Here is a 72,089-nt window from a genome sequence, read left to right on the forward strand (position 1 = left end):
CTGGGAGCCAGGCCTAAAAATGGGAAATTAGTAAAGACCTTAAATTGCTGTGTAAATTGCTACATTTTCCTAGATTACATAGTCTGTAACCACAAAAGTGAAGACATGTGTGGTGGCCTCCTGGATCACACCAAATGGCTAAAAGAAACAGGCCTAAGAATAAAAACCTGTGAGCCCATTCTGCATACACCAACAAGAAGAGACTGCAAGAGTATTATGAAACCATCTGACCTTCACCTATCGACCCTTTAGTGGACAATAGCTTAGCTTGATCCTTCAGGGAATTCCTTCAGCCTGAACAAGCTTGAAAAATCCTTTTATTGTGCCACAAGAACTTACAGCTCAATTCTGCCCAGATGCCCAGTAGTCCCCTTTGCAGTGCCTCTGATGATCATGTCCATCCGTGATTGTGTTCTCTAGGCTGTGACAGGGACCATGAACATTTTCAAAAGATCTGCTGATTCTTTCAGAAATGATTTGAGGGAAGAAAATGTGTCACTTTCTGAGTGAGAAGATGGGCTTCCCTTTCTTGTCTTTTCCCCAGATTACTAGGAGAAGCAAAAAGAAGCCAAGGAGGAAAGACTGTTTGCACAGCCCAGAGCATAATGGGGCTGCAATCTTGATCAGGTCATATGGGTGCTCCCAGAGTATAAATATTTACTACTAAAAAAAATAAGGGTGAGACTCATCCCGGGGGGGTTCAATGTAGTGGCTTCTGCAAGACCTTCTGCTACCAGGAGGTGCTGTAATGGGGCCAACAAACCCCATTCTGAACTTAGAGAGAGGAGTGAGGAGAGTCTTCCCTCTTTACAAGCAAGCAGCTTGACCACACCCCCATGCAGCTGCCAGAGCTGCCTAACATGGAGGCAAGAATGCAGAGCTGCAGCCAATAGAGGAAACAAAGCCTTCTATAAGCACAGAGAAGGAAAGGGGGGCAAAAAGGCTTAGGACAGTAAAGGGGAGACAGCAACCGGAGACTGAAGCAGACTGCAAGCCCTAAAATTAAGGGATTGCTAGCAGGGCCGGCTCCAGGGTTTTTGCCACCCCAAGCGGCGCAAAAAAAAAAAAAAAAAAAGCCGCTATCGTGATCTGCGGCGGCAATTCGGCGGGAGGTCCTTGGCTCCGAGCGGGAGTGAGGGACCGTCCGCCGAATTGCCGCCGAATAGTTGGACCTGCCGCCCCTCTCCGGAGTGGCCGCCCCAAGCACCTGCTTGGCAAGCTAGTGCCTGGAGCCGGCCCTGATTGCTAGCCTTAATTAGGCTCATGTATTGACCAAATTGAAGACAAGTTAAGGCGGGCCAGGAGAAGCTGGGGCCTCTTGAAGGACCACACCAATAGGCTCTGACAGGTGCTTCCAGGGTTTGAAGGAGGATTGAAATAGGTGCTGGGTCTGTCATAAACAGACAATGGCTTTTCAGTAACTGGAAACAAAATTCTCTTTTCAGATCCAATTTTTCTGCCAGGGGAAAACAATAAGGAGCCAAATGTGGCTGGAAAGGCAAAAGTTGCCCTGGGGATGATGTGCAGGTGTGTCACCTACTAGCTGATCAGATTTGTGCAAAAATATGATGGAATTGTGGGGTTTATGATAAAAGCATGACATATGCCACAGTCTTAAAGCATAACTTAATCAAGATTTTGTAAGATAAAACCAGGCCATTAACAGAGCCTATCAAGCGAAGGAAATCTCCGAGACCAAGCTGCAGCTTTCCTCCTTCAAAAATGGTGGGGAATGCGATGTTTCAAAATACTGAAGACTGCGAAAGACTTTGTTTCTTAATTCATTTGTAGGCTGCATGTTTCTGTAAGCTGCCTTTTCAGTCTTTTTGAGACACAGCAATAACATGGCATGCATAGATTAATCTGAAATATCATTATTAGCGAAGAGAAATGTAGCTTTCTGGTCATGAACAGAACCTTGCAAACGTATTGTGGTGTTTTTCTATATAATTAATATTTTAGTAAACACTCCCTGGTGATACACTGCAGAGCATGTTAATTCTTAATATTTTTGTATAATCTCAAGCCAAGACAATAGGAATACTAATGTATAAAAATAAAACCCACTGGGATGGTCTAAGATGATAAGCAGTAGGAAAAATGCATACAGAATTTAAAACAGCTGCCACAACCAACTTGCCATGGATTGGCAATAGCCCCAGATCTGAAGATCTTTATTAGGCCATGCCCTAAATCGCTGGCAGATTTCATGCTTTCATCATAAACCCCACAATTCTTTGGCAACAGTGGGAGCTCTAGAGGCATTGAGCCTGAGGCAGATGTGTTGCCTCTTGTCATGCAGGGGGAGTGTGTTGCCTATGTTCTCACCTTGCAGGACCTGCTCTGCTAATTAGTGCATGGGGGTGGATCAAGGCCCCACCACTCCCTGTCCATTTAAGGGCCGCCCACAGATTGCAATGTCCTTGCATTCTGAGAGAGCAAGTACTGGGACTGTACTGTAATGCACATTGGAAAACATAATCCTAACTATACATATACAATGATGGGGTCTAAATTAGTTGTTACCACTCAAGAAAGAGATCTTGGAGTCATCGTGTTTAGTTCTCTGAAATCATCCACTGAATATGCAGTGGCAGTCAAAAAAGCTAACAGAATGTTGGGAATCATTAAGAAAGGAATAGATAATAAGACAGAAAATATCATATTGCCTCTATATAAATCCATGGTACATCTTGAATACTGCGTGCAGATGTGGTCGCCCCATCTCAAAAATGATATATTGGAATTGGAAAAGGTTCAGAAAAGGGCAACAAAAATGATTAGGGGTATAGAACAGCTTCCGTATGAGGAGAGATTAATAAGACTGGGACTTTTCAGCTTTGAAAAGAGGCGACTAAGGGGAGATATGATAGAGGTCTATAAAATCATGACTGGTGTGGAGAAAGTAAATAAGGAAGTGTTATTTACTTTTTCTCATAATACAAGAACAAGGGGCCACCAAATGAAATTAATAGGTAGTAGATTTGAAACAAACACAAGAAAGTATTTTTTCATGCAACACACTGTCAACCTGTGGAACTCCTTGCCAGAGGGTGTTGTGAAGGCCAATACTATAACGGGGGTTCAAAAGGGAGCTAGATAGATTCATGGAAGATAGGTCCATCAATGGTTATTAGCCAGGATGGGCAGGAATGGTGTCCCTAGCCTCTGTTTGCCAGAAACTGGGATTGGGAGACAGGGCATGGATCACTTGATGATAACCTGTCTGTTCATTCCCTCTGGGCACCTGCCATTGGCCACAGTCAGAGGACAGGATACTGGCCATTTTTATATTCTTATGTACCTAAGGGAGCAGGAGGGAAAAGGATTCTTACATAGGGGCAGGCACCACCTGTCTGAAATGTGGAAACATGAAGCTGAGTGAGTAATGCATTACAATGCTTATCTCAGATGGATAGGAATCTGCTATGGATTTGGAAATCTTAGTAGACATGTAGGCAGAGTGTATGGCTTCACAAATACAATTGTTATTCAATCCAAATGGAAAGTGTTCCTTTCTTCTTGCTCTTTCTTTCCCTTATTCCATCTCTCTGTTTCATTTTCCCTTTGATTTTCTACTTTCATGCACTCCTTTTAGCATATTCTTTTCATTCTACTGTGTTAAATAATAATATAATATATGGAGATATACCTATCTCATAGAACTGGAAGGGACCTTGAAAGGTCATTGAATCCAGTCCCTTGCCTTCACTAGCAGGACCAAATAATGATTTTGCCCCAGATCCCTAAGTGTCCCCCTCAAGGATTGAGCTCACAGCCCTGGGTTTAGCAGGCCAATGCTCAAACCACTGAGCTATCCCTCTCCCTTCATGGGTTGAGCTATTTCTGTGTCTCCTCCTTCTTTGGCCTGGTCTACACTGGGTGGGGGGGGGCGGGGGGTAATCGACCTAAGATACGCAACTTCAGCTATGAGAATAGCGTAGCTGAAGTCGATGTATCTTAGTTCGATTTACCTTGTGTCCTCACGGCGCGGGATTGACTGCCACCGCTCCCCCATCGACTCCACTTCAGCCTCTTGCCACGGTAGAGTTCCGGAGTCGATGGCAGAGCGATCGGGGATTGATTTATCACGTCTACACTAGATCGATCACTACCCGCCGATCCGGTGAAGGCGTACCCTTTGTCTGTTCCTTCTTTTGTTATGTTCACAGCATACACACAGAAAATAGATAAAAACATACATACTCTGGCTGGAAGGTTGTAACGTAGCACGACTTTATTTTTTAGAATGTAAAACAATAACACACAAGAACTCAAAATACACACAGAGAGAAAACAGGCTGCTCCTGAAGACAGGGAGGCACCACTGAACCCCATGTTGTTTTAAGCTGATTTTTCCAAGACTGACTCTGATTGCATGCTTTGCTACAGAGCCCCCTAGCCTGCAAGCAGAATCAGGAAACCCCAGCACTCTTAAAGTAATAATGTGCAAATCCAAAACAGCTCTCAATACACCACGCGTTCCCCAAGACTTTCCATCTTTTTATTTCTCCTCCAGTTCTACATTTCTCCTTTTTTCCATCCTCACCCCCAAATTCCCCATCACTTACCTCTCTTCCACTGCTATTCTCCATTCCTCTTTGTCAGACCATTCCCTTCTATCAACACCCCTTTTAAAAAAAGCTTCAGGTGCAATGGGTAGCCCTGCTGACCACTCTCATGGCCACAGAGTGGATCCCCAGGGTTTACTTGTTGGAGACTTCTGATGAAACTGTGCCTCTGCCTGCTTCCTTCTTGATCAGCTTCTCTAATGCCATTATTATTGGTAGTAGTAACACAGTAGGTGCCTAGGGAATCAAGAATCAGGGTCCCATTGTGCAGTGCTCTGCAGAAACAAGCATAAAGAGACAGTCACTGCCCCAGAGAGGTTTTTAGAATCATTTCCCCAAAACGATGCAAGTCACTATGAAAGAACTGGAGGCTCACATGGTGGTAATAATACCTATTGGCTTATACTGCTGCTCTTGCTGTTGTTAGTACTAGTGGATCTAGACTGGTATTAAACCATCGGAGAATTCCTTACATCTCTCAGCTTAAATGCAGCTCAGAGAGTCCCATGGAAAAGAAAAGAACCAGCAGAGAGTTTCTACCATGGAGAAATAATGTGCAGGTAGATCTGGCCTGGGACCTGAGAAAATTCATTCTTGGAGTAGAAAATGCCATTGTTCCCAAAATACCTCAGCCTCCTTCTTCCTGGCTGAATGGGAAACCCAGAGGAGAGCAGCTGAACATTCAGCCAAACATCTGCAGACAGAGAGCCTTTGAAACCTAAGGAGGAATAATCTGCCAGGGCAGACTTGAAAGGATAGTACCTGAATGGCTGTATCATGCTTAGAGAGGTAATGACCTGGGGAAGGTTAACACGATTACACTATGTGGTAGGTTCTAAAGGGGAGATGCCTTAGCCACTCTTCAAGGGTGCTACAGTCCCAAAACCTGTTCAAGTCCTTAAAGAGTTAGCCCTATTTCAAAGAGGTCCTGACTCACTCGGGAAGCAGTACCAAGCATAGCAGAGAGTAAACGAGTATCAGTGAATTGGGTGACTGGACATGAAGCAGGAATGAGCTACACACAGAAAATTTGGACGTGGAATGTGCTTTCCAGTAACTACTTCAGGGCTTGTAGTCTGTCACCTACAGCTAGAGGCCATCAAGAAGAGATGGGTGTGACACCCCAACACCCCGATATTCACCACTGTCATGTAATTAGGATATGTCTTATACAAAGTATGCCTTGTGAGGTGTCATTCTAAAAGTCTTGATCTGCTAGACAGTAATATCTCTTTGGATTGTATGTGCTGTCAGTGTATGTGAAGTTATGAACTTTGGCTATGTATGTGTTGCTGAAACATGTCCTGAGGTTGGAAACACCCATAAGCAGCCTTTCAGGATACGATAGTAAAAAGGCCAAACAATGTTAATGGGGAAATACACACAAGCACAAGGATTACTCCAGGAACTGTGTACAAGAGAAACCACTCAGAGATAGCACCATGCAATGGGAACTGTTTGACCCAGGTCACAGCAAAAGAACTTTCCAGCAAGTGGGGAGAAGATATAAAAGGGAAAAATTATATCATGGGGCACTTCACTTTCCCTACAACAACACACCTGAGGAACAAAGACTGAACTGTGGGAAGTGATGGTCCCAGGCTAGAAGGATTTTTGGCCTGTGTATGAAAACCTGGGAAAGCCAAGGCAACTTACACCTTAAGAATCTGCCAGCCTGTTTATCACTCAGGGTGAGAATTTGCTAATTTATATCCTACCTATCTAGTATGTTAAGCTCAGTTTGCAGTTTTTGTTTATTTACTGAGGCAATCTGCTTTGATCTCTTTGCTATCCCTTATAATCACTTAAAAATCTATCTTTTGTAGTTAATAAATTTGTTTTGTTTTTTCTCTAAAACCAGTGTGGAACTCAGACTTGGGGCAGAAAGTTGTTGCATATCTCTCTCCACATTGAGGGAGAGGGTGAACTTTATGAGTTTACGCTGTATAGTTCTCTGTGCAGCGCAAGACAACACAATTTTGGGTGTACACTCCAGAGGGGATGTGCACTTGCATGCTGGGCAATTCCTTAGCTGAGATCTCCCATGCAGAGCTGATCTCAGCAACTGTGTGAATAAAGCTGCAGCTGGGTGTGTCTCTACCTGTGTGTGTGCTCGAAGTGTGCTTGAGCAGCACAGAGTAAGGGGAACCCAGGCTGGTGGGACAGGCGGGCTCAGTGGTATCCCAGTTACAAGTGGCACCCCGGGGGGAACCCGTCACAATGGGATCATCAACAAGATTGACTGTAGAGGAGTTGGTGGACCAACGGGAATATTAAACAAGACCAGGAAGCAGAGTCAAGCCAGACTTGCAAGATCTAAGTAGCAAAGACTATCACCCACCAAGCAAGAGGCAAACTGAAAGGGGGTCCCTTGATGAAGTGGCCAAAGGGCAGAATTATCTTTGTATCCTCCTACAGAACTGTCCTTTGGGACTTCTGAACTACGCTAAGCATATTTACCTTTCCGTCAGCCTTAATCCAAACGTCTTGACAAGCAGCAGGAGAACACAGGGAAAGTTACTGGGAAATAGGTGCTAGAGAGCTCACAAGACGTAGCCTTTGGTTCATCTACAGTTCTTGCCTTTGAACTCCTGGTACACTGGCCATACTACCACAGCATCCAGACAGGTGCAAGTGGCGGTTACAATACTGAGCCCCCTGCAGAGCTTGAGCTGAGTGTTCAGACCAATAGGGCCTACGCCCTGCAAAGTCCTGGTTTTGCTGCGTTACAGTACACGCAGAATACCATACACACCACGACCACACACAAGGAGAGGATGAAGCGCCAAAAATGAGTGACACGGGCATTGCAATGTTTCAGGGCTATACTGTATCAAAGGAAGCAGAGTATTGATAACACAGAGAGCAGCTGCAAAGCACCAGCTGCCTCTCCCACTCAAAAACTGACTAGGCCTGTGAATGCCACATGTGGCTGGAGCAAAAGGAGATTATATTTTTATATTCCCCACTCTGCCTGCCTGTGCATGTCGCCTGGCACATCTCAGTTTAGCATTTCAGATGAGCACAGTCGTATTGCTGGGGAAATTTGTGATAGGATACCCACCTTCCCCCACTAGGTACTGAGCATGCCTCCAGAATGTGCCACCTTGGGCCTTCATTGTGCCTAATAAGCACCTCCTAGCATTGGCAGTGCTGAGAGACCTCTCTGCCCCATTGGGAGGACCAGCAGACATTGTGCCTCAGGGAAACCCAGCACCTTCCAGAGTTCCCCACAGTACAGAGACAGCATGGCTCTTGCTCTGCCCCTTAAAGGGCCCCTCCATCCTTTTGGAGAGGCTAGCGCCCATGGAAGCACTACCCTGTTTCCCCGAAAATAAGACAGTGTCTTATATTAATTTTTGCTCCCAAAGATGCGCTAGGTCTTATTTTCAGGGGATGTCTTATTTTTCAGAAATGAAAAATGCCTTATTATCGGTGGATGCCTTATTATCGGGGAGGTCTTATTATCGGGGGGATGCCTTATATTACAACGAGAGGCAAAACTGTAAGTAGGCCTTATTTTCGGAGGATGTCTTATTTTCGGGGAAACAGGGTAGCAGGGAGCTTGCTTTCAGATAAGGGCAAGGATTTTAATCATAGTCAGCTCCTGTGTGGCATATGAAGCAGGGAGATTCCTTGTGCTCTTTTCCCTCTGGCAGTTGGCAGGTACAGTCAGACCCCAGAGAGCATGAATCTCAGAGATTCCCACAAGCTCAGGTCTCCTGAATGCTACAGGACTGTAATTTCAGCTAAGCCTATGGGCAGATCCTCTCAGTCTCTGGAGTTTTAGCTGTCAGTCTAATGAGCTTCTTTTGACGCAAACAGAGGTAACTTGGCCTCATCATGACTGACACTGCCTGAGGATAGTACTATGTGAAAGGTTTGCTTAACAAGGTCACTGTTGGCTTCGCTTTTACCTATGTTCTTCTTTATTCCTCCACGTTTCCTTACTAGTAAACCCATGATTGTATTGTGTAAAAAAGTAATACGTAAACTATGGCACCAAGGAAAGGAAGCTACATTCATGTAGGAGCATGGAAATCTTGTTTGCAGTAGTGTGTTCTCATAAACACAAAGCAGCATTTTTATATATTCAAAGCATACGCACTGTCTAGGCCTCATGCTGCTCTCCACTTCTTGTTAGCTCTTAAGCAGCACACCAGGTCCCAGCTGGCAGTTGCTAATTGCAATCAGCAGGTGAGAAATGCAGCATCTCGGAAACGGAATGATCTCTAGCTCTGTAAAACAGTGTGGGAAATGTGGAGAGCCTGGGAAGAGAAAGGGAGATGCTTAAACCTGAACTCCTATGGAAAGCATTAATTGAGAAAGACAACAATGCACATGACGAATCACATGCTCTCTTGCTGGAAATTATAATGAAGCAATTTAGTGTTAAAAGCAAGGGGAGTGTTTTACCCCTGTGCGATTTCTAGATGTAATCTAACGTCTTTAGCAGTCTCTGTAACATGACGTTATTTAGAGGTTCGAAGAGTTCCTTTTGGAGACCGGATGGCTTGAGGGAATGTTAGGGGATAAAGAGGCTTCTGCCTTTGGGGCACCAGTTCAAATCCAGCCCAGATTCTTAGTAGGAGACAGCTGTCTGGTGACCTACTATATCTGAAATAATCTGGTGGTGTCTACTCCTAGTAGACAGGTTTTGATGGCCCAGTTGGCACTGTTTGAGAATCTGATCAGAAAGGACAAGAATTAAAATCAGCATAGAGAATAAACTACCTTCTCACCACTAGAGGTAAACCCTAGAGGTCAAGTTTGAGTCATATAACCTGAGAAGCTTGCAAAGCTGCTCTGGTGATATATTTGAGAGGATTTTAGTTTCCAGGGCTGTCAATATAGCATCTTCACAGAGACACAGCTGCCATGGGGATGGGGTGGTATATGAACATAAAGAGCTATTGAGAATAAACATCAAGCAGTTACTATCAATAAATATACAGAGCCACATCATCAGCTGGTGCCAAATGGCATAGCAAATTTGAAGACCATTGACTTATTCCTGCTGCTAAAGATCTGACCCATTAAATAATTACTTGAAGTAACCAGTTTGAATATGATGGTTTGGGGCTGTTTCTACCCCTCAGTTGCTGACCAGTGCCTGATTTCAGATGCCTCTTGGGTCAAACTAAATACTGGTCCCTTGATTCAGCATTAATCTTTCCTGCAACACAACACTGCAGAAACACACTCCTGATCAGGTGTGCAAAACAGCATTAGGACATCCACACACAGGGACGGCTTTATGAACTGCGGGGCCCGATTCGAATACCTGGCGGCGGTCCGGGGCTTCGGCAGCACTTCAGCGGTGGGGGGTCTGCTCCGGGTCTTCTGCGGCACTGAAGGACCCCCCCCCCCGCCGCCGAAATGCTGCCGAAGACCCAGAGCAGACCACCGCCAGGTGAGTAAAAAAAATTTAAAAGGTACCTAAGGTGCGGGGCCCGATTCCAGGGAATCGGGGGAATCGGCCTAAAGCCAGCCCTGTCCACACAAATCTGGCAATCTGTCCTTTTAGAGTTGCTGCTGGGGAGGATTTGTTAGAGTGACGTGAGGAGGAGGGTGGGTGCAAAAACATCATTTGTCCAATTTATTGCAGCAAAGAGCAGGCAAATACAAACTCGTCCCCCTGAAAAACAAATATGGATTTTCCCTCTGCTGCTTGAGTAGCATTTCACAAGTTCAGCGGCTGAGTGCAGAAGTGCTGTGCCCGTGACTGTCTCAGAAGATTGGCACTCCATCTGGGAGAGGGGAAATAAAGCACCCCACCAGAAGAGCAGGAGGAGGTGTCTGTGAAGCAGTGGTAGTGTAACAAAGAACATTTGCAGTAGCAGAGCAATTGACTCAGCGAAATTTATGGTGCACAGCAAATGCAGGAGCAGGGCCTTGGATTTTGTGATAACCGAAAAAATACAGACTCCACAGGATTTCACTGTAATGAAGAAATATGGGTTCTCTCCAGACTGTTAATTTTTTGTATGTAAAAAGTGTCACTCTCTTGGATAAGGTGGTTTGATTCCCCTGCCCGCCACCACCACTTAATTATGGCCTGGATACAGCTACCTTTGAAGTTGATGACAGAAATTCCCTTGGTTTCACCAGTAAGGAGCTCTGAATTAAAATGGAGCCTCTACTGCCTCATAAGCACTGGCCCATCTTAACTCAACCACCTCTCCTGCCTGTCGAATGGAACGGCTAACTGTTTTGTTTCTGACACACTGGTGAAAAAACCTGAGGCAAGTCACAATGCAGAAAACTCTTCTGACATGGACAAATCACACCAAGGTTCATAACTGGGTTCAAAAAAGTACACCAAGAAGCCACAACGTAGTCAGCAATCTGTGCTATGACTGCTTGATGCAGGCTATGCCTTCGGGTACGCCGCCTACCCTGCAACCAGGAGGCAGGATTGCAGCACAGGTAGGCACACCCAAGCGAGCTTGGATCTAGCTAGCTCACGAAAAATAGCAGTGTAGCCACAGTGGCACAGGCTAGCTGCCTAAGTGCGATCCCGCCCCGGGTATGTATTTGAAGGGCTAGTTCAGGCCACCACGCTATACTGCTCTTTTTTAGCACGGCAGCTCCGCTCCTGACTGCAGTGTAGACATACACTTAGGTAGAACCTGGGTAGTGACAATGTGAAACCCAAGCTTTTTTCTCAGTCCGCAAGCTTGAGAGCCGGGGAGCTTAGACCCTGATCTTGCTAGCTGCTCCATGCTGATAGATACCAGGAGATGCTGTGATGGCCAAAAGTATAACTGGGTTCAGAAAAGAACTGGATACGTTCATGGAGGATAGGTCCATCAATGGCTATTAGCCAGGATGGCCAGGGATGCAACCCCCATCCTCTGGGTGTCCCTAAACCTCTGACTGCCAGACCCTTGGGACTGGATGACGAGGGATGGAACACTCAATAATTTGTCCTGTTCTGTTCATTCCCTCTGAGCCATCTGGCCTCAGCCACTGTTGGAAGACAGGGTACTGGGCTAGACAGACCATTAGTCTGACCCAGTATGGCCATTCTTCTGTTGTTCCCTGAGCCAGCACAGAGTCCCTCTGAAGGCAGCCCATCCCTCCCTGGGTAGTTCATAGGATCAGAGCCTTAGACTGCACATGTTCTTTGGGGTAAGGACTGACTATCATTTTATGTTGGTACAACACCCAGCACAGTGGGGCCCGGATCCTGCCTGGGGCCTCTAGGTTCTACTGTAATAGAAATAATTAATAATAACTTCCATGCCTCTAATGTCCCGAGTGGAGAATCCCTTCTGTGGGAACCACATCTGAGTCCTTTCTCTCGTCTATTGCAAGGGACACACAGGGACGCTTATCCAGCCTTCAACACAAAAACAATATTTGGAGCTTCAGGAAAGTTTGGCTAAGGTCACCCTATCCAAAGAGGTCTCAAGATGGACCTACATCCTCCAACCATATCTTTACTCTTCTTCTTACCTGCAAAGGCAAATCTTCTTGGGGGGAAAGAGGAAGGGGTAGGTCTAGGGGATGACCATACCACCTCGTCTTCAGTTTATCCTCAGAGCATGACTGAGTAGCCAGTTCCCTTCACTCACTTTCAGAATTAACTTCTGGGAGTGGCATTCAAATCCCTCCCACCATGATGGTTAGAACCATTAAGCTATCCTTATGCAAAAGTGCCACACTATTCCTCCACCAGCACCTGGCAACAGCGCCACTACAGTGTGTGGGGTAACTACTGAGTAGAAGGCTGTTGGGTTTTAAATCAGGGTGGGAGGGAAATTGAGAGAGAGGGATCTCACGTGCTTGAGACTTTCCCCTTGCTGCACTGAGCCTTTTACATTCAAAAGTGTAAGATCAACAAGAGCAACCAGGGGTGCTGAAGCATCAGAGCAAGCCATTCAGTCATCCCCTTTAGAGGAATACTGATTAGACTGCAGGGGAAAGAAACTGCCTGGCCAAGCCCAAGAGAACCAGGTCCCTCAGCTGGGGAGTGAGACACCACTCCCCATGACAAAGAAAGTGGAGACTGTAGGGCTTAGCAAGCCAGTGGACCTCATGCCACACCGCAAGCAAAACCCACCCAAAGCAGCAAGAAGTTTGGGCCTGTTTTGGCAGGAGGAGGGTTGTGGGACTTGTTGCGGTGGCCCACAGGTTCAGATAAATTTGACTATGTTTTGTACAACCATAGACACCTGAGGTTTTGCTTATCACTTGTTCTTCCTCATTACTGTACAGCAGAGCTTAGATAAAGAGCAAAACCTGTTTAGCTAAACAGTGGTCACATTTACTGGAAGAAGACACTGGATGAGTGACATTTTATAATACCCAATATAATATTGTCAAAATTGTATAGCTGGCAAGCCCTGTTCAGGAGAGAAGAGCATTATCCTATCAATAGGCAATTCTGATCTTCCCCAAAAACACCCAGGCCCACATATATAAAGAGAGATTAGTGATTAGATAATACTCAGAAACCTGCAGCCTTGTTTTGTATTCAAATGACTCTGATAAGATTAGGGAGCAAAGGCAGGAAAGCCTACTATGTAAAATGTTCTAGAGGTGCAAAGGCTGCACATTTTTGCTACTATGCAAGAGATCCTAGTTTAAAGACAGTGTCATAATCCCCAGCCAAATGGGAAGTGAGCAGTCAGCCAACCTATGCAGGAGGCAGATAGATAAGTGGATGAACTACCATTGTCTACACAGGCAGCTTGCCCTCCCAGTGCAGGAGAAAGCCAAATCTTACTACTATGTGTTATACAAAAGACAAAGCTAAGCTTATGTTTAAGTAAACAGCTTAATCAGCATCCCAAAAGTTGTCTTTATGACGCATTTTCCATACTAGGCAGCATCTCACAATGGCTGGACAATAAAGCATATGATGAAGCAAATGAAATATTGTATTGTTTTAACGGAGCAGACATCACTCTAAAAATTCTCTTACCTTAAAGAACATGATTTTTTTTTAAAATAGCTCAAGCTGCTGTTAAACATGGCAATTAAAATGATCAAAGGATCACAATAGCATGTAGTGCAGCCAAGCTGTTTACATGCTCTGAAGCTTTCAAATCTTGCAGTGCAGGATCTCATCAAGAGACAAAGAGGAATGGAATACTAGAGTTTTGCTAACTGTTCACACTGAGTTCCAAAATCATCCCACGCTCACCTGTTCAGGTTTAATCTCAAACTTGAATCTCAAAGCACATTCATCATAAGGTTTGCTATCGCTCACAGACAAAAAAGAAATCCTGATCCCAGTTTTGAGAGATCCTGGGTCAATTTTTGACTCTGCATCACAATCAGATTGATGGTTTCCCACTGAAATCTATGCATCTCACTAGCTATTTAAGGTACTTATATCACCCCATCACCATTCTATCTGAGCCTCTCATAATGTTTAATGTTTATCCACACACCACCTGTGTGGTAGGGAAAAGCTACTGCCCCCTTTTACAGAGTGGGAACTGAGGCACAGAGAGGCTAAAGCCAAGATCTGCAAAGGTATTTAGACTCCAAACTTCCACTAAAATCAATGGGAGTTAGGCACTGAAATATCTTTCAGCATCTGGACCTAAGTGACTAGCCCAAATCACACACGGAGTCTATGGCAGAGCAGGGACTTGCTCTCAGGTCTCCATGGTCCAGGGTTACTATATTGTAATTATACTGCATTTGTGGTTGTGGCTTTTGACATTTCAGCCAGGTGAAATGGAGTTTCACTTGGAGAACTTGGCTTTGTTCAGACCAAAAACTCATGGGAGGTGGACAGATGAAGACTGTAACCAAAGAAAATGTTCATGTGGCTCCTGATCTAACTGTCTTTGAAGCCAAGGGAATCTTCCCATTGATTTCCATGGACTTTGAGTCAGAACCATGAACCCCAAAGCAAAGCAAAACTGCTGAGTTTCTTATAGGTCTCTTGCATATGCACTAAAAAACATGAACACCGCGTCATCCATATCTCACAGGAAAGAGAGATCAGTACAAATCCAGTTTTCCTTTATTTAGCAAATAGGGCCAAATTCAGACCTAATATAGGTGGGTGCAACCTCAGTAAGTCGAGTTACACTCAATTACACCTGGGTTGAATTTGCTCCATGATAACTAACAGGGTGTGTGATAAGTAGGATGCATTTTTAGATTTTTCCAGTGATTCTGGAGAAAGTAAGATGAAGACTGATGACAAGTTGAGAAGAATGGTCCTATGGCTTCCTCATGAAGGTTGCAAGATTAGACACTCATTGTCATTTTCCTTTTCCGTTTGAAATTGGGCAAACTTAGAACACAAATTGCAGTGATATTACAGCTATAAATAAAGGAGGACTAGGACTGCAATGGGGAAGGTTACAATCAGTTTGTTAACTAAGGATCCAAAGAACCAATGTTAGTTCATTTAGATTCTGTGCACAGCTAATCTGAGAAGACAAAGGTTCCGTTATGGCAAAGAAGAATAGCTCCAGCTCCTACCAGTCAAGCACCAACCACCCATTGCTGATCAGTCCTGGACTACGTAGCGTTGCCTTAATCAACTCCACACTGGGGTTGGTCAGTCTAGAGATGTGATGATCTGGTGGGGCTACATCATTGGCCCCAATACCTGCGGCTGCAGCAGACAGCCTCGAAATATGAAGCATCTCCCAGTAACGCCAGTTGCTTGAGCGTGAATGCTCCTCCAGTGACCTGGCAGAGTGCAATGGTTGTGTGCACAGCGGGGCGTAATAGCACGTGCACAGATGTGGCAGGACGCAGTAGGAGGACACGACAAGACCACCTGGGAAGAATGAATCCCGCTTTTCTTAATTCCCAACCTAGAAAATCCTATTACTGAAACATAGAAAACAGCCTTCTCACTCCTACAGTTATTCCAAGGTCTTCACTTTCCTGTCTCTCAGGAACTGCTCCTTTTGGACATTTAAAAGGAAGTACACCACAAAAGCTTTCCATATTTATGAGATGTATCCCAGTGAAACTGAACCATCTCTCATCTTTGCAGTATACTTGCTAAATCAGAGCTAGGATTCTTTACACTCTCTATCCCTCCTAAAGAACTTGGAAACAGCTAAGACTCCAGGACTCTACAAAGGTTTGGGTTTTGTCGTTGTTTTTTTAATTATTTACACCACAGCTACTACTTTGCTGCACGGTAGATGTTCCAGAATGCAGAGACTTGCCCCTCTGCCTTTGCCAGAGATACAGGAGTAACATCTGCCCAGTGAGGTGTGCTAGCAGAGGTGCAGGAGGAAGAGATGTGCACAGGTTTTACAACCAAACATCTCCATTACCGCAACACTGCCTCTGCCTGTCGCTCTGTTCCAGAAAGGGAGGGTCATTATATTTTTTCCTGTAAATGCAGCTAACAATTCCTGGAACCTCACTTTCCCTCCCACTTCCCCTTTCCTGGCTCCTTTTCTTCTGGGCTTTAACAGATCCAGTGATAAACACTGGGCTGCTCATGGCATTTCCCCTCCCTTCCCCCTGTCCTATTGTAGTTAAATTAAAAGGTGCAATTTTCCAATTGGATTTTGGGAGACATAACACAGTGTAAATTGAAATAGGATGAATCCAAATCTGATGCTGACTGGGGACTCATCTTCCTCTTCCAGCCTGCCTCTTTCACATTCCCAGTTGTCAGCAGCTGGGACTGTTAGGGTCTGTCCACACTGCGGCTAGGACTGACACCCCTCCGACTCCCATTCCAGGTAGACAGACACGCACCAGCTTTGTGTGGATGCTGCAGCACAGCTGGTGGCACAGGTTAGCCACCCATGTGCAAGCCTCCCCAAGGCCCTGGTCTGTACTGGGGGCTAGTCCATGGTGCCGCCTGTGCCACAGTGTCCACACAGCTCTTTTTAGCATGCTAGCTTGAGCAGAGCTAGTGCTTGTCTGTCCACCCACACTGGGAAGCACCCTGCCAGCTGCAGTGTAGACAGACCCTTAGAAGCCCCGTTCCAAGAGTCATTTCTACATCTTTGCCTCTTACCCAAAGCCTTGTGTCAGGGATCAAGAACTCGAGCTATCCCTGGGTGTGTCAGCTGCTGGTCTCACACTTGGGGCAGTCAAAGAGCTGATGAGGCAGCCCAGCTCCAGGGAAACATCTGGCGGCAGCAGCAGGTGGAGGCCAGTGCCGTAGTAAAAGAAATAGCAAAAGCAATACTGGCTGGAGCCATGTCAGAAGAGGTGACCCCAAAGAGGATGCAGGCAGGTAGCTGAGAGTTTGGAACCATCCTGTACAGACTACAGATATTTGGGGCAACCGCAGGATCCTGCATTCTTAGAACAGGACGTGCTGTTTGAATCAGCCATGTTTCTGTCTAGGTTCTTGTACAACCGTCATCACCTTTGAGTGTCTCAATCATTAAATGGATTTTGTCCTCACAATGCCCCTGTGAGGTAGGGAAGAACTACGATCATTAATTAATTATTATAATTAATAATTACGGCTCTAGATAGATTAGGTGAATTGCCTATGGTCCACAGGAAGTTTATGGCTGAGCCAGGAAGTAAACCTGAGTGCCAGTTCAGTACCCTAGCTGTTATCCTTCTTATGTCGTTTCTGCATGTGGCTGAGAACAAAGCAGGGAATGGTTACAAGTGCCCAGTGTTTTAACTCAATCTAGACCAGGGGTTCTCAACCTCTTTCTTTCTGAGACTCCCAGAACATGCTATGAAAACTCCACGGCCCAGCTGTGCCACAGCAACTGTTTTTTGTGCATGTAAAAGCCAGGGCTGGCATTAAAGGGTGGCAAGCAGGACAGTTGCCCGGGGCCACACACCACAGGGGGCCCTGCAAAGCTGAGGCCTTGTCTACACTGGCAAGTTTCTGCGCAGTAAAGCCGCTTACTGCGCTGTAACTCCCGAGCTGTACACGCTGCCAAGCCACTCAGTGTGCAGAAAGTGCACAGTTGCAGCGCTGTAAAAAAACACCCCGACGAGAGGCGTACAGCTTTCTGCACCGGGGCTACAGAGCTGCAGTGCCAGTGTTGACACCCTGGTCGATTACAGCGCTGCGATTGGCCTCTGGGAGGTGTCCCACAATGCCTGTTCTCACCTCTCTGGTCATCGGTTTGAATTCTACTGCCCTGTCCTCAGGTGACCAACTGTCATCCCCACCCTGTAAATTCCTTGGGAATTTTGAAAGTCTCAACACATCTTTCCAGGTGACCATGCCTGGTCCATGCACTAGGTGATCCCCCACTTGGAGCAAAGCCGAGCTGCTGGACCTCATCAGCATTTGGAGAGAGGAGGCTGTCCAGTCTCAGCTGCACTCCAGCCGTAGGAATTATGATACCTACGGACAGATTTCACGATGCATGACAGAAAAGGGCCATGATTGGGACACACTGCAGTGCAGGGTCAAAGTGAAGGAGCTGCAGAACGCCTACCACAAGGCGTGGGAGGCAAACCTCCACTCCGGTGCTGTGCCCACGAGCTGCCGGTTCCACAAAGAGCTGGATGAGATACGCGGTGGCGACCTCACCTCCACTGCAAAGGCCACTGCACTGTGGATATTTCGGTGGCTCATGTGACAGTCAAGAGTGGACTGAGCCAGGAGGAGGAAATCTTGGATGAGGATGTGGAAGGGGAGCAGGACCCAGTGGAAGAGGATGACTCAGAGGCCAGACGTGCATGCAGCCAGGAGCTTTTCTCTACACCGGAGGAGGCTAGCCAGTCACAATGTCGCATCTTGGTGATGCGCAAACAGGAGAGGAGGCCCCTGGTAAGTGGCTTTGATTTTGGGAAGCACTGAAGTGAGTTGTTGGGGGCAAGCGGGTTGCAGAAAGCAGGCCCGTGTCTCTATGATGCGCGTACCATAACATGACTAGTCTGAGCGGTGGAACAGGTGTTGATTGACTCCCTCACTTCACGGGAAGATGCCTCAGAGATCTCCATGAAACTCTCATGGAGATACTGGGCAATCCGCTGCCGCAGGTTCTTTGGCAGAGCTGCTTTGTTTCTTGCCCCATTAATGGTAACTTTCCCGCACCACTCTGCCGTCACTGGGGGGTGGGGAGACCATTGCTGCACCCAGGCGAGCTGCATAAGGCCAGGGCAGAAGCCACAGGTTTGGAGAAGATCCTCCTTTGATTCCCTGCTCACCCTCAGCAGTGAGATATCTTCCATAATGAACACAGCCTGTGGAAAATGCAGGGACAGTAATGATTATAAGCTCCCCCCCCCCCCCAGTGCTGGCTCTCCCCAAGAGCCACATGCCCAGTGTACAGTACGGTCCTGGAACACTGATTTCCCCGGCCCCTGTGGTTACTCACCATTCTAGGGGCCTTGTGGCTCATGTGTGCTTGCCTGGGGTCAGCCAGTTAGTGACAGGTATGTGAATAGTGGCTGTGTTTTAAATCACTGAATCAGTGGTCTATGTGTTGCAAACAATACTGCTTCTGTAAAATGCTGCATTTTGGCTTCACAGATATGCCCTTGGGAGCCCAACCTCCTTCTTTGTTATCGCCAGCTGAACGGCTGCGCAGAATTAGAAAGCGGCCACGAAGAACTGAAGAGGACTTTCTGTGTGATGTCATGATGCACTCTTTTCAGAGTAACAGCCGTGTTAGTCTGTATCCACAAAAAGAAGAACAGGAGTACTTGTGGCACCTTAGAGACTAACAAATTTATTAGAGCATAAGCTTTCGTGGACTACAGCCCACTTCTTCGGATGCACTCTGTGGCCGAAAAACAAGAATTGAAGCAGTGGCAGGACAGCAAGAAGAGGGACCCAAAGGAGAACGCGGCGCGCCAGAACGAAACCACGGAGCGGCTCTTAAACGTTATGGAGTGCCAAGCGGACATGCTCCAGGCACTGCAAACTGAGCAGCTCCACGCCTGCCCTCCCCTGCAGCCACTGTCACACAACTCTTTCCCATGCGCCCTCCAGACACTGTCAACACACTCTTATCAACCTCCTGGCTCCTGTCTGTGCTCGCTGCATTCCACTCCTGCCCCGTCACAGTCCAGCCCTGCAGACTCCCAGTACCCACTGCACTCAACACCCGTCCCTCTGCAGTTTAGCCCTGCTGAAGTACAGTACCTGCTGCACTGTACTCCAAAGGAGAAGGTTGCATATGATACCTGGACATATACAAATCATTAATTGTCCTGGGACCCCACCTCCTCCTGAGATCCTCCCTTCTCCCACCCCCCACAGTGCTGATTTTTTTTTTTTTTGCCTCTCTCCTCCGGTTGTTGTTTTTTAATAAAAGAATTGTGTTGGGTTTAAAGCAATCTTTAGTCTATTAATTGAAAGCAAACAGAGCCCTGCAAAGCAACAGGCAATTTTCTCAAACCTTCATAGTGCATTGTCTGCACCAATCACAATCACCTCCTAGCATTACAAGCACTGCATTCCTGAGCATAGCAACAAATATTAGTGGCTTTCAGCTTCAAATTGCTGCCTCAAAGCATCCCTGATTCTTATGGCCCCAAGTTGCACCCCTCTAATAGCCCTGGTCTCTGGCTGTTCAAATTCAGCCTCTAGGCACTGAGCCTCAGCAGTTCATCCCTGAGTGAAGCTTTCACCCTTCTCTTCACAAATATTATGGAGTGAACAGCACACGGCTCTAAGCACAGGAATATTGTCATCGGCCACGTCCAGCCTCCCATATAGGCAGCGTCAGTGGGCCTCTAAACAGCCAAAAGCACATTCTACAGTCATTCTGCACATGCTCAGCCTGTTGTTGAACCGCTCCTTGCTGTTGTCAAGGTGCCCCGTGTATGGCTTCATAAGCCATGGCATTAAGGGGTAGGCGTGGTCCCCCAGATCACAATGGGCATTTCGACTTCCCCTATGGTGATCTTCTGGTCTGGGAAGAAAGTCCCTGCTTGCAGCTTCCTGAACAGGCCAGTGTTCCAAAAGATGCGTGCGTCATGCACTTTTCTGGACCAGCCTGAGCTAATGTCCATGAAACGCCCACGGTGATCCATAAGTGCCTGGATAATCATAGAGAAATACCCCTTCTGATTAATGTACTCAGTGACTAGGTGCCAGAATTGGAATATGCATGCCATCTGTCGCACCTCTGTAGATAGGGAAGCCCATTTGTGCAAAGCCATCCACAATGTCATGCACATTGCCTAGAGTCACGGTCTTTCGGAGCAGGATGCAATTAACGGCCATGCACACTTCCGTCAACACGAGTCCACCGGTCAACTTTCCCACTCTGAACTGGTTAGCGACCGATTGGTAGCAGTCTGGAGTAGCCAGCTTCCACAGTGCAATCGCCATGCGCTTCTCCAATGGCAGGGCAGCTCTCATTCTCATGTCCTTGCACTGCAGGGCTGGGATGAGCTCATCACACAGTCCCATGAATGTGGCTTTCCTCATCCAAAAGTTCTGCAGCCACTGCTTGTCATCCCAGATGTGCATCACGATGTGATCCCACCATTCAGTGCTTGTTTCCCAAGCCCAAAAGTGGTGTTACACTGTGGTCAGCACCTCCGTGAATGCCACAAGCAATCTTGTGTCCTCGCTAGTATGTGTGGCAAGAACAATGTCAAAATCCTCTTGCCTCTGTAGTTTAAGGAATAACTCCACTGCCACTCGTGACGTGTTAGTCAGAGCAAGCAGCATACTGGTCAACAGTGCGGGATCCATTCCTGCAGACCGAAGAGGCAGAGCAGAGCAGAGCAGAGCAGAGCAGAACGCGCAGTACCCAAATCGTTGAAAGATGGCACCAAATGCAGACGGAAGCACAGGGTTTGCTGGGATGCGAAGCAATGCATCATGGTGCATTGGGACATGTCCCAGGATACCCTGAGACCCCCTCTGCCTTCCCACAACTCTTAGCGGCAGAAGAGGAAGAAATACTCTGTGGGATAGCTGCCCAGAGTGCACTGCTCTGAATAGCGCCGCAAGTGCCACAAGTGTGAACACTCTATTGCACGGGCAGCTGACAGCGTGAACACACAATAGTGGTTTCCCTTCTGCGCTCTCTGAGTGGCGCTGTAACTGCCGGCGCTGTAACTCTGCCAGTGTAGACATACCCTGAGTTGCTCAGGCTTCAGCTTCAGCCATGGGTGATGGGGCTTGGGGCCCCGGGCTGCAGCCCTGTGCAATGGGACTTTGGCTTTTTGCTCTGGGCCCTAGTGAGTCTAATGCCAGCCATGCTTGGCAGACCCCCTGAAACTTGTTCACGGCCCCACAGGAAGCCCTGGATCCCTGGTTGAGAACCACTGATCTAGACAAGAGGGTGTTAGCAGCTGATGAGCAGAAAGAGGGTGAACTCTGCACAGGAAGGGTTCTATCTGATAGCTTTCATTAAAAGTTTTTTTTTTTAAATATTACATGATCTATTTAAAATGCATTGTTTGCACTGAAAGCAATGGTGTGGTATTTCTTTTTCTTTAGCTGTGTTTGGCAGCTATTAAGTCCAAATTTTAGGGTTTATGTGGGATGGCCTGGGTTTAACGCTGTATAATGCTGCCTAAAAAGTCCTGAAAAGACAAAACTTTGGCCTGTGCTCCAGCAAAGATTTCACCTGAAGTGGAGGAAGGGGTGTTCAAAATAGTTGTAAAAAATTTGCTCCAATACACCAACTACCCAAAGAATGTGGTTTGCTGGATCCTTGAGGTAGTGTCTAATGAGACTGAGATAGATGTAAACACTGTTGTGTTTATGTTTATAAAGTCCAGAGCCCAGGGTCAGGCGGGATTTGTACTTGGGTGGCCAGTCTGAGCCGTCCATGCTGCCATGGCCACACTACTATTTTTAGTGCACGAGCTTGAGCAAAGCTAGTGCATATCTATCTGCATGAACTGGCAATCACAGCTCCCCGCTGCTGTGTAGACACACCCACAGTGAGAGGGGCCTTTGCTTACAGCCAATTCCAGCCTTGTTTCATTTCCTTCCAACTCCAGCTACAGCTACTTCCAGACAAACCTACCACAGAAAATGTCCTGGGCCTTTGAGGTGCAGTAATGAGACACAGTCACCACCACAGTTCTTAAAACACCCTGCACCACACATTACTGATGAAGAATAAACCATTTACTTTCATATTCAATCCACCGTCTGCTGAAAAATAGCCAGGGATTAGCTGACCTCCAAAGCGTGCTTTTCTTCCCCTTTTCTTTAAAGCTACAGATTAACAGACAACCCGACCTCTTGAGGTCTGGCTTTGGCAGTCCTCAGGATTCCTTGTCAATTTCACAGCAAGGGGCAATACAAAATTGAGGACAGAGACACAGTAGACACTCCCACTTCCCCAAAAGAGACTCATGCATTACAGAGCTTTTGAAACATTTAGTAGACCTATAACTATGGACATATATTTATATCTATTGTAGGGTGTAGAAGCCCCAGTCAACGAGTAGGGCTCCATTGTGCCAGGAGCTGTACACACACAGAGTAAGGGTATGTCTATACTGGAGCTGGAAAGTGTAATTCCCAGCTTGAGTATACATACCCAAGCTGGGGGCTAAAAAAACCAGCGTAACCACAGCTGCACGAGGTGCAGGATGGGCTAACTGCCTAGGTGCTAACTACAGTACTGCCAGCTCCAAATGTTCAAAAGCCATGAGTCAGGCTCAACAAAAATCATTAGATTGGCTTTAAACTCATGAGATAAAAAATAGACTTGGTGTTCTTTTGATTTGCATTCTGCTTTTGGAGCCTTTAGGGTGCACTGGGGTCACATTTTGAAGCTTTCTCCACAGCCACGAGGGCTAGAAACATACTTTTTCTTTAAGAATGAAGGCTGAAATCATCACATCTCCACTTGACTCCAGGACTTTAAAGAAAACAAGAATTATCATGAGATTCATGACAAAATCATGGCAACCCTGTACTTAGCCCCTCCTGTGGCTTGTGGCACCGCAGCTACACTTCTATCTTGACCACGCTAGCCTGGGTATGTCAACCTGAGCTGGCAATTACACCTCCAGTTCCAGCGGGGACGTACCCTGTGAGACAAGCCCTACCCCAAAGAGCTTACAATCAAAAAGAATTTAGAGGAAAAAGGCAAAGGGCAGAAGAGCAGTGTCATTATTCCCTTTAACAGAGGTGAGGAACAGAAGCTCAAAGAGATGAAATGATTTGCAGTTTCTTCATGCAAGAAGTCTGTGTGAGAGCCAGAAATTAAACCCAGATCTCCTGCATCCCATCCCCAGGCTTTGCCCACCTCCTTCCTGCACTAACTACAAAAGATCCTTGATTAGCTGAAGGTATTGGGGGTTGGCATAATCAGGCATCTGAAGAGCAAGAGGGAATCTCCCCGAGGAGGAGGAGATGTTGGGAGATGTTCGGAAAATTAGCAATAGATTGGATCCAAGTCCCAATATTTCGAACCCCCTGTTGTTTGGAGGGGTTAGGATACATGTTTCTTGTTTTGTCTCACCAAATCCTGAGGATTAAGGGAAATTTTGCCTGGCAAAAAACTGATTGGCAACAATGGGAGTTTCACCGGCATAAGGACTGAGTAAATAACTGAGTATTCATTATGAGCTGGGTTGTGCAGTCCTTGCTCACCTTGGTGAGCAGTCACTCACTCAGGCAGTCCCCTTTACAAGAGCGCTTACTACTACCCATGAATTAACTCCATGTGTCTTTGCCCCTTAATAATGTCCTTTTTGTAGTACCTTCCACCCCGTAATCTTAAAGACCACTACAAATACTGATCGATTAACAACTTTAAACACTCATCAGAGCTGGGATGGGTATTATGATGTCCATTTTACAGATGAGCGAACTGAGGCACACAGGAGTTCAGTGGCTTGCCCAAGGTTATACTGTGAGTCACTGGGAAAAGTGGAACTACCACGCAAAGCCTGGACTTCTGATTCATGGCTTTGCCTGAGAGAACCTAACCGTAAGCCTACATTGCCTTTGGACACCACCTACTGTCATAAGAGTTTTATCAATGCTACCAGAGTCCCAGTTTTTTTATTATCTTGAATGTAACGTGTATTGCAGGGCAATTAAAGAAAATAATTCAAAATATTTCCCAGAATTATATTGTATCTCAAATATCAGATACATTCAGGAGCAAAAGGGGAAGGACCTAAAAATTGAATGGATGTGTCCTTAAGAGTAATATAGCCATGAACCCTCTAGTTACATAATAGCATATTAGCCAAGGCTATTCCTTAGCCTGCAACCTCTTCCCAGCTGTCACCTAGACAACCAGGTTTCTATGTACACTTGTGGGAAACAAGAACTGGGGGTGTCCTCCTAGGAGATAGCCTGCCAGATATGAGAACAATCCCTTGCTCCGCAATCAGTAGCCGACTAAATAATGCATTCACCTGCTGTCTATTCATCTTTCCATCACCATCACCACTGTGACCTTGAAATCCTCCTCCCCCTCTCCCCGCCTCCAGCACCATCACAAGTGGCACCCATTCGCCCAGCAGCAGGAAATCAGATTTCGCCTCCCTTCCCCCCATTTCCATTTTCAAAGAAAGAGCAAGGAAGGGAATGAAGTTTACCCTGTGTAGCATTGACACACTATTTTCTGCTGCAGCCTAATAGATTGCTTTGCTCTCCAGCCTTATCATCCAGTACCACCTTAAGGCCCGCTGCTACACAAGGTTACTATTAGTGACTGATATTGCTGATACTGCCAGCTGGTGGTCTTAACCCTATGAGGACCAAAATCTCTTTCACCCAACCTCCATAGCACAGTCTCTGTCTCTCCTTCAGATGATATCAATCATTATTACTTTAAAGGTGGCTTTTGTAGAGGAAAAAATTAATAAGTTTATTATGTCACAAGGAGACAGAAGAAAGTCAATGGTCCTTCAGGACTAAATCAGTCAGTGGTTTATTATCCATGGAATTACTGAGGGCTCTCCCGCTCTGGCCTAGTTGCAAATTATTCTCTATTCCAGTGTTTCTCAAACTCTTTGTGTTGGTGACTCCATTTGGACTTTTAAAAAATAATCATGACCCCACCCCCCACCCGCACTAGAAAAAATTGCAAACCCTACCTTCAGCCCGGGCTCCAGCATCACTCGGGGCTCCAGGCTTCAGCCCCTGCTCTCCATGGGCCTCCCAGCTCGGGCTTCAGCCCCCTGCCGCCTCCAGAGCTCCCGCCTGCAGCTTTCTGCCCTGGTGACCCCATCAAAATGGCGTTGTGACCAGTGGCATAGCCAGGTGTAGCGAACAGGGGGCGCAATCACAAAAACAGGTGCCACCCGCTGCGGTGCTTTTACTCACCTGGCAGCGCTTTTACTGACGGGGCGGCGCTCCGGGTCTTCGGCGGCAGTTCGGCAGCGGGTCCTTCACTCGCTCCACAGGTCTTTGGCGGCAGGTGCTTTGGTGCCGCTGAACACACCCGGAGCGAGTGAAGGACCCGCTGCCAAAGTGCCACTGAAGACTCGGAGCGCCGCCCCGTCAGTAAAAGCACCGCTGGGTGAGTAAAAATTAAAAAGGTGCCGCTAGTGCTCGGCAGGAGAGCGGCCGCTGCCCTGCTCCCACCCAGCTACGCTACTAGTTGTGACCCGCTTTGGGGTCATGACCCACAGTTTGAGAACCACTGCGATTCTCATCATTGCTCCTCGTTTTTGCAAGTGTTGCAAGTCACTCTTTTAAAAAGCTATGGAACCGATTAAGCGGTTATATTTAGCACCACGGCTGATACTGCAGCATTTCTTTTTTTAGCTTCTCTTGGCATAAATATGGGTCCTTGTAATTAGGGAGGTGTCAGAATCAAAATACCTACCTACCTACTGTGCGCCCCTTGCCCACCCATCTGGTGTCCCCAAAGGAGTCATTTCCCACTGGCACCAACTTAGTATACACCTGCAAAGTTGCCATTAAACTCCCTTGTGGGGGAAGGATTTCGACAGAGCTGGCTGGAAAAGGGAAAACTTGCAAATTTTCCAAAAAAAAGTTAGTTCCAAAACAAAACGAAGAATGGAATTTTGAAATTTCCCGCGGAACAGGAATGCCAACATTTTGTTTTGACCTTTTAGAAATATCGATGAGGCTCCATGAGCTGCTTGGGAAGCCTGGTAGCCCAACGTATGGGGAGCGGGGCAGCTCGGGGGAGTCCTAGCTCTGAAGCTCTGCCTGTCAGGCGGGCCCAGAACTGCGAGACTGGCAGGCTGGACTGCTGAGGAGGAGCTGGGCTAGAGAGCGGACAGGAAATGAAGCAGGATTCCAGCAGCAGGCATAGCCCTATTGTCAAATCTGCCTGGTTTCCATTGGAATTTTGTCAAAAATCATCACATGCCCGCAGAAGGTTTCCATTTTGAAGAATCCGCATTTTCCAATGAAAGAGGTTCTGTCCCAAAACTTATGACCAGCTCTAGATTTAGATCATGGGAATCAAGGATGCCATGACAATGTAATTCCTAAGGGAGCAGCAGCGTAGTCTGGGAGAGCCCTTCACACAAAAAACCCAAATCCATGAGATTTCTCCCCAGGTCTCAGTAGGTAAGCACTGGAATAAATTGCCTAGGGAGGTGGTGGAATCTCCATCATTGGAGACTTTTTAAGAACAGGTTAGACATACATCTCTTGGGGTGATCATTTATTACGTAGTCCTGCCATGAGTGCAGGGGACTGGACTAGATGACCTCTCGAGGTCCCTTCCAGTCCTACACGTCTATGAGTCATTGATTCTATGACAGCAGCTCTTCCTGAGGGCCCTGTCCCTCATTGCTATTCATTTTAAAATATATAGAACTGTATAGATTTACAACAAAGATTTTTAAAAATCCAAGAAAAGACCTGTTGGTGTCTGTAATAACTGCAAAACAAGGACATCATCTGTTTATTCATGCAATCATCTGTTTGCACGTACAAATACCCATTGGCACACACAGTTAATTTCTTGGGCATCCAAAGACATTTTTGCATATGCTGCTACCCGTTCGTGAATGGAAGTATACTTTGGGCATGCAATTATCTGTTTGCTGATGTCCATCACCAGCATATGCTACCCACACAGCTTTATTCCTGCCAGGGGTGGATTTTCACATATTGCTCTGAAAGCCAAACAAAAAGGGCTTTTTTAAAAAAAATAACTTTTTGACCTTAATTGGAACACTTCTTAACAAGTGGTGGGTATATTTTTCTAATGCTAATAGAGACAAAGCACACACATCAAGGGGAGAATATACATGTTCACCATCCTACAGATAATAAAACCTCATGCTTCAGAGTAGAAAACGATTGCCTGCAGGGGCCAGAAGAGAATTCCTACCCAGGGCCAGATTAAGGCATAGGCACCACAGGTGTGTTCCCAGGGCCCCAGCTCCTTGAGTCACGATCACACCAGAATCCCAGGTTTAATTAAAACAAAGGGAGTGAGGGAGTTAACCTTGAAAATATGTCCTGAGAGTAACAGATTCAGTGGCATCTACCTTAGGGTTTGTCTACATACACCCATTTAACCTAAGGTGTGATTTTACATGGATTTAGTTAAACTGATGCCGAAGGCTGTGTGGACACTTATTTTGGTTTAAATCAGGCTTATTGCCTTTGAGGCTACATCTTCACTACGGGGGGGGGGGTCGATTTAAGATACGCAAATTCAGCTACGCGAATAGCGTAGCTGAATTTGACGTATCGCAGCTGACTTACCCCGCTGTAGGGACTGCGGCAAAATCGACCTCTGCGGCTTCCCATCAACGGCGCTTACTCCCACCTCCGCTGGTGGAGTAAGAGCATCGATTCGGGGATCGATTGTCGCGTCCCATTGGGACGCGATAAATCGATTCCTGAGACGTCGATTTCAACCCGCCGATTCAGGTGGGTAGTGTAGACCCAGCCTTAGATTAAGCCATTTAGGAACCAGTTTAAGTTAAACCAAAGAAATCACTCTCAAGCCAAAGTAAGGGTATGTCTACACTACGAAATTAGTTCGAATTTATAGAAGCCGGTTTTATTGAAATCGGTTGTATACAGCCGATTGTGTATGTCCACACAATAAAATGCTCTAGGTGCTCTAGTCGGCAGACCGCGTCCACAGTACGAGGCTAGCGTCGACTTCCGGAGAATTGCACTATGGGTAGCTATCCCACAGCTATCCCACAGTTCCCGCAGTCTCCGCCGCCCCTTGGAATTCTGGGTTGAGATCCCAATGCCCGGATGATGCAAAACAGTGTCGCGGGCGGTTCTGGGTACATGTCGTCAGGCCCCTCCCTCCCCCGTCACAGCAACGGCAGACAATAGATTCGCGCCTTTTTATCTGGGTTAGTTACCTGGGTTACCTGTGCAGACAACATGGAGCCCGCTCAGCACAGCTGAGCTCACCGTCACCATATATCCTCTTGGTGCCGGCAGACGTGGGACTGCATTGCTACACAGCAGCAGCTGCTAACTGCCTTTTGGCGGTAGACGGTGCAGTAGACTGGTAGCCTTCATCGGCGATCTGGGTGCTGGTAGCCGTGGGGCTTGCCTTTTGGCAGTAAATGGTGTATTATGACTGTTAGCCGGCCTATTACAAGTCGGGTCATCGCACATTAGCAGAGTCTTCCCTGAGCAGCAGCTCGTGCAATAGGCCTGAAGACCATCGTCATACACCGCCCCGTATTTGCTGCCAAGCACCCAGAAAGATGCCGAGGGCTACCAGTCACGCTGCACCGTCGTCTTAAGATGTAAAAACTAGATTTTCTCTGTATTCATTTGCTTCCCCCTCCCTCCGTCAAATCAACGGCCTGCTAAACCCAGGGTTTTCAGTTTAATCTTTGGGGGGGGACCAGTCTGTGACAGTTGTTTGTGTCTCTCCCTGATGCACAGCCACCGTTCTTTATTTTAATTCCCTGTGCCTGTACGCCATGTCGTCACTCGGCCCCCCTCCCTCCTTCCCCTAGGCCGTCAGATACTACGTTTGCGCCACAGCTCGAGCCGCGAAGCGGTTCACGCCTTTTCTTTGAATTCTGGGTTGAGATCCCAATGCCCGGATGATGCAAAACAGTGTCGCGGGCGGTTCTGGGTACATGTCGTCAGGCCCCTCCCTCCCCCGTCACAGCAACGGCAGACAATAGATTCGCGCCTTTTTACCTGGGTTACCTGGGTTACCTGTGCAGACAACATGGAGCCCGCTCAGCACAGCTGAGCTCACCGTCACCATATGTCCTCTGGGTGCCGGCAGACGTGGGACTGCATTGCTACACAGCAGCAGCTGCTAACTGCCTTTTGGCGGTAGACGGTGTAGCATGAGTGATAGCCGTGGGGCTGGCAGCCGTAGGGCTGCATTGCACCAGCCCCTTCCAGGCGATGGTATATTATGACTGGTACCCGTCGTCGTCGTACTGGAGTGGCTGTCAATCATGGCCACCTGGGCAGACATGCTACTGTCTCGATGATGACGGTTACCAGTCATAATGTACTATTTTCTGCCAATTGCCCAATATTGTCTGCTAAGCACCCAGAAGAGGCCGAGGGCGATGCTGGGTGCTGGCGGACGTGGGGCTGGCAGACATGGGGCTGCATTGCTACACAGCAGCAGCCCCTTGCCTTTTGGCAGATGATGGTATATTATGATTGGTACCCATCATCATCATACTGGTATGGCTGTCACTCATGCTGCAGCGTCGGCTGCCACCTTAAGATGTAAAAAATAGATTTATTCTGTGTTCATTTGCTTCCCCTTCCTCCGTGAAATCAACGGCCTGCTAAGCCCAGGGTTTCCAGTTTAATCTTTGGGGGGACCATTCTGTGTGACAGTTGTTTGTGTTTCTCCCTGTTCCTGTACCTGTACGCCATGTCGTCACTTGGCCCTCCCTCCCTCCCTCCCTCCCTCCCGCCCTCCTTCTCCTGGTCCATCAGATACTACTTTCGCGCCTTTTTTCTGACCAGGCGCCATAGCTAGCACTGGGATCATGGAGCCCGCTCAGATCACCGCGGCAATTATGAGCACTATGAACACCACGCGCATTGTCCTGGAGTATATGCAGAGCCAGAACATGCCAAGGCGAAACCCGGACCAGGCGAGGAGGCGATTGCAGCACGGCGACGAGAGTGATGAGGAAATTGACATGGCCATAGACCTCTCACAAGGCACAGGCCCCAGCAATGTGGAAATCATGGTGTCACTGGGGCAGGTTGATACCGTGGAACGCCGATTCTGGGCCCGGGAAACAAGCACAGACTGGTGGGATCGCATCGTGCTGCAGGTATGGGACGATTCCCAGTGGCTGCGAAACTTTCGCATGCGTAAGGCCACTTTCATGGAACTTTGTGACTTGCTTTCCCCTGCCCTGAAGCGCCAGAATACCAAGATGAGAGCAGCCCTCACAGTTGAGAAGCGAGTGGCGATAGCCCTGTGGAAGCTTGCAACGCCAGACAGCTACCGGTCAGTCGGGAATCAATTTGGAGTGGGCAAATCTACGGTGGGGGCTGCTGTGATCCAATTTGCCAGGGCAATGAAAGACCTGGTGATAGCAAGGGTAGTGACTCTGGGCAACGTGCAGTCAATAGTGGATGGTTTTGCTGAAATGGGATTCCCAAACTGTGGCGGGGCCATAGACGGAACCCATATCCCTATCTTGTCACCGGAGCACCAAGCCACCGACTACGTAAACCGCAAGGGGTACTTTTCAATGCTGCTGCAAGCCCTGGTGGATCACAAGGGACGTTTCACCAACATCAACGTGGGATGGCCGGGAAAGGTACATGATGCTCGCGTCTTCAGGAACTCTGCTCTGTTTCGAAAGCTGGAGGAAGGGACTTTCTTCCCGGACCAGAAAGTGACCATTGGGGATGTTGAAATGCCTATCGTGATCCTTGGGGACCCAGCCTACCCCTTAATGCCATGGCTCATGAAGCCGTACACAGGCAGCCTGGACAGGAGTCAGGACCTGTTCAACTACAGGCTGAGCAAGTGCCGAATGGTGGTGGAATGTGCATTTGGACGTTTAAAAGCGCGCTGGCGCAGCTTACTGACTCGCTCAGACCTCAGCGAAAAGAATATCCCTATTGTTATTGCTGCTTGCTGTGCGCTCCACAATATCTGTGAGAGTAAGGGGGAGACCTTTATGGCGGGGTGGGAGGTTGAGGCAACTCGCCTGGCCGCTGATTACGCGCAGCCAGACACCAGGGCGGTTAGAGGAGCACAGCAGGGCGCGGTGCGCATCAGAGAAGCTTTGAAAACGAGTTTTGTGACTGGCCAGGCTACTGTGTGAAACTTCTGTTTGTTTCTCCTTGATGAACCCTCCAACCCCCCCCCCCGACCCGGTTCACTCTACTTCCCTGTAAACCAACCACCCCACCCCACCCTCCCCTCCCCCTTGCAGAGGCAATAAAGTCATTGTTTTTTCACATTCATGCATTCTTTATTAGTTCCTTACAGAGGTAGGGGGATAATTGCCAAGGTAGCCTGGGATGGGTGGGGGAGGAGGGATGGAAAAGGACACACTGCATTTTAAAACTTTAACTCTTATTGAAGCCCAGCCTTCTGATGCTTGGGCGATCATCTGGGGTGGAGTGACTGGGTGGACGGAGGCCCCCCCACCGTGTTCTTGGGCGTCTGGGTGAAGAGGCTATGGAACTTGGGGAGGAGGGCTGTTGGTTACACAGGGGCTGTAGCGGCGGTCTCTGCTCCTGCTGCCTTTCCTGCAACTCAACCATACGCTCGAGCATATCACTTTGATGCTCCAGCAGACGGAGCATTGCCTCTTGCCGTCTGTCTGCAAGCTGACGCCACCTATCGTCTTCAGCCCGCCACCTCTCCTCTCGTTCATGTTGGGCTTTTCTCATCTCCGACATTGACTGCCTCCACGCATTCTGCTGTGCTCTATCAGCCTGGGCGGACATCTGCAGCTCCGTGAACATCTCGTCCCTCGTCTTACGTTTTCTCTTTCTAATGTTCACGAGCCTCTGCGAAGGAGAAACATTTGCAGCTGGTGGAGGAGAAGGGAGAGGTGGTTAAAAAGGACACATTTTAGGGAACAATGGGTACACTCTTTCATTACAAGGTCGCATATTTCGGCTTGCAGGCAGCCATCGTAGGCCACAGTGTTTTGGCTTTTTTAACCTTCTTAACATGCGGGAAAGGTTGCAAACAGCAGCGCATTTCCCATATCAAGGATGAATTGGGTTGTCCATTTAAAATGGGGTTTCAATGTAAAAGGAGGGGGCTGCGGTTTCCCGGTTAACATGCGGCACAAACACAAGTAAACCACCCCCCCACACACACACACACACGATTCTCTGGGATGATCACTTCACCCCTCCCCCCCACCGCGTGGTTAACAGCGGGGAACATTTCTGGTCAGAAGAGCAGGAACGGGCGCCTCTGAATGTCCCCCTTAATAAAATCACCCCATTTCAACCAGGAGAGCTTTCTGGAGATGTCCCTGGAGGATTTCCGCCCCATCCCCATACACGTTAACAGACTTGCTTGCTTTTTTTTTGTAATGTTTACAAATATTTACAAAGTTACACTCACCAGAGGTCTCCTGTGTGCCCTGAGGGTCTTGGGTGAGTTCGGGGGTTACTGGTTCCAGGTCCAGGGTCACAAACATATCCTGGCTGTTGGGGAAACCGGTTTCTCCGCTTCCTTGCTGCTGTGAGCTACCTACAGTACCTCCATCGTCATCTTCCTCGTTCCCCGAACCGTCTTCCCTGTGTGTTTCTCCAGTGAGAGAGTCATAGCACACGGTTGGGGTAGTGGTGGCTGCACCCCCTAGGATCGCATGCAGCTCCGCGTAGTAGCGGCAAGTTTGCGGCTCTGCCCCGGACCTTCCGTTTGCTTCTCTGGCTTTGTGGTAGGCTTGCCTTAGCTCCTTAATTTTCACGCGGCACTGCTGTGTGTCCCTGTTATGGCCTCGGTCCTTCATGGCCTTGGAGATCTTTTCTAATACTTTTCCATTTCTTTTACTGCTACGGAGTTCAGCTATCACTGCTTCATCTCCCCATATGGCGAGCAGATCTCGTACCTCCCGTTCGGTCCATGCTGGAGCTCTTTTGCGATCCTGGGAGGACTCCATGACGGTTACCTGTGCTGATGAGCTCTGCGTGGTCACCTGTGCTCTCCACGCTGGGCAAACAGGAAATGAAATTCAAACCTTCGCGGGTCTTTTCCTGTCTACCTGGTCAGTGCATCTGAGTTGAGAGCGCTGTCCAGAGCGGTCACAATGAAGCACTGTGGGATAGCTCCCGGAGGCCAATAACATCGAATTCCGTCCACACTACCCCAATTCCGACCCGCAAAGGCCGGTTTTATCGCTAATCCCCTCGTCGGAGGTGGTGTAAAGAAACCGGTTTAAAGGGCCCTTTAATTCGAAAGAAAGGGCCTCGTTGTGTGGACGTGTCCAGGCTTAATTCGGTTTAACGCTGCTAAAGTCGACCTAAACCCGTAGTGTAGACCAGGCCTAAGAGTGTTCACACAGGTGTGTGGACTGGTTTAACTAAACCAGTGCAAGTTTGTGTGTGGACAATGCCAGAGTGTGCGAACAGTCTGAAGCAATATCTCTGACGGGGAATTTCCCTATTCATCTCAATGGGGTCCTAACTCAAAGACCCATTGCTCTGGAGAGTCCTCACCCACGCCATCACAGCAGAAGGCAGTGGCAGGAAGAGAAGAATGCAGTGAATCCAGCACAGCCACTCAAGTAAATACACCCCAGCTGCTAGCATAGTTACTGGGGGGGGGGGGGGGGCTGCTACCACTCTTGTGGAGAAGAAGGGCACCCCATATCACTGCCCCTTCATCTGAGGGGGAAGAGGGACTCCCCTACCACTGCCACGGCAAGAGTGGGGGGGAGGGTCACAACATGGAGGCCTCCATAGCAGGGTGTGCCTAGGACCCTGGATTGCCTTCATCTGATCCCATCCCCTACTATGTGCACAGAATCCCATAATCAATTATAGGTAACGTTGATTGCCTTCCTCTAAAGCATCACATATTGTCCAGTGCCAGGTGGGAACACCAGAATGAATGAACCAGCTGTCTTATCTGGAATGGTAAATCCTATGTGCCAAAAGGTAACAAGCAGAAAGAAGTTTTCATTGATAGTATATACTATAATATCTGGTAACATTTGAATGCTCACTACTTTCTTGACTATGTAACTTACTAATTATACTTATTGCAATTTATTTGCCTCTGCGGCTACCCGAGAGATATTATATAATGTTACAACACATGGTACTGTGCTAAGTCACACACAAAATTAGGACAAAAATATGCAATTTTCTATGTAGTAACAGATGTTAAATTACTAGTGTAGAGTAGTATAGTTTACATAGTACACTTCATTCCCCTTCCCAACACTAACAATACTGATCCGATTTCTGAATCTTAAATGATTGGAGGAGGGAAATCAAAAATCCTATTCATACCTCAACTATAGCATTTTGATTCCCAAACAGCCAGATCACTAGTAGCATAACGATGTTGCAAAAACAAATACATCAAGTAAATGCAGCTTGATGACATCTTTATTCCCACTCTGTTTTATATTCTATAAGCAAAATATGTACTATGCAGACAAACAGAGGGGGTGAAAGATGCAGGTATTAGCAATGACTTATCAAGTCATTCCTTCATAGGCAAGAATATTATCTATTACCTGCTTTAGAATTACGATACTTAAATTTCATGTACGCTGAAAAGCTTGTCTCTCACATGGAACAGAACCTGGTCCAGAAAAAGGTATTACCTCACCCATCTTGTATCTCTTACATTTTATGGACTAAATTTTCTGAAATTGGCACCTCCAGCCATACAGCTTCAGACTGTGATTGGGTGAAGTTAAGAAGGATCAGGCCTCATTAATACTTGGATGGGATACCTCCAAGAAACACCTAGCTATAGCAGGAAGTGGTATTTATGATTCAGCAGATAGCACTCTTCTCTCTGTGTCAGAACTCAGCCAATGTCCCTGTCTGGGGCCAAGAGGCCCTGTGCTCCTGGAGGTGCTAGCTTTCAGAAAGATGTCCTTCAAGGCTCTGCAAAGTCAAAATCCTGACAAGAGATGAGCAAAATATTCACAGCAAACAATTTATCTGCCAAATTCAGCCCGTTTTCTGTTCCTGGATTATCCACAAACCGTCTGATTTTCATTTATTTGGTTGTTTTGAATTGTTCATCTGAACACATGTATTCCTTGCAAACTATTCACCGTGATTATTGCTTTGAGTAGCCATCATTTGCAATTCCTGATCACCTGCCTCTCCCCACATTCCCCATAGTGCCTAAGTAGGAAGTAAGTGATGCAGAGGGGCCTGCCAAGTCCCTAATTTATAATTACTGGAAAATAGCCATACAGAGCCTGAACCTCATTAACACAAACACCCCTTTACACCTCTCTGGAACTCTAAGGGGTTCTAAAGCCATCCAGTAGGGTATGTCTACAGAGCAAAAGCTGTGCTTGAGCTAGCCTACTTAAGCTAGCTTGAGTCCAGCTAGCATGGGTAGCAACAGCAGTGACGACAAGCCCAGTATGGGCCTGAGTATACACTTGGCTTGCTAGGCCATTCTATAGCCTGTGCTGTGTTACACTCTCTTCACCGCTTCACTGTGCTAGCTGGATTCAGGCTGGTTTGGATAGGCTAGCCCATGCACATACCCATACACATACCCTAAGGCTCCTTTGTACTGCCAGAGTGGTGTAAACGGACCTTAGAGTAGATGCGAATCAGACTCATAGTGCTCGTGCGAATGGGACAGCCACAAGCAATCAGCATTCAGGGAATAAATAGGGGGGAAATGTACAAATGATGCATTTCTAGCCATACAGCAGTCCTACACTGTGAGCAACTGAAAGCATTCCTCTTCATTATCATACAATATAATATCGTTAACAGTTGGTTTTCGTTGGTTTTCCTCTTCAAAACTGTGCTCATAAATGATCAGCTACAATTACTGTTGCCTAGTTAAAATTTGGCTGATTTTAGGGGCCGGCAGTGTGCTCAGTACTTTAAAACATCGGAGGGGTGATTACAGTTTGAAAACTAATCCACAGAATCCGGAATTGTAGATCACTCTACCCAATATGCCTCCCTTTGAAGAGCTGTAAAATGGACACACCCCGAGCGTGTGGCTGGGTGGAGTGCAAAGTGAAGGAGGGATCTGATAACACTTACTGTATTGTGGTAAAGATTGAAGACTAGGGCCAAATTAGGAACTCAGATCCTTGGTGTGACCCTACTCTAATGACAACTTCATGCCTTGTGGAGGTGACAAACTGAATCTGTACATGAGACAGTACTGGGGTGACTCACTACACATACCTGTCGACAACTAGCAGAAAAGCATGTTAATGTTGCCAGGGTTTTGCAGTCAGGTTGTGCTTGTGTTAGCTGAACGCTGATCAAAAGCCCCAAAAGAATTTTTTAAAAAAGGTCAAAACTTTTTTGTCTATTCTGCCTAAAGTTCATCTTAAGGGACATGTGACCACTGCAAATCTAGTCCTTAGTCAAGTGCTGTTGCCTTGATCGAAAAATCCTAAATTCATAAACTGTCATCAGTTTTATTTTTCCTCTTCAAGTCTTATCTCACTTTGCAGATAAAATAGCTTCTTATTTTCTGACAACCTAACAATTTAAACTGTTCATGAGAGAGGTAGTTTCAGAGTAGCAGCCGTGTTAGTCTGTATCCGTAAAAAGAACAGGAGTACTTGTGGCACCTTAGAGACTAACAAATTTATTAGAGCATAAGCTTTCGTGGACTACAGCCCACTTCTTCGAGTTGCCCACTGGACAGAGCACAGGCCTGGGTCTCAAGAGAGTTCGATTCTATTCCTGCCTCTGCCACTGGTTTACAAGAACAAGGTATTATTATCATTCATGGAGGAAGGTTTCACTTTCTGGCTGCCCTGATGCAAGTTATCCCCATCATATAGTGATCTGGACTATCGACTAAAGATGGTACAGTCAGCCCACAGGTCAATACAACTACAGGGAACCTACAGAAGCTGAACCATCCAAGAAAGTGAAAGAGCTCTTTTCTCTCTCAGTAAAAGATCTTAAGGGTGCTTTAATCAGTTTGTGGATTTTAAATTGCAGCCAACATGTTATGAGACTGCTTGTTACAGCAACGGTACCCTCTGGTTCAAATCAGTGCTCGGCATAGTGCCTGCTGTGCCTGCACTGCTGCGACCCATGCTACTGTGTCTACTCTGCTATTTAAACTCACTCTAGGTCAGTGAGCAATAGCGTGGGCAGGGGAATCACACCCTGAGCTCACAGTGTAGAAATAGCTTTACTGATCCACACTGGAACAATGCCACCACCACCTCCTCTTCTGGTGTTTCTTGCAAAAATAGGCCCCTAAGCCCCCTGCCTTCAGGAAAGAGTTCCTAGCTGTGGGTCGCTAGCAGAAATACATGCCTAAGTCCATGTGAGGACACAAACCCCTCTCCTCAGCATCTCTCACTGGCTGGCTTAGGCAGCTCCCCATTCTTTGGTGCCTCTCTCCCGCCACGCTTTGTATAGGGAGCGTAGGTGTCTAATCCAGGCTTTGTGGATTCCAGTGATTTTCAAGGTGCCTAAGTCCCCTTATGGATCCAGGCCTAACAGACTTGCAAAAATATTTTATCCAGTGTCCCACTGTGACATCCACGAAGAGTCATGAGTCTCTCTATGAACTCTTTCTGGTCTCCAGGATGAATCATTAAATAAGGCACCTCCTTTGGAAGAGGTCTTTACCTACTGAGGCCTTGATCTTGCAAGTCCTCGTGCAGTACAGAGGAGAGCAAGGCTGTTGGGTTCCCATGCAAGTATGAGCAGAGGCTTCCCATAGACATAAGCACTACTGCCCTGACCCTGCAAAGCACTTAAGCACATGCTTAAAATTAAGCATGTGCTTACTGGTAAGCGATGGAGAAGGGGTATGTTTGAGGAGATCCTCAGCATGTAAATGCGACACTTAGCTACATGTTCCTCTTAGACCTTCCTCCATCTTCAAAGCAGAAGTAACTAGGTGGCTACACAAGAGAGTGTTCAGTAATGCAGAATTGAATTCCCGTACTCCCTGCCCTGCTCATTACTTTTTGCCTTACACACTGAGCCCCTACACTGTGGAGGATAAAGCCATGAGTCTAAAACACCATCCTGGCCACTATGGATGTAGAAGCCCTCTACACCAACATTACACACAAAGATGGACTACAAGCCATCAGGAACAGTATCCCCAATAATGTCACAGCAAACCTGGTGGCTGAACTTTGTAACTTTGTCCTCACCCATAACTATTTCACATTTGGGGACAATATATACCTTCAAGTCTCCTCACTATATGTTCCATTCTATGCATCCAATGAAGTGGGCTGTAGCCCACGAAAGCTTATGCTCAAATAAATTTGTTAGTCTCTAAGGTGCCACAAGTACTCCTGTTCTTTTTGCAGGTTAAAGTAGTGACAATAGGGATGGCACGATGGAGTTCTACTTCGGCTATTACAAAATGTATTAACATCCCCCATGTGACTCTCCTCTCCCAAATTCCTCTCTTCATTTCTCCTCCATCCACCGCTTTGCTTCCTCTTCTCTGGTTTCGCTCCCTTCCTTCTCTCTCACCTACTGAATGGTGGGATTATGATGCAGCCTTGCCGCTGTAAGCTCTCTAGTGGAGGTGCTCTAAGCCAAAGGGAGAGAGCTCTCCCGTCGGCTTAATTACTCCAGCCTCTACAAGCAGCAGTAGCTATGTCGGTGGGAGAAGCTCTCCCGCCAACATGGTGCTGTCCACACCAGCACTTAAATCGGCATATGTTATGTCACTCAGGGGGTGGCTAATTCACATCCCCCTGAGTGACATAACGTATGTTGACTTAAGCTGTATTGTAGCCATAGACTGAGAGGAAAGTCACTCCTTTCACAGCTCTTCCTGGAGCAGTGGCACTCTGACGTCAGCGGTGAGGAGCCAGGGAGAGGAACACAAATAACAGACGCATGAAAAGAGTTCAGGAACAACAGATCATAGGTGTTGCTGGAATTTCCTTGATGGTTTTTAGTCCCCAAAGACTCTCCATTAAATCATTAATTGTTAGCGATTACGATGATGATTTATGAGCACAGATAATGTGCTTGGTGCTATACAGCAATGGTTCTCAAAGCCAGTCCGCCGCTTGTTCAGGGAAAGCCCCTGGCGAGCTGGGCCAGTTTGTTTATTTGCCACGTCCCAGGTTCGGCCGATCGCGGCTCCCACTGGCTGCGGTTCGCTGCTCCAGGCCAATGGGGGCTGCGGGAAGCGGCGCGGGCCGAGGGAAGTACTGAGCAGACAATGTCCCCACCCTGAGGAGCTTACAGTCTAAAATGCCAAACACACAACCATTCAGGCTCCTTGAAAAAAGAGAATAAATGCAGCATTCAGGCAGAGACGGTGATCAGGAGAGAGGGAGCCAGCAAACAGCAGCACGGCAGGTCTTGTTTTCTATATCAATTAATAATGCACTGCTTGGAGGGGTGAATTAAGCCTGGTAACAACACCTAAGAATGCTCAATATTATCACTGAATCAGAGAAGAGATGGAAATGAACCATTTGGTCATTCAGACGCTCTCCCTGCCAGTGCAGGTTGTTCAATTTATGCTCCCTGAAATTGTCAAGTTCCTTACCACAGAGAAGGCATTTTTTATTCCCTTCAGCACAATACAAGTGGCATTTCTTGATTACTGGAGAAAAATCAGTAGCCTCTCTATCTTTGGCCCTAATTATAGTAGACTCAAGTGTATGTACTCTTGCCATACACACTCTAAAGGTAGCATGATGTACACATTCCATGTGGCTCCTGACATTTCCCTGCAAAAATTCCATTTTGCTGCCTAAGTGCCCATGGAAATCAGCAGCCCTAAAACTGCCCAATGTTTGTACTGTATTTCACTCCCCTCCCTGCTCTGCAGAGCAGGAATCACAGCAGGACTCTCCACTTGATGAAGGGGAAAATGGAATGCTGAAAAAAGGGCCTAACAGTGCAGGAGGAGATACTTGCTTCCTGTGGGGTGGTTCATTTGCCCTCTCCTTACAGGTGAGAGAGCTATTGGGAACTCCCCCTTCAGGGGAAAGCAGTGACATGAGAGATGGTGAGCACCTACAAGATCTCTATCAAGCATTCTTAAAAGTACAATACCCACCTGCTGAAGTGAAAAAACAGATTGACAGAGCCAGACGAGTACCCAGAAGTCACCTCCTACAAGACAGGCCCAACAAAGAAAATAACAGAACACCACTAGCTGTCACCTTCAGCCCCCAACTAAAACCTCTCCAGCGCATCATCAGAGATCTACAACCTATCCTGAAAGATGATCCTTTACTCCCACAGATCTTGGGAGACAGACCTGTCCTCGTTTACAGACAACCCCCCAACCTAAAGCAAATACTCACCAGCAACCACACATCACAGAACAAAACCACTAACCCAGGAACCTATCCTTGTAACAAACCCCGATGCCAACTCTGTCCACATATCTATTCAAGTGACATCATCATAGGACCTAATCACATCAGCCATACCATCAGGGGCTCGTTCACCTGCACATCTACCAATGTGATATATGCCATCATGTGCCAGCAATGCCCCTCTACCATGTACATTGGCCAAACCGGACAGTCTCTACGCAAAAGAATTAATGGACACAAATCTGACATCAGGAATCAAAATACTCAAAAACCAGTGGGAGAACACTTTAACCTGTCTGGTCATTCAGTGACAGACCTGCGGGTGGCTATATTACAACAGAAAAACTTCAAAAACAGACTCCAAAGAGAGACTGCAGAGCTAGAATTGATATGCAAACTAGACACAATCAACTCCGGTTTGAATAAGGACTGGGAATGGCTGAGCCATTACAAACATTGACTCTATCTCCCCTTGTAAGTACTCTCACACTTCTTATCAAACTGTCTGTACTGGGATAGCTTGATTATCACTTCAAAAGTTTTTTTTCTCTTAATTAATTGGCCTCTCAGAGTTGGTAAGACAACTCCCACCTGTTTATGCTCTCTGTATGTGTGTATATATATCTCCTCAATATATGTTCCATTCTATATGCATCCGAAGAAGTGGGCTGTAGTCCACGAAAGCTTATGCTCTAATAAATCTGTTAGTCTCTAAGGTGCCACAAGTACTCCTGTTCTTCTTTTTGCATAATTCCTAACATAGTGTTAATACATACATTTCACAATGATACAAATCAACAGCATGTCATAGGCTTTCAGACTTCACTCTATACACTTTTGTAATACAATCAGTTGATTCAATTGCTTATCATTCTAGGTTCAGACTCCCTTGTCTTTATAGCCCAGCAAATCTTTGCAATGTATTCTTTGAAAAGTAAAACCCAGACCAAGCTTCTCTCTCCTGCTCGATGTAGACGCCAGGCTGTCTCCTCCCCCACTTGTTAGTGTGAGATTTGCTTCCACCCCTTGTTAGCTTGATGGGTCTATTTACAGGCAATATGTAAATATATTCTCATTGTCTTTCAAAGTACTTTGGAAGTAACTCCCAGAGGGGGAAACAAAATTCCTTTGTCTAGGGTGAGGTAAATCCTGCTTGGCTGGCAAACACATTTTAAGAATTATAATTGTAGCATATTCATAACTGTTTGGGCACATCCTGTGCATACATCATGCTAGAATATTAATGATCAGTGAGCTATTAGTTTTCAAATGATACTTCACAAGGCATATGTTGTACAAAGATTATTACAATAGTTTGTCAGATGTGAGTACAGGGCGCTTAGTGTCACAGACATATTGCATTCTGGCTTTATCAAATAGTTTCAAATAAGGGCAATCCTTGCTCAGGCCCAGATAAAAAGAAACAAGATTCTGGGTCTATCCCATCCAAATCAGCGCACATGGTGATCCTAGGCAGCTACAGTATCTAAGCATACCATTGTATCTTAGGCTCGTCCACACAGCAAGTTAGTGTACGGCAAGCCAGGGTGTGAATCTAGAGTGGACCAGCCTGCTGCGCACTAACTTGCCATGGGGACATTGCTAGATAAGGGAATTTTGTTTTAAATATCTTATTTAATAAGCCAAAGAACCCAGATGTGCCTTCTCTTTTAAATAAATCTATGAAGAAAGAAGGAAATACTCTCCGAGTGTAGACAACAGCTTACGGGCACCTTCTCTTGTTTTGATACAAACTGGGAGGTAAAAGGCCTGTCCTGTCGGGAAGGCACCGGACTATTGTATGGGACATCTTGGGTTCAGTTCCTGGCTCTTACACACACTTCCTGTGTGATGTCACTCAGGGCATGTCTACACTGGCAGAGTTACAGCACTGGCAGTTACATTGCCACTCAGAGAGCGCAGAAGGGAAACCGCTGTTGTATGTTCACACTGACAGCTGCCTGTGCAATAGCGTGTTCACACTTGTGGCACTTGCAGCGGTATTCGGAGTGGTGCACTCTGGGCAGCTACCCCACAGAGCATCTCTTCCTCTTCTGCCGCTCAGAGTTGTGGGAAGGCAGAGGGGATTGCGGGGCATTCTGGGTCCTGCCCAATGCCCAATGATGCATTGCTTCGCATCCCATCAATCCCTGTGCTTCCATCCTCATTTGGCGCTATCTTTCAATGGTTTGTGTACTGCGCGCTCTACCTCTTCGGTCTGCAGGAATGGATCCCACACTGTTGACCAGTATGCTGCTCGCTCTGACCAACACATCACGAGTGGCAGTGGAGTTACAACATGAGATTGATTGTGGCATTCACGGAGATGCTGAACACAGGGGAACGCCACTTTTGGGCTTGGGAAACCAGCAGGGCCGACTCCAGGCACCAGCTTGTCAAGCAGGTGCTTGGGGCGGCCGCTCCAGAGAGGGGCAGCATGTCCAGGTATTCAGCGGCAATTCGGCGGATGGTCCCTCACTCTGCCTGGGAGCAAAGGACCTCCCACCGAATTGCCGCCGCAGATCACGGCTTTTTGTTTGTTTGTTTTGGCTGCTTGGGGCGACCAAAACCCTGGAGCCAGCCCTGGAAACCAGCACTGAGTGGTGGGATCAGATCATTATGCATGTCTGGGATGATGAGCAGTGGCTGCAGAACTTTCAGGTAAGAAAAGCCACTTTCATGGGACTGTGTGATGAGCTTGCCCCAGCCCTGCGCGCAAGGACATGAAAATGAGAACTGCCCTGCCATTGGAGAAGTGCATGGCGATTGCACTGTGGAAGCTGGCCACTCAGACTAGGCATGTTGTGGTACGCGCATCATAGAGACACGGGCCTGTTTTCTGCAACCCTCCTGCCCCCAACAACTCGCTTCAGTGATTCCCAAAATCAAAGCCACTTACCAGGGGCCTGGGCCTCCTCTCCTGTTTGCTCTTCAAAAGCTCTGACATTGTGACTGGCTAGCCTCTTCTGGGGTAGAGAAGAGCTCCTGGCTGCATCAATGTCTGGCCTCCGAGTCGTCCCCTGCCTCTGGGTCCCCCTCCCTCTCCACATCCTCATCCAAGATTTCCTCCTCCTGGTTCGGTCCACTCTTGACTGTCACCCGAGCCACCGAAGTATCCACAGTGGCCTTCGCAGTGGAGGTGGGGTCGCTACCAAGTATCGCATCCAGCTCTTTGTAGAAACAGCAGCTCGTGGGTGCAGCACCAGAATGGCGGTTTGCCTCCCGCTGCTTGTGGTGGGCATTCCGCAGCTCCTTCACTTTGACCCTGCACTGCAGTGTGTCCCAATCATGGCCCCTTTCTGTCATGCATCGTGAAATCTGTCTGTAGGTATCATAATTCCTACGGCTGGAGTGCAGCTGAGACTGGACAGCCTCCTCTCCCCAAATACTGATGAGGTCCAGCAGCTCAGCTTTGCTCCAAGAGGGAGATCGCCTGGTGCGTGGAGCAGGCATGGCCACCTGGAAAGATGCGCTGAGACCACTGCATGTGACACCAAGCAAACAGGAATGGGACTTTCAAAATTCCCAAGGAATTTAAGGGTTGGGGATGACGGTTGCTCACCTGAGGGCAGGGCAGTAGAGTTCAAACTGATGACCAGAGATACGAGAACAGCTACTGTGGGACACCTCCCAGAGGCCAATTGCAGTGCTGTAATCAACCAGAGTATCTACACTGGCACCATGGTGCTGTAGCCCTGGCGCAGAAAGCTGTACGCCTCTCTTTGGGGTGGATTTTTTACAGCGCTGCAAGTGCGCCATTTCTGCGCACTGAGTGGCTTGGCAGCGTGTACAGCTCGGGAGTTACAGCACAGAAAGCGGCTTTACTGCACAGAAACTTGCCAGCGTAGACAAGACCTTAGAGTTTGATTCTGTTCTCATTGAAGTCAATGGAAAACATCCTATTGACTGCAGTAGGAGCAGAAGCATTGTTAAATACAGGATGATACTACTTCCACTATCTCACAAGGGTGTTGTGAGGATAAACACTGCAATGTTTTTGAGGTGCTCAGATTTTAGAGTGATGGAGGCTATATAAATACCTAGACAAGGATCAGCCAAAGCTTTCCATTACCTTCATACAACAAAGGTCATATAGAAATCAACAAAAGGGTGGATTCGCTTGGTTTTTAAGAGGTTATCCACAAGTTACATTTAAAAAAAATCCATTGGCGTCTGTGCCCACATTCTGAATATATACAGAAGCTATCTGAGCTCTCACCTACAAATCAAAAAGCACATGAAAGGCGGGAACGCTGACTCATAAAATATGAGACTGATAGAACAAAGGGAAAGATGTTGGCGCAACATAAGGGCTGAAGTTGAGAGAATGTGTTTTCTTTTCAGATTTACAGCAGCCATCATAGACATAAAAAAGCCTTCAGAAAGCACTTTCCCCAAACTCAGATGCTACATAACATGAACAAAAAACAGAATGCCACCTAATCTTCATTGGGTGAGTTTTATCTGAAGAGAGATCGAACAAGTCACAACGCCTCTGGAAATTTCCTCAGTAACATTGATGTGGAAGATTTTCAGCACAGGGTGCTCTTTTCAGAACTCCAAAGATGTAGCTGAATTTTGTCCTGCATTGTGATAATGCACAATAATAAGTGAGACTTCATCACATTGCAAACGGATTTCTGTTGACAGTCAAGATGTCTAGATGTTCTCAAATGCTTTAAAATCCTGCACCTTGTGAACCAGTGTGGTTTAAGGTTTCAGAGTGGTAGCCGTGTTAGTCTGTATCAGCAAAAACAATGAGGAGTCCTTGTGGCACCTTAGAGACTAACAAATTTATTTGGGCATAAGCTTTTGTGGGCTAGAATCCACTTCATCAGATGCATGGAGTGAAAAATACACAAAGCACATGCTGTATATATATATATACTACTTACTGTATTTTTCGCTCCATGCATCTGATAAAGTGGGTTTTAGCCCACAAAAGCCCAGTAAAGAGACACTCTGCAGAGAGTAAGAGAACAGTGGAATGTAGGATCACATGGAAGAAAAAAACAGAGTATTAGCTGTGAACTAAATAGCGCTGAGATTTAGTTGCTAAAATTAAAAGAGACCCACTTTTGTTGCGATAGGAGATCTACAAGGATGCCTTCTTGAACTAATGAGGCTTAGCCAGGAGGGGTCATCATGACCTGGCATAACTCCAACATTGGAATTAATGTCATGTGTCCAAAGGGATTTTTAGCATATTATTAACGCCCATGGACAATTTTATCACCAGCTGTGTTTTTGGCCTGATCCAAAGTCCACTAAAGTCAATGAAAAGACTTCACTGATTTCAATGGGCCTTGAACTGGGCTGTTTTTCCTCCTCTTGTGGAAACAGTTTCATAGCCATCTGGACTATCACCAGCAAAACAAGGCTGCTTGTGTGCCATGTACATGAAAAAAGGTCACTTTGTTAACAGAAAGAGTTTTAAATGGCAGTTTCTGCACCACAATATAATTTCATTGCAACTCATGACTTCCTGAAAGATTTGCTAACTAGCCCCCTTATTGCTGGTGGTTTGTATGTCACAAACAAAACACAGTTCAAAGCTGGTTATTTATTTTAAGCCTAGCCATTCAGGTCAAGTTTTTAGATGTCTGAGGACTAAACTATTGATCTCTAATCTCTACTTAGCTCCTGTTTTTGCACTTGTTTGATTACACAGGCATGATCATACGCTTCTAGGATCAAAGCACAACTTTAGTAACAGACTCAGATTCCCAGGCCTGGAGCTAAAAGAAGCACAGTACCTCAGGGGGGTAGTGGGCAGCTCAGCCTCTGAAAAGAGAACTGGAGGCATCTATTGCTGGCCTTTCCAACCAGCGGGCCAGAAGTACAGTAGTAGTTGGCAGCAGGTCAGTGGAACTGAAATGCAGAAGGGAAATTAGAAGAAACAAAGTGCAATATATTCCCAGGGCTTATGCACTGACAAACATAGCAACCAACATCCTGCTGAAACTTCCTTCAAACCTGAGTACAAGCCAAAAAATCTCTGACTAGATCTAATGTCATTCAGGCTTGTAATACAAAAAGGTTCTCCTCCACAAGATCCTTATAAGAAGTCATATCATGCCACTGAGCTTTAAACAGAATTCTTTATTAATGCTAATAGGGAGATGTTTTAAATATCGATGGCATGATTTGATCCAAAGTGTGGATGTGGGGGATGACCACTGATAACGTGGGAAGAATCAGGAAACAGTCAAATTACATTGCATAAGGCCTTGGAAAAACAACTCCAGTAAAGACACTGGGCCAGAGTCTCCGCTGACGTAAATTGGCGTACCTCAATCGATTTCAGCTGGACTCCCAGATGTTTGTGTTGTCTTCAATAGAGGTATGTTGATTTACACCAGTGGCCCAGAAATGCTAAGCTGTCATAGCTTACTATTGATAGTGTGGGAGTCTGTAAGCATTACAGTCAATGCCTACATTTACAGATAGCCATGTACAAATGGTGGTGAGGTTGCATGGGTAGATTTCAGCTCAGTCTTCAAAGAGCTCTGGAAAGCTCACTCCATGGATATGAGCACCATGCCTCCCTGTTACACTACTATTTACATGGCTGCATATGTATCTTCCCCTACAAGATATCCCAACAGAGGCCTATGATTTTTCACTCTTGGTGGCCACCTTCACTGCAAGTTACTCCAGTTTGGATGACAGACTACATTAACTGTGAATCCCATATTTTTTCTTAGTCCTTCCCATTTTTTTACTACTGCGTGGAACCTAAGTTCCAAAGTAAACTACTGTAACTGAAGCAAGCAACACAGAAGGAATACTTTCCCCAGGCCTATCTGTGAGGAATACTTTCCCCAGTCCTCTGTCAGATCCCTCCGAAGACCCACCTCTGTTGAGATACTGACGAGAAAAAGAGGCTGTATCCAATACTATACTGAAATTCATGCTCTATGTGACCCAAATTCTTTTACAATATGTCACATTGCTAAAGTTATTTGCTCTTTTCTCTGTGACTATGGCTACAGGGGAACATTCCCCACTCTTGGTTACTCGTACAACCCCTGTTTGGAGTTTGCCAGCTCCTGGAACTCGGGACTGAGCCTCTAAGGGTCCTTCCCTATGGACTACAATAAAAAAGGCTACCAGAACTTTCTAACACCATTTCCCAGCATGCTTGGTGTCAGTGGTGGAGACAGAATGGATTAGAAATCCCTGCTGAGGCCAATAGGGTGGCTTCTGCATGGTGTGATATAGACAAGCAGTTTGCTGGGCCAAGGATAAACCGGTGCTGCTCAGCCTATCAGTGGGCGGGGACAGCCAGAGTCAGAACCAAAGGGAGACTGGGGTTAGTTTCAGTTTTGAGCTTTGAGTTTGGGAGCTGAGGGGGAAGCAGAACAGCTCAGGGAGTCTCTGATTAACTCCCCTCCCCACAAAGAGCGTCTTTGAACTGCTGTGGGATCTAGTGCATGGGTCAGGCAGTCCCAGCCCTGAGGAGAGATCTGGTAGAAACTAATAGAGATCTGACCCAGCACCAACTACTGAGAGGCAGTCAAGACCAGGGGCAGATGACCGCACAGGCCGATGGGGGCCATGCCCAAGGGTCCCAGCCAATTTGGGGGCCCGGGCAGGAGCAGTTGGAACTCTGGCCATGTCACCCTGCTGCTCCTCTCCCCCACCCCCTCCTCTTCCCCCTGAGGCCCTGCCTCCAGCCCAGCCGGAAGCCCGTGGAAGCACCAGGTGAGCAGCAATATTCCCCCCGCCCCCAGGCAGAGCTGGCTGAGCTGCCAGCTTGCCCGAACCTGCCCTGCACCTCGCCAGAACAAGGGGGCCCCTACTACCCCATGCAGTGTGGAGCTGGACCGAACCCCACCCCATGCTGTACCAAGCCCCCCACTCGCCCCCACACAGCACAGAGCTCTCTCACAAGCTCCTCTTCCTCCCTCCCCTCCATGGTGTGGAGCTGGTCCCAACCTTTGTCCCTTCCCCCCTTGCAGAGCTGGCCCTCGCCCCTCCCCTGTGTGGTCCTGGCCTGAGCCACTCACCAAGCCCACATCCGCCCACGTGCAGGGCTGGCCTGAGCCCCACTGCTTCCCCTCCCCAGCTCCTTTTTAGCAAAACTGGGCATTTGTAACATTTGCTCTTGCCAGCAGGTGATCAGTTAGCAAGAGCAAATGGGACAAATGCCCAGAAAGAGGAGCCCTTTCCTTTAGTTTGTTTAAGGTAGCCAACATTCACAGTGCTGCTGCAGCCCTCATCTCCAGACTCATCCTCAACATATCACCCACCTTGGAAGGTGCCAGGGAGTGAGCTCTGGGTTGGGAAAAGTAAGGAGTGTTGGGAAGTGGAGAACTGATGTTTTAGTACTTGTTAGTTAACGCTAACCCTTTCCTTCCTCAGACCCTATTTTTCTGCTCCCTTTGCTATATTGGTATTTTTGGGTGTGTTGTTTCTTTGCTGGGGTTTGTGCATGCTGTTGTACTTTGTTTACTGGGTACTGGGTTTTATGCTCCTTCCCAGCAGTGGTAGCCTTGTTCAGGTTCCCAAGGGACAGCTCCCTCGTGTCCCAGGGCACAGTGAGGAGTCACCTCAGTGGGAGGCACCAGGTGTCACAAAAAAGAACCCAGGAGCCAACCCATATGAGGAGAGGGGAGAAGCCACTCCAAGGAGCAAGCACCAGGCAAGAGGCTTGGGCCACACCTCAGGGGAGAGGCCACACCTGAAAAACTGTCAGTGCATTACAATGTTTGAGGACCATCTCAATGAACTAACATTTCTGTTTATTCATTGAGAATTGGACTGAGACACCAACAGACTCAAAACATGTGATTGGTTTGGGAGAGCCAGATCCTGGAGGATTATTATTTGGGTAAACTATTAGATATTGCTCACTGCTGCTCATAAAGAATCAGCAAATTTGCATGCCGTTCATGAGCATAGTTTGCTTATTTGCTTACCACTCCCATCCACCCCCATTGCAAAAATCCTATATTCACTGCAGGCCTCAGGCTGATGACATACAAGAACTTGGATATGAATGATGAAGCTAATACATTGCCTCATGCAAAACTAGGAGATACTTGTGCCAATTCAAATATAAAATAAAAATGAAGACAGTTCCCAGAGGCATTACAGAATGTAATAAATGCTAGCCAAAGTCCTAGACCCAGGGGTTAGGACTAGAGGGGGATTTTCTTCCTGACCTTTCCAGGTGGATCAGAGAGGTGAGATGAAATGCAGTCGCTGTCTCTGAGAAACCAGCTGAAGATGGCTTCATCTGAGCGGACCTGACACTCTTGTTCACATGGGGATAGGCTCAACCAGTCAGGAATGTAGGAGAAATACCATGCAATTTTCCTGATGGGACATATCCTGAGGAATCAGGTACAAAGTTGAAATACACACAAACTGTAGCCTGAAAACATATGTGGGTATCCACAAAAACATTTGCAAAAAGCTTCTGTGGACAACTTGCACACACAAACCCAATTCAAGCCAAACCACTCCTGGTTTGTAAACAGCAGGCCTAGCTCAAGCCAAAGCTTACTCTGTTATTACTGGTCAAGTCAAACTGTTGCCTAGTAGCAGTCTCCACCAGTTCAAAAATATTTGTGTTCCCCTGAATCCCACTGCAAGCCTCTGAAGTGTGGACAAAATAATAGTAGATTCTGAGCTATGGTTCTCAGCGTAATCTTAACTCTGCGTCTTTGCATTTATGAATCACAATTTGATCCTCCATTCCATAACCCAACAACACTAGGAAATGTGACATATTGTTACCCACACGGTATGCCTTAAGCCCAAAGGGAGTGAGGCAGATCTGCTGTGAGAGCTATAGAGAAGGCTGGCCTTGCAGGTAAGACACTGGACTGGAACTCAAGCGATCTCGGCTTTATCCTCCTGGCTGTGCTACTGACTTCCTGTGTGAGCTCGATCGAGTCATTTAGGGTATGTCTACACTTGGAGCTGGGGGTGTGATTCCCACTCAAGGAGACATGCTTGCACTAGTGCTGATTGAGTTAGCTTGCTAAAAACAGGAGGGCTGGCCACCCTGAGTATGTATGTAGATGTTAAGTATCAGAGGGGTAGCCGTGTTAGTCTGAAGCGGTAAAAAGCAACAGAGGGTCCTGTGGCACCTTTGAGACTAACAGAAGTACTGGGAGCATAAGCTTTCGTGGGTAAGAACCTCACTTCTTCAGATGCAAGTAATGGAAATCTCCAGAGGCAGGTATATATCAGTGTGGAGATAACGAGGTTAGTTCAATCAGGGAGGGTGAGGTGCTCTGCTAGCAGTTGAGGTGTGAACACCAAGGGAGGAGAAACTGTTTCAAAGGTGCCACAGGACCCTCTGTTGCTTTTTATGTAGATGTTGGGTGGTTAGGGCTCAGGGCAGCTGGCCCCTTTGCCACTCGTACTGCTGCAGCTATGTTCTATTTTTAACACGCAAGCTCAATCAGAACTAGTGCAGGTAGGTGCCCTCAAGCTAGGAATCACACCCTTAGCTTGAAGTGTAGACATACCTTGAGTCACTCTATCACCTCCCTACCTCACAGTAATATTTTCTTGCTCACGGGGGTGTTGTGAGGATAAAATAATTACAGGATGTGAGGTGCTCAGAAGCAAAGCAGCAGGGCCAGCAATGACACTTGTAAATCCTATCAAGAAATATTTGGTGAAGTGGCAATGAGAAAAAGAAACAGAAGGAGGCATGAAAGAATGTGAGAGGAAGAGGAGCTGGGATTGATGATTTCTTATGCTGATAAGTTAGTGCTCTTACCTAGGTAGGAGTGTAAAAAGAAATGTGAAAGTCAAACAATTCTTCTGCAGCTAGGTACAGTGGAACTCTTTGTGCTGTTGGACCCCAGGATTAGTGTCAATAAGATGTGTTTGGTCTGAGATATCAGCACAGCGCATACTGGTGCCACAAGTGGTGCGGAAAACCTTTGAACATGCTTAGCACATTCAAACTGGATAGAAGTGTGCTTAATTAAAAGGAAGTTTGTTTAACCAGGCACCTAGAACTGACTGAAGAAAAAGGTTTGCGAAATTACTTGAAACAAAACTGTAGAGCAGTACATTAAATAAAAGGTTAGTAAACTTGGCCGTACTTTTCAGTCTTTTGCTCCTTGAGTCAATTGTGCTGATCAGGTCAAAATTTAATTCCACAGTTGAAATGGAAATTTCAAGTGTAAGTACTTATAACAGGCCAAAACCATAAGTACTCTAGACAATTCAATGCCATTTGTCCAGTCGCTACTTGTAATACTAAAATACCACTCCAGAAAGCATGATGTTCCAGAGGCAGAAGGCAGCAGGGTTCAGCCTGTGGCAGGCATGGAGTCGAAAGAGCAGGAAATTTCCTAACCAATCTACTATTAGGCCTCTGATACATTAAAAATCTACAAACATCTTTCTATGCCTTTCCCCCCAATCTCCCGCCTCCCCCCTCTCAATTATAGTAAGCAACATAGGGGTGTTTTTTAAAGGTGCTAATTCAGCAGGACCTTTAGACAATATAGAAGCTCCCAAAGATAAGGAGGATAAAAGGAGGCACCTGGAAAGCATCTGCTTTACCAAATCATGTGAATTGCTTGGTTCCAGAGGAGCACTGACAGGGAAAGATGCAACAGCTCTATGGTCTCAGCAATATGGTCTCAGCACTACTACTATCTTCTAAATCAAGCCTGCTGTTCTTCCTCTTGATCATTATACACATCAGTCCCATGTCCAAGTAGCAACCCATGTAATGGAGTTTCACACTTTTGTTGCACCTTCCATCTGACGATCTCAAAGGACATTATAACATTCATGAATTTAGCTTCTCACTACTCATGTGGGGAAGATAATGGCATGAGTAACTGCTCAGTAGTGTGAGGAAGGGGTTCACACTCAAGCCCTCAGCAACTTTCCCAAGGTCTGGCAGAGCCAGGAACAGATTCCGGTTTGCATGCCTTATAAGTAGGGCTGTCAGGTGATTAAAAAATTAATTGTGATTAATCGCACTGTTAGACAATAATAGAATACCATTTATTTAAATATTTTTGGATGTTTTCTACATTTTCAAATATATTGATTTCAGTTACAACATAGATCACAAAGTGTACAGTGCTCACTTTATATTTATTTTTATTACAAATATCCATGCTGTAAAAAATAAAAGAAATTGTATTTGTAAATTCACCTAATACAAATACTGTAGTACAATCTCTTTATCATGAACGTTGAACTTACAAATATAGAATTATGTACAAAAAAAAATGCATTCAAAAATAAAACAATGTAAAACTTTAGAGCCTACAAGTCCACTCAGTCCTACTTCTTGTTCAGCCAATCATTCAGACAAACAAGTTTGTTTACATTTGCAGGAGATAATGCTGCCCGTTTCGTGTTTACAATGTCATCTGAAAGTGAGAACGGGCGTTCACATGGCACTGTTGTAGCTGGCGTAGCAAGATATTTACATGCCAGATGCACTAAAGATTCATATGTCCCTTGATGCTTCAACCAACATTGCAGAGGACGTGTCCATGCTGATGACGGAATCTGCTCAATAACAATCCAAAGAAGTGCAGCCCGACACATGTTCATTTTCATCATCTGAGTCAGATGCCACCAGCAGAAGGTTGATTTTCTTTTTTGGTGGTTCGGGTTCCGTAGTTTCTGCACTGGAGTGTTGCTCTTTTAAGACTTCTGAAAGCATGCTCCACACCTCGTCCCTCTCAGATTTTGGAGGGCACTTCAGATTCTTAAACCTTGGGTCGAGTGCTGTAGCTATCTTTAGAAATCTCACATTGGTACCTTCTTTGCATTTTGTCAAATCTGCAGTGATAGTGTTCTTAAAATGGACAACACGTGCTGGGTCATCATCCAAGATGGCTATAACATGAAATATATGGAAGAATGCAGATAAAACAGAACAGGAGACATACAATTCCCCCCCAAGGAGTTCAGTCAAAATTTAATTAACACATTATTTTTTTAATGAGCATCATCAGCATGGAAGCATGTCCTCTGGAATGGAGGTTGAAGCATGAAGGGGTATACGAATGTTTAGCATATCTGGCATGTAAATACCTTGCACTGCTGGCTACAGAAGTGCCATGCGAACATCTGTTCTCACTTTCAGGTGACATTGTAATAAGAACCGGGCAGCATTATCTCTTGTAAACTTGTTTGTCTGAGTAATTGGCTGAACAAGAAGTAGTACTGAGTGGACTTGTAGGCTCTAAAGTTTTATATTGTTTTGTTTTTGAGTGCAGTTATGTAACAAAAAAAATCTACATTTGTAAGTCGCACTTTCACGATAGAGATTGCATTACGCTACTTGTATGAGGTGAATTGAAAAATACTATTTCTTTTGTTCATCATTTTTGCAGTGCAAGTATTTGTAATAAAAATAATAATATAAAGTGAGCACTGTACACTTTGTATTCTGTTTTGTAATTTAAGTCAATATATTTGAAAATGTAGAAAAACATCCAAAAATAGTTAATAAATGTCAATTGGTAGTCTATTGTTTAACAATATGATTAAAACTGTGATTAATCACGATTAATTTTTTTAATCACGATTAATATTTTGAGTTAATCGCGTTATTTTGAGTTAATCGCATGAGTTAACTGCGATTAATCGACAGACCTACTTAGAAGTGTACATTATTATTATTTATTATTATTAATTAAGGGCCCTTACTCAGGTCATGAAAGACTGAGTTTTGAACAGTCATTACTCAAGCAAATCTGCCATTTACTTAACTGAGTAAGGACTTTAAGATTGGGGCCTACAAGGCCTTGCAAACTACACTTATATCTGAAAATTACACGTATGTTTAAAATGTTCTTATAGATCATTTTCCTTATGATTTACAGTATAAACAATAGAAGGTTAAAATAAACTAAACTAAAAGGCCATTTGTGTATTGTCCATATAAAATAGAAGGATCTGATTATAACAGCAATGCTGTGGAACTAAGCAAACTGAATAGAAGTGAAATGAAACTGGATATGAAATGTGAGAGGATTTTACTATAGAAATGAGACAGATCTTTGTCAAAAACATCATACTAGCTACAGTCTGATATACACAAGAGGAGCAAAACATCCAATGTACCAAAGGCTAACAGAATACAAGAATGTTGACAGAGCTGTCATAATTCCTGTGCATCCTCTTTAACATAGAATGAATGATGAATGCCATGAGGAAAGTTCAAAAATTGTGATGCTGGTCACACTAATTGATGAACTAGCTAGTTGCCTGACATGTTTTGCCCTACAGTAAATGATACAGAGCAATACTGGCTCCTCTACAAGAAATTTCTCTCTATATCATCTTCAGAGGCTATAGACAGCTTGTGGAGACCATTCCATGGAAGATCTTCAAGAGCACTCTCTACCCAACGGGGACACTAGCTGCCTGCCAGAGTCCACTGCATAGACAGGGCTTGTGGCCAACAAGTGCTCAGAGCAGCTAAGGATGGAAGGTGAATAGGTGGCTTTAAGCTACCTTTGTGCTCCTCTATTCCAAGCGCCAGTCTGGTCCCCAGCATATATTAGAATAGCTGAAAGGTTGTTCTAATTTACACTGGCTGCCATTGGCCCCAAGGGAGCTGTTCCCTCAGCCACGGTTGGGCATAAAGGAGCTCCAGCTGTGTTAAGTGGAGTGTATGGCTGCTTTGAGCAGCACAAAGGAGCCAGAGCAAATCAGTGACTTTGACCTTTGGTATTTTTCTTTCCCTGTCCCCTTTATTCCTTCTCTGTTCCAGTCTCGCCATCATATCTGAATTTCTGGAGTGGTATCCTGTAGGCACTACACCTTCCAGCATTTTAATGACTTGAGCTGCACAACCCTCTTGTGAGGTAAGCAACATCCCCATTTTACTAGTGGGTACACTGAGGCACAAAGACATTAAGTAACCGGCCAGAGGTCACACAGCAAGCTTGTAGAAGAGCCAAGAACTAAATCCAGATCACTTTCCTCTCAGTCCTGTGCTTTAACCATATACCATTTAATAATACAAACAACCACAATAGAAGAGCGCTAGACCATATTTCTTCTCCCTGACGAAGCATGCGCCATGTCAGCACTGACCGAGCTAGCAGCTGCATGTGAGACTGAACTAGTTTTAGATTAAATGATATCAGAGTAGTCAACTGGTCAGAGAAGACCAAGGTTATTTATGAAGCCTGGCAGTACAGTACAGTACACTAACCCTCTGTCTACATACATGGGTGATGCGTGAACTGCCGGCTGGGGGAGACTAGCTCCTGCCTTGCCTTCTGACTGAGGCCCTGCCCCTTTCGCGCCTTCCATCCCTGCCAGAGCCAGCCCCCCCATGTTGGCAGTCGGCCCCATGCTAACGCTCCCAGGCCCAGAGTGCCGGGAGGGCAGGCGGCATGGCCCCAGCCTCCCCAGCCTTGGAGTGTTGCCACCGGGTGGGCGGTGCAGCCCTAGCCCCAGCCCAAGCTAGGGCCACAGCACAGGGAAAGGGAACTGGCAGGAGAGAGTCTGGGGGTGGAGTGTGGGTGGGGCCACGCCTGCCTATTTGGAGAGCCACAGCCTCCCCCGGTCTGTGATACCCGCCGCCCATGTCTACATACAATGAAGAAATCCTGAAGAGACTTTTCTTCCACTTTCTGGGTCTTAACTCCTAACCATTTATCTCTACAGACACAACCGTAATGATATGAATTGAACACTAGACTATATTCTTCAGCATGGACCATAGACCCCTGAATGTTACAGCTGCTATTGTAACAACGCTTGGGAGAGAGAGAGGGCCAATTCTCTATTGCGTCACTCTCTCCTGAGAAGGAGATGGGGAATCAAAGGTGGCTTAAAACACCTTTGCAGTGTCTGGACACCTGCTTGGTTCCTGGTATAACTCAGAGCAGCCTTAGGGCTGCTCTGATTTATACTCCTCCCGCCCAGAATTGTTGCACTGCAACATGCTCTGGCCACTGTGCCTTCCTACTCCAGCACACTCCAGCACAGGGACTGCAGTGGGGAGAGGGTGTCAGGCCACTGTGGTAGCTTTTTGGCCACCCAGGTTATGTCCTTAGTATTGAGGGTGTTCCTTGTGGGCTGCGTCCATCCCCTTTATGGCCACCACAGCACTGTGAAGGGGTCATTTTGCAACAAACAAAAGGCCCCTATGACTGCCCATAAATTGCAACCGAAAGTGGAGAACTTTGAAACAATGCAAATGACAGGCCCAATTCTATCTTCGGCTCAATAAGCACAGCTTTCATTGGCTCCAGTGGGAATTGCCACCATGTATCAGAGAGCAGAATTAGGTTTGTCTATCTTGGTAGATGTGACGTTCCCCTCTGGTGTTGTCTGGACCAGTGATCTGCTAGGCCATTCCAAACCTTGACTCTGGGAGCCAGCCTTACCCTGCTGTGCTGTGAGAACCCCCACTCCTGGGCTGTTCACGCATTGCCTCTGACATGTAAGCTGCTCCAAGCTACTTGCAAGTGAATGACACTAGCCAATATCCCAGGTCCCAGACACAACCCTGGGAACCTCCGTTTTGCAGTGTCCAGTTATGCCCACTGGATGCTGCAAGTTTATATAAGTTCGTCAGTTTAACAAAGAAATTGATATGTACCAGGCTTGTTATCCCAAGGGGAGTCTCTGACACACGGCAAACCAAACGCACTGCTTCAGGTACAATAAACAAACAGATTTATTAGCTATTAAGGTAGATTTAAGTGATTATAAGTCAAGGCGTAATAAGTCAGATTTGGTCAAATGAAATAAAAGCAAAACACATTCTAACTTATCTTAACACTTTCAATGTCCTTAAAAACTTATATGTTTCTCACCACAGGCTGGCTTTTCAGTCAGGCTCTCCCCTTTGATCAGCGTTTGAGTCGCTTGGTGGTGATGGTGTCTGTAGATGTAAGTGGAAGAGAGAGAGCATGGCAAAATGTCTCTCCCTTTTATCGTGTCCTTTCTTTCCTCCTGGCTTTGCCCCCCACCCCTTCAGAGTCAAGTGAGCATTACCTCATCGCAGTCCCAAACTGTCCAAAGGAAGGGGGTGACTCCAGAGCCATAACTAGGTATTTTTGCGCCCGAGGCAAGAATATAAAATTGCGCCCTCCCCCAGGGCTGGCTCTTCGGTGGCGGATCCCTCAGTCCCTCTCGGAGGGAAGGGCCTGCCGCCAAATTGCCGCCGAAGAATGAATGAAGCGGCAGCGGTAGAGCCTGTGATTTTGGGGGGTCTAACTCATTATTTTTGACTGCTTGGGCTGGTAATGTTGCTTCCAAGATGGTCTTTGGTTCCAGTCCAGTTCCAATCCAGAGAGGGACTCACAGGTTAAGAGACGAGGGAGGTGCTGGATATCAGCAGTGGCCACTAGGGATCAGCATGTGTCCTGAGAATGCTGGGAGTTCAGGTCTGCAGGGCAGGATCAGGGGTGGCAGGTTTGTAGAAATTTTGGTGGTGCCCAGAACTCACCCCCGCCCAAACTCCGCCCCCGCCCCCAGGCTCTGGAAGGGAGTTTGTGTGAGGGAGGAGGTCTGGGGTGCAGGCCCCAGGCTGGGGCAGGGGATTGGGGTGCAGGCTCTGGGAGGGAGTTTGGGGATGGAAGGGGGTGCAGAGGGAGGGGGTGCAGGGGTGAGGGCTGTGGCTGCAGATGAGGGGTTTGAGGTGTGGGAGGGGCTCAGGGCTCGGGCAGAGGGTCAGGGTGTGGGGGGATGAGGGCTCTGGCTGGACTGGGGATAAGGTGTTTGGGATGCTGGAGGGGCTCAGGGCTCGGACAGAGGGTCAGGGTGTGGGGGGATGAGGGCTCTGGCTGGGATCTCCAGGGAGATCGGCCCACCTCCACAAGCCTCCTCCGGCTGCAGCAACCTCCAGGGCTGCTGCCCAGCCCCAGAGCTTCCTGCAGCAGGAAGAGGCACTTGGAGATGAGTCTGATCACCCCCGAGCGGCCGTGCAGAGGAAGGACAAGTCCTGTCCCTCCCCAGCCTGGCTAGACTCACAGCTAGGAGCCCGGGTGGGCTGCTCCTAGCAGCAGTGGGAGATCGGACCCATCTCCACCTCTGGAAGCTTCCTCTGGCTGCAGGAACCTCTGGAGCTGCTGCCAAGCTCCAGAGCTTCCTGCAGCATGGGGAGGCACCCAGAGGTGGATCTGGCATCTACCCCTGAGATTAGCTGTGCGTGGGAAGGACAAATCCTGTCCCTCCCCAGCCCGGCAGGGACTTGCAGCTAGAAGCTCCCCGGCTGGGGCACTCCCCGCCGCACGGGGGAGATCAGATTTCATGGGGATCGGCTTATTTCACAGTCTGTGATATGTTTTTCATGGCCATGAAATTGGCAGGTCCCTACTCATGATATAATGGTTGGGCATTATTATTATTATTTGTATTACAGTCGCACCTAAATTAAGATTGGGGACCCATTGCACCAGGTGCTGTACACGTAAAGAGAGTGAGTCTGTGCTCCGAAGGGCTTACCCTCGAAACAGACAAGGCAGAAAAAGGTTAGAAGGGGAGACAGAAAGGTGAAGGGACTTTGCACAAGATCACATAGAATAACCTGCTATTCTGTTCAATATAGGTTCTTATGCCACCTATGTTCATCTCCACAGTATCTGAGCACGCTCCACAAAGCAGTGTGCTCACCTCTGTCACGGGTTTGTTATTATATCGCACCTCTCACCTCTCCCAGGGGGAGACACATGCTCAGGGAAGTGTTTGGGGAGGGTTTTTTGTTTTGGCAAAGCTCAGATCCTAGGTCTTCTGAGTCAAAGACAAGTGCCTTATTCACAAGACCTCCAGGCACCAATGGCTCTAGGGATGCTGCTGAGAGAGAGAGCACATTCAAAACAGACATGCAGTCTTCCCCGGGTCTCTCCCTGGACATTGTGTTATATGCAAGAGGAGAGGCCACCCCTACTCCCCTCTGGACCATTCAGCAGTCAGCAGCAGTAATGTGACCCTCCATACTCCTCCACCCCAGCACTCAAGGAGCACAGGTCACATGACATTTGCCTCCTACACAGAGAGTCTCCCTGTGCATAAGATTGGCCATAATTTCACCCTTACTGCTTTTACTTTTCAGGTTCAACCAACAGTTTGAAAGTCGCTTTTACAAACGGCTTTTCCCCAAGTGTTTGGTTCCACAATATATTATAATTGCAGGGCTATGTCAACCAGCTCTTAGACGCAGGGTCTTCACAAAAGGTTTTCATGTGTAAAGTTACTTAGTTCTGCTTGATTCCCATATGTAAGCATGGCCCAGAAACAGGGCCAGCTCCAGGGTTTTCGCCGCCCCAAGCGGTGGAGAAAAAAAAAAAAAAAAAAGCTGCAATCAGCGGCACTTCGGCAGCAGCTCCACTGCGCTGCTTTCTTCTTCGGTGGCACTTCGGCAGGACCCACCGCCAAATTACCGCTGAAGAGCCGGATGTGCCGCCCCTTCCCCTTGGCCGCCCCAAGTACCTGCTTGCTGTGCTGGTGCCTGGAGCCGGCCCTGCCCAGAAAGGAGTAACATTTATAAACCTCAAATTAGAATTATTGTGCCAAGCACAATATAGTGTCTGCCTAAAGCATATCAAATGGAACAGAAGACCTCAGACTTTAGGCACACTCAGATGGGCCTAATTCTACTTTCAGTTGCACCAACGTAAATCTGGAGTAGTTCCATTGTGGGCTAAATACACTCACAGTCTGTGCCAGCCTTAGCCAGCTCAGACTCTAGGCAAGGGTCCCAGACAGTGCAAAGTCTGCTTGCGGGCTGTGGTGGAGCAAGGAATTCACCGCACAACCAGACAGCAAAGCCCAAAAGTGTGTGACATTGACAGGGGAGACGGTGTGGCTTGGATGCATTGATCCAGTCCACACTGACAGGGCTATTATGGAGAGATTAATTCGGCCACCAACATCTCATGGACTGCGGTACCATCACTGGCCTTCCCTTGGGTAAATGGTGCACAGCAGACCAGGGAGGTGCATTTCACCAGGGGGGTGAATTAAACCCAATGACTTAAATAGATTAAGAGAACTGAATTTGGCCACATTTATTCTGCACATTAATTACTACATACATTTATAACTTCAAATATTTTTAAAATGTATTCAAAAGGCAGCACTAAATCAAACCACTCAAACTTAACTACCAGAAATTAAAATCAGATAATAAACAATCAGCATTTCATTCTTACAAAAGAATCATTATTTCATAGGACATTTGGTTTATACAGTCTATGCACCTGCAGTTGGAATACTAGCAATACAGCGAGATTTGATAGCTTTCGAATGTAATTACTCAAAAGAAACCATCCAGAGTCAGTTTAATCATAGTGTAACTAATTTTTAATTTTCAATGTACAGAAAAGTAATCATTCACATTAGTCTTTTACTTACTTTGCTTTATATTCATTAAATGTCTACATTGTAGCTAAACTAATTAAATAAACATTAAATATTTCTCACTTAGTAATACAGCAAAAATTAAAGACACCTCTCAAATAGTAGAATGCACAACAAAAGCAAATAGCTAATAGCTTTGCAGGCTACAGCATCCAAGTTTATACATTTACAGTGCTTGTTTAGTGATTGTGAAATTAAATGACTATTATTAGCTGTGTCTGTTGAGGCAGTCAGGGCAATGCACTGTATTAATGGAAGGCTGAGATGCCAAATGATAATAAAAAGGGGAACTGTTACTTTACAGGGCACTTGTAAGGTGCCATCTGAAATTCTGTGTGCAGTGCTGATCACTGTATCATTGAAAAATATTTTAGCGTTGGAAAGGGTGCAATACCATGGTGGCTCTCTTGCAATTGCAGTTAATATCTGAAGTCCCTTGTGTCTCAAGAAGATCCTATCATGCAAGCATTACAAATGAATGCAAAGGAAAAGAACAATACAGTGAGAAAATAGTGATTACACTCTCAGTTTCATTGGTTGCCGGGATCATGAATGCAAGTGACTGCCAATAATTCAGTTGTTTGCAGCTGCTTTTGACTGAGAAATGAAGATATGATTAAGGGGAAATGATGACTGGGACTGGGAGAATTATTCCAAAACCACATCATCTGTCTAAGAAAAACAAAACAGACCTCCCAGTGGCAACTCAGTCCTCAGGGGACTGAATTGACACAATTACAATAATTTCATCTGGGACATGAAAGTCATCCCTGCTTTTATTACTTCAGTGACCCTTTTCAGCCAATTTTAGTATTTGTACTTGATGTCATTTTCTGAGCAGCAAACCACTGTGGCACAATAATCTTAAATCCCTGCATCCTTCTGAGATAAAGACACTAAAACAGAACTGGATTCCTTCGATGTCACCCTGCTTTTGATTTAGAGGAAGCATATTATTTAGTGCACATATATTTCCACCCTCATACACAGGAAAAAAATCAAGTCCCATTCTTTCTTCTAAGTACTTTCTTCTAGCTTAGAGTTTTTTACACTTCTAACCATATGGTCATGCAGAATGGTCTGCAGATTGTGAGATCCTAACCATATTTTCACTGATAGCAGTTTCCTGTTTTATGTCTTCTAAAGCCTGAAGGCCTCTAAGACCCTGGAAGGGGAAGGCTGGTACCATGAGAGAAGTGAACATGAAGAGTTCACTGGCATGGGTGGTGGATATCATAGGCAGGGGGAGGCTGTGCCTTCCCAAACAGCCTACCGTGGTCCTGCCCACAAGCCAGGCCCCCTCCTGCAGTTCCCAGCACTCTACCTTGACTGGCCCAGGCTGGCTGGCCTGCCTCCCACAGAGAGTCAGGGTGGCTGGCCGCACTGCCCGGTACACCGGGACTGGCCGCACTGCCCAGCACACTGGGGCTGGCTGCGCCATCCTGAGCACTGGAGCTGGGAGTGCTGCTGCCTGGCGCACCAGGGCTGGCTGCGCTGCTCACAGCACTGGGGCTGGGGCCTTGCCACCAGGCCACCCAGTGCTGGGGCTGGGGGCCATGTTGGGGGTGCTCTGGGCTCCTACGGGGGAGGGAGGTCAGATGGGGAGGGGCGGGGCCTTTAGCACAAAGGGAGGGGCTGGGGTCTAGCCTCCCCCAATGGCCAGGTCACCAGCCCCCTATATTCACTGGTAATTGATCAAATGAGCTGTGGCACTTTCCATTGTCTTCCATTGTAATTAGCAGCATAACTAAACATGCAAGACTATATGCCACCCTCCGTCCACATGTATAATACCCATTAACATCAACGGGAGTGGTGTGTGTGGTTGAAGGGCAGTCTATGGCCGAGAGCTGTGGCTCTCAACCTTTCAGGGGGCTGATTTGTCCTGCATACCCCCAAGTTTCACTTCACTTAAAAACTACTTGCTTACAAAATCAGACATAAAAACACAAAAGTGTCACAGCACACTATTACTGACAAATTGCTTCCTTTCTCATTTTTACCATATAATTATAAAATACATCAATTGGAATAATATAAATATTGTACTTACATGTCAGTGTAGAATATGTAGAACAATGTAAACAAGCCATTGTCTGTATGAAATTTTAGTTTGTACTGACTTTGCTAGTGCTTTTTATGTGCCTGTTGTAAAACTAGGCAAATATCTAGATGAGTTGCTGGTACCCCCGGAAGACCTCTGTGTATCCATTGGTTGAGAACCACTGGCCTAGAGAGCTTGGGCCTGTCCTCCAACACAAAGGTGCACCAGAATGTATGTTTATACAAGACACGCAGCAGTGTGAAGCCTCATTCATAGCTGAGGAAAAAGGCGAGGGGAAAAAAAGGAAAAAAAAACCCAAAACCCACCCTATCCCAGCCTACATATTTAAGACTGATAATTTCATACATAAGGAAAAAGTGAATTACCCTTACAGAAAAGTTCAATTCAATTTAACAGGAATGAAACCAACAGGATTTTATAGCGATTTAACAGGGTTCTGTAGAAATTACTTCCGAGGCCCTATAGGGTTTACTAGAGAACAACAGTATTTCTGAACTATCCTATGGAATTCTATAGCAGGAATATAATTCTCTATTATGTTCTGATGGCTAAAAATAAACTGATAGGATCCCATTCTCTAGTTATTTCTACAGGAAATTTTCCATCATGCTACCTTTGAAATATACCCCCCAGTGAGTGAAATGTCCTGAAACAGGCTGGCTGTGTTTGCCTAACTTGTGTGAGCAGGTGCTGAACTGCTGGGAAAGGGTTCTGCTGACTCATGATGAGACAGGAGACTCATGAATGCAGGGCAGGTTATACAGGAGGTGAGAACAGCTAACTAGAGAGAGGCTCTGCAGTGTGGGCTGGTAGATGAAGAGCTAAAGAAGCTTTGTGTACCACACCTGTCCCTGAGGCCCGCTTCCAGACTGCACAGTTTCACAAAAACTTTTCTTATTTTAAAAATGTTTCTTTCCCCCATGGTGGGATGAGAGAGGCCCCCACCCCCAACAAACAACAGGGCATCTGCTGCCACACCATTGCTGTCACCGCTGCCCACAGAGCAATTGGGAGCTTTGAAGCTCCACTTCTACAAGGCTGGAGAGGGTGCAATACCATGGTGGTATTGTGCTGATGTGTGCTAGAGGACATGGGAACCATGGTGGAACATGGTGCCCCTGACCAGGCCCCCTTGGCTCTGGGGGCAAAAAACCTAACTGGGTTCAAGGCTGAGCTTGATAAGTTTATGGAGGGGATGACATGATGAGACAGCCTACAATGGCATTTGGCCAATCTGCGACTGCTAGCAGCAAATATCTCCAATGGCTTAAGATGGGACACTAGATGGGGAGGGCTCTGAGTTGCTCTACATAATTCTTTCCCAGGTATCTGGCTGGTGGGTCTTGCCCACATGCTCAGGGTCTAACTGATCACTATATTTGGGGTTGGGAAGGAATTTTACCTCAGGTCAGATTGGCAGAGACCTGGGGGTGGAGGGGAGTTCACCTTCCTCTGCAGCATGGGGCCCGGGTCACTTGCAGGTTTAAACTAGTGTAAATGGTGAATTCTCTGTAACTTGAAGTCTTTGAACCATGACTTGAGGACTTCAGTAATTCAGCCAGAGGTGATGGGTCTATTACAGGAGTGGGTGGGCGAGGTATTGTGGGCTGCAACATGCAGGAGGTCAGACTAGATGATCATGATGGTCTCTTCTGATCTGAAAGTCTATGACAGCATTTCTCAAACTTGGGTTCCACTGATCAACTCCTCCCCCTCCCTCCCTCAACTCCTTCCCACCCTTCTCAATGCCGCCTGCATGCCCGGAAACAGCTATTTCCCAGCGTGCAGGAGGCGCTGGGAGGGAGGGGGAAGAGCAGGGATGGGGTGCGCTCGGGGGAGGGGGCAGAATCATGTCTAGGGCCACCAGGCCCGTTGATCAACTCCTCCCCCTCCCTCCCAGTGCCTCCTGCCCTCCATGGAACAGCTGTTCAGTGGCGTGCAGGAGGTGCTAGGAGGGAGGGGGAGGAGCAGAGACAGGGTGTGCTCAGGGGAGGGGGCAGAAAGAGACGGGGAAGAGGAGGGGCAGGGTGGAGTGGGGGAGAGAAGAGGTGGAGCAGGGTGAGGCCTTAGGTGAAGGGGTGGAGTGGGGGCGGGGCCTGGGGCTGAGCAGGAGGCTTGGGGATCCGTGAAAATTTTTAAATCAAAATGGGGGTCCTCAGGTTGTTAAAATTTGAGAACCGCAGGTCTATGATAGTCTGTGGCTGGGAGTCCTGGGCAAGGTAATAATTCAGGGACAAGTGTTAGTGATGTATGTTTTCTTTTAAAAGTAAACATTCCGTGCGTCAAGCCACAAGTACAGTTGAACATTTAAACTCTTCCTCATAACTGACTGAGAGTCTGCTTTTTACAGCCTGTACATTTAACAGTTTCCTGGGTATAATTCTTCTGAAGCAACAAACCCTTTTGAGCTTAAACAAGCAAAAAGGGGGAGGGGAAGAAGCATGCCAATGCTGACAGGCTGATAGCACTGATTTGAGCATAAGGTTAAGTACGCCTGACAAACTGGTTCATCAAATCAGTCCCAAAGCCCACATATATTGGATCCCATTAATTCTTAACCCCGCATGTAATGTGGTTATTGTCATTCCAAATCAACTCATCCAAACATCGGACACTTTAATTTATCTAAACTTGTCTCAACCATCCATCTATTGGCCGCTTGACTCCATTTACTTAAGTAATCTCACCATGCCTGTCACTCTGACTAGATCTCCTGGTCTGGGATTCCATGAAGCCTTTTGTTGGTAAACCGAAATGCTACCGATTATTTGAATTTATAAATGACATGTGCACATGCATACAGAAGTACACACGCGCACAATCTCACTTGCCCACATTTCTCCAGTCTGGCTGAGCTGCGTTTGTACAAGACTGGGGAGTAGACAAAGAGAGTTTTCAGCCAACTTTTATGTTCCCCCAGTCCTGGGGCCAGCCTGGTGCTGGTTTTCTTGCTGGTGCTAGTTCGAGCAGCCTTACTTCCGCTGGCTGATCATGGCCCTAAAGGGGCATTAAGGCAGCTGGGGATCAAGTGCGTGTGGGGATGACCCCTTGTCCCATACCCTATACCAGGGAGCCTGTAGAGGTTGGAGTAGAGCTGAAAAATTTCCAACAGAACATTTTTCCATCAGAAAAAGCTGTTCCATCTAAATCAAAACTTTCTGTGGGAACATGATATTTCCATTCAATATTGTTTAAAAAAATATTGAAATAAAGCGTTCCAGACTTATCAGAACTCGACATTCAATTTTTCATTTCAAAATGCTTTTCCTTTACAAATTTTATTATGTATTATAAGTCATAATAGAACAGTCAATAAAATAAACAATTGAAATTGGAATGAAATGTTTCGATTTTAGCAAAATGGAACATGGTGATTGACACAAAATTAAATCTTTTTGAAAATTTCAGTTCATGGGAAATGTAGGAATTTTTTGATTTTGTTCCAATTCAGAACACAACAAGCTTTGGAATGTCAAAACCTTCAAGTTTGGACCAGCTGTAGGTAGAAGTAGGATTTATTACATATGCTCTATGCCAGTGGTTCTCAAAGCCGGTCCGCTGCTTGTTCAGGGAAAGCCCCTGGCAGGCCGGGCTGGTTTGTTTACCAGTCGCATCCGCAGGTTCGGCCGATCGCGGCTCCCACTGGCCGCGGTTCGCCGCTCCAGGCCAATGGGGGCTGCGGGAAGTGGTGCTGGCCGAGGGACGTACTGGCCACCCTTCCCGCAGCCCCCATTGGCCTGGAGCGGCGAACCGCGGCCAGTGGGAGCCGCGATCGGCCGAACCTGCGGATGCGGCTGGTAAACAAACCAGCCCGGCCTGCCAGGGGCTTTCCCTGAACAAGCAGCGGACCGGCTTTGAGAACCACTGGTCTATGCCACCTAAGGAATTGCCAGTGCGGGGTATCCTCAACAGGCCAGCTGAGCCAGGGAATCCTGCTGAAACTAACCAGTTGTTTTAAGGTAGTATCTATCCTACAGGGAGCTCTCCAGGTGCTCCAAAACCAGTAAGTCACTAATAAAAGCCACACAGATTATGTCAAGAGTTGTTCGGTGGATGGGGTAGTAGCCTGAGAGTTAGGAGACTTGGGTTCAATGCTCTGCTGTGCTACAGACTCTCATGTGAGTTAGGGCCAGATTTTTGAAGGTATTTAGGCACCTAAAGATGCAGATAGATGCCTAGTGGGATTTTCAAAAGCACTTAATTGCCTAAATACCTTTAAAAATCTGGCCCTTGGTCTCTCTGTGTCTCAGTTCCCAATAACAGTACTTCCCTATCTCACAGGGGTGTTGTGTGGATAAATACATTAAAGATTGCGAGGTGCTCAGATACTATAGTATCGAGGACCACATGAGTTCCTAAGATAGGTAGATAGTCACTGGTCTGAATATCAGTGACCAAAAGTTGTGACCATCCTGTCCAGTGTTATGTGAAATGAGGTGGGTCCCAATCCATACCCTAGTGAGGACTTATTTGCATCTGCAGATGTGTGTATAATGAATTTTTCAGTTTTCTAGCAATTCAGAAAAAAAAAAGTCTAAGGTCAACCAAAATCCAAATTATTTTGAATTTTTGGCCAAGTGAAAAGTCAAACAAAAATTCATTTTGAGCTTCCACCCCTCCTTTTCAAAAAATTAAAATAAAATTAAAGGTAGTTTTGAAACAAAGTCATTTTGAATCAAAAGGTCAAAATATTTCATTTTGAAAATATCAGAACAAAATGTTTCACGTTTTTTGGAATTTTTATTGTGGACCAAACACAATTTGCCAAAATCAACATGAATTTGTGAAATGTGTCAGTTGACCTGACTCTTCGTTTTTTGCTGGAAAAAAGTTTCAGTTGAAAAAAATTGCCCGGTTCCATTTGCATCACAAAACCCACCTCAGCAGCTAGTATCTTATTGGCACACCCAGTCAAGAAGCCAAAGACTGAAATACCCTCTAGCCCCAGAAGTGGTCCCTTCCGAAAAGTGTTGAAGAATGTTATTGGAGGAAAGATAGCTTGTACTACCTTGGCAATGCTGCACCTATTCCTTGCCCGAGCAGATGGCTTCAATTTCCATCACTATCAGTTCAATACCTTTCACAACCACTAAAATACAGAAAACAAAGTTTGAGAAAAACAAAGTTTAAGAAAAATAAATAAATAACTACAGCTGCCTCCTGCAATAGATGAAGAGTAAATGAGCCCAGGTATTCATGCTCTAACACCTTTCACTCATGTATTAGGTTTCCTACATTTTTACGCCAATTCTTTATGGGCTCAAATGTCTCATTCATATCTAGGTCTTGTCTTTATTAGCGGAAGTGGTTGAGTTTAGTTCAGATTTAGCTAGCTTATGCTATGAAACCTAAACTAAACTTGACCAATTCCCTAATGTTGATGCAGAGTAACACATTTAGTTCCATTTCAGCTGGTCAGGTTATAGTCTAAGCAGGAACCTAAAGGTATCATCCTGCTTTGGCACTCAGGAAAAAGGTTGAGTTTAAATTGGGTTAATTAGTTCATGCTAACTAAGGGCTTGTCTACAGCAGTCGATCCAGTGGGGGTCGATTTATCGTATCTATACTAGACTGCTGAGCACTGTCCTATCGACTCCGGAACTTCACCAGAACGAGGAGCGCAAGCGGAGTCGATAGGAGAGCATCAGCTGTCGACTTACCACAGGGAAGACACCATGGTAAGTAGAACTAAGTACGTCGACTTCAGCTACGCTATTCACGTAGCTGAAGTTGCGTATCTTAGATCGACCCCATGCGGTAGTGTAGACAAGCCCTAAGAATTATCACTTTTCCTAATCATGACAAGGCCTCACTAGTATAGATAACACTGTACCTTTGTGTGTAGTATTGAATCAAAAACTCACCTGAACTCCAGTTACATTGTCTGAAACTTCCAGCAGGCAACATTTTACCCCTTCTGCAAAGTTATACCAAATTTGATGGGTTAGCTTCACAAAAAAATGGGTCCATCTAAACTATTTTTAATCAGTTGTAATTATCTAAGTATTCCCACTCTCTAAGATTTTTTTCCCATTGGTTTTCTAGTACAGTGTCTTGTTTTATGTTCTTGTTTATGTACAATTCTGTGACTTCCTTAATCTTTCTCAGATCCCTCTTGAGCTTCTTTCTGGCATGTACCTCTCCCATTGCCCAAGAAGGTTTTTAATAGATGGGCTAAAAGTGTCACTCTGTCTCCCCCGTCCCCTTCCATTCCTCACTCCCTCCTTTTCTTGTTACTTTCCTCAGAATTCTGGGCTCTTCTCTCTGACCTCTGGGGGCCTTGCAGTTTTGTCATTCTTTAAATGTTCTCTATTCTGATCACACTTTCCCCTGGTTTCCTTCAGTATTTTTCTTCATAAATTTATGTCTTCTGTCTCCTAGCCTTTCTTCTGTTATCCTTCTTTGTGAGCACTAAGGCAAATAATTAATTACATTTTCTTTTAGCAATGTCCAACTCTTCTCTCAATAAATTATCCTTGCATCACTTTAGAACCCTTACTGTCTCCTCCACTGATCTCTTGTCCCTTACATATCTGAAGAATTTCTTATTATTTACCTTAACCTCTTGTGCAATATTTCTTTCATTTTTTACTCTTGCTTTTTTTTTTACATTCCTTTAACTCCATTCTGCAATCTCCCCAGTCCTTCTCAGTGCCAGACATTTTATACCTTGCATATGTCTCTTTCTTGTCCTTGATTACTTTCTGCTCTTCCATATTGCCCTCTTTTAACTCTTAGGGTATTTATTACTAGGTGGCGTATATAACCCTTGGATAGACAGTGATTTATCTGTCAACACTTTCCATCTCCTCCCAGCCCACCTCATGTCCTTTCTCCCCCTGCTTTATGTCATTCAAATTCACCCAACACTTCTTGCATTCTTCTAAACTGGCACTGGGAATTCAACATCTTTATTCCTCAACATTTGGGAATTGTGTTCCTCTTAACTCAGGGCTTAGCAAAACCCTAATTACTCACCGCTTTGTCTCCAGACATGAGCCACAGTGTTCCCTTGCTCCAAATGCAGAACGCCTCTGGGCATCAATTTGAACCTGTGTCAGCTCCCACCGAAGTCAAGAATAACATGCAGCTTCTTTCCTTCCACAAAATACAAATTGTAAAGTCCTTCCCTAGAGATGTCAGGTGAAAGTAGAAATTCACTGAAGGTTAACTGATGGGAAGGAACAAAATGAAGCAGAGTTAAAGGAGAGGAAGGATTGTCCAGTGGCTATGGTGCTAACCTGAGACTTCAAAGCTGTGGGGCCCAGTCTCTACTGTACCATGCTCTCTTTGTGTAACCTTGGGCAAGTCTGTGCATCAGTCCCTTACCTGTAAAATAGGGATAATAACATTACCCTTCCACATCAGGGGTGTTATGAGATACTGTGGTGTCAGATTAGTACCACAGAAAGTTAATTGAAATAAAAATGTGTGCTAAAAAGAACCAATTCATAGTAATGACATTTGAGTTACATAGATAAAATAAGCTGAACAACAATTTTGTGGAAGTTATTCAGATCAGTTTCTTGATTTAGGGCCAAAATCCTAATCTTAGCTCTACACTTCAGAACTTAGGGCATGTCTGCACTGCCCTGTTGGACTAGAGGGATGTGAATAGCAGTATGCACCAAAGTGCCACGCTATGACTCGCCTGGGTGTACCCTGCGGGCATGAACTAAAAGGTTCCTAGTTCGCATTAAGGTAAACCTGTTTGAAGAGGACTACATTAGTAATCACTAGGAACCTTTCAGTTCACACCCACAGCATCCACACAGGGGAGTTACAGTGCAGCACTTTGTGCATGCTGCTATTCACCCCCCACATAGTCCAAAAGGTGGGAGAGTGTAGACAAGCCCTTAGTGGGGCTATAGAGCTTTATAGCTTATTAAGAGCCTAAATTCAACACTGCGCTACTTCAGTTTTACGTCGGTGTAATTCCATTGACTTTAGTGGAATTACACAGGCATAAAACCAGAGTTTTGCAGCAGCAAATGAGAGATAGGCCTAATTGCCGCACAGAACTGCCACTGATGTCAAAGGAAGCTCCACAGTGGGTTCAGTTTCAAAATTTGCAAGAGAGATCCGCCACAAGGATCTGAGAGCAGGCATCTGCCTTTAATTTGAGGCAGCAGGATTCAACACTGCCTGCAATTCTTCTAAAGTCTCATATCTCAATTACCTGTAAATGTTCCTTTGCCTGCTGTATAAAATGGCAATTACCTCGTTTCCTGTCTGATCTCTTCTAAACTGTCTCTATCCTTCAATATTTATCCAAATTGATTTGTGCATCACCATCATTCTTTATTTATGCCTATTGTGTAGATACATTTCTGATAATTTTCATATGATTTTACATTGTGCCTCTTCATATAACCTTGTGGTGGGTCTACCCACGTGTGACCTCTGTTTTCATGGGACTTTGTATCAAAGCCTCATTTAGAAACTTTGCATTGCCCTTGGTATAATATTATAGCCCCTAAGGATAGAATAAGATAGAATAAAAATTTCTTTTTGCTAGCAGTAGAACAAGAGCTCTCCCCCCCCCCCACTCTTAATCAATTGCCCTGTTGAATGAATGAGGTGTGGATGAGCAAGGGATGGAAGCAACAGAGGGTCCAGTGGCACCTTTGAGACTAACAGAAGTACTGGGAGCATAAGCTTTCGTGGGTAAGAACCTCACTTCTTCAGATGCTTCAGTATATACCTGCCTCTGGAGATTTCCATTACTTGCATCTGAAGAAGTGAGGTTCTTACCCACGAAAGCTTATGCTCCCAGTACTTCTGTTAGTCTCAAAGGTGCCACAGGACCCTCTGTTGCTTTTTACAGGTTCAGACTAACACGGCTACCCCTCTGATACAAGGCATGGAAGGCAGCACCTCCAGACAGCCTCAACTGT

Source organism: Malaclemys terrapin, chromosome 1, assembly GCF_027887155.1.
Source record: "Malaclemys terrapin pileata isolate rMalTer1 chromosome 1, rMalTer1.hap1, whole genome shotgun sequence".
Lineage (NCBI taxonomy): Eukaryota > Metazoa > Chordata > Testudines > Emydidae > Malaclemys > Malaclemys terrapin.